A 72089-nucleotide genomic window follows, 5' to 3' on the forward strand; every position below is an offset into this window, starting at 1 on the left:
TTAGAGTTTTTTTTGCATAGGTCTCCTGAGAGTGTGCCATTTACTCACACCCTAGGGACTTTTGAAATTGACTTCTGACAGTTTTCCCTATAGTCAGTGTGATTTTGGGATTTAAAGAAATGAATGGCCGTGGTATAACTCATAAGTTGCCACCAATGAATCTGAGGGCCAGAAAAATGCACGTGTGGGAAGTAGAGTTAACACACGAGTGAGCTAATAATTCTTTTTCTTGGAAGCTTGCACCTCGCTGACAAAACAAGCAAACAAAACAAAACAAAAAAACAACAAAAACCAGGAAGATCAGTGATTCACAGCACGTTAAAAAAAGGATAAATCTGGATCAACAGCCGTCCTGCACAGTGTAAAGTTGCAATTAGTATTGATCAGACTCAGAGAGACCTGAGTTAAAATCCTGGCTCACCTTAGGACAATTTAATTTTGAGCAAGTTTCTCAAAATCTCTTCAATAATGCAAAAAATGACAGTGGTAATACCAGTCTATTAAGGATTAAATGAGATCATACTGTATGTCAAGTGCTTGTAATAGTGTGTAGCGCATAGCAAAGTCATCTTTTTTTTTTATTATTTTTTGACAGAGATAGAAATCACAAGTAGGCAGAGAGGCAGGCAGAGAGAGAGAGGGGGAAGCAAGCTCCCCACTGAGCAGAGATCTGGGTGGGGGGCTCCATCCCAGGACCGTGGGATCACCACCTGAGCCGAAGGCAGCGGCTCTACCCACTGAGCCACCCAGGCGCCCAGCAAAGTCATCTTTATTATTGTTGTTGGTCTTATGGATTTTTTCTTCTTTTTTGGTCTTATGTTTTAAAAAGTTATTTTATTAAATACAACACAAGCAAAGACAAATCTCATTCCAATTACAAGCCAATTCAGTAAAAATTATTTTGGTTTGTTTTGTTCGGATCTACATCTACCTGAGCAGTCACCTAACATTTTTGGCCGTGTATACAAAATTATTTTGGGGGAAACAGTGTGAGAAATAAAGGTGAAGCAGTCCACAAAAGCAGTAATTTCTGATTCCTTTTTCATGATCTTGTCTCATATTTCAAAATCACCTAAATGTGAGCAACAATGATAGTTTGGCACAGCACATACGTGACTTCAGAGCAGAATTTCCAGAACACAGCTTCATCTCCGACGTCATTATTTGTTTACTATTTGTGAAGTTGTTTTTATAAAAACGCCAAAATGATTCACTTCTCAGGGATTTTACTCTTTGACAAAGAGAAAAAAGTCAGAACTCCCCCAACCTCAGAAGCATATTATTGACCATGCTTTTCCAGGATCATTGTGGCCCTTTTCAAAGCAGTGTTTTTTTATAAAAAGTTTTCACAAGTTTCAAAGGTTGTCCAGAATGATCCAGAACAATTTAAGCTTTCCTGTAATTCTTTAAAAGGAAGACCTAAAGTTAACAACAAGTTTGCCAAATACCAGGTCAGTGGCCTTGAGGGCTAATTTTCCTTGCCATTAAAAATATTTATCTTTGGCTACTTACACTAAATCATTGTCTGATGACTATAGGAGATGGAGGCTGTTAGCTAAGGCAGATCTTTACCCTGGGACACTGTGAAGGGTGACACACCAGACAGCGGAGTGTCATTCAGTTTAATTAACAGAGGCCTGGATCTTACTCATAGGGCTTGCACTCATGACCCAAAGGACTTTTTCCTCCCAATAGTTTCTGGATTAATGTAGGTAGTTTAGGAATTGATTTAAAGTTCTAACAGTAAATTGTATACTAATGATGGCTCCTAAGTGACACAGAACCAAGGGGTTGGTCGAAACCCCAAGAAGTTCACTAAATCTACAGAATTAATAAATCCCTGTCCCAGTGTGTGGGTAGAAAATGTGAGTAGAGCTTTTTCAGCCATAAGTAGAGTTTTTTTTCATCCAAGGTTGTCCTAGGGAAGAATGGGACAGAACTGTTGAAGGATCAGGGGAAGATGATAACACAGGTGTGTGTCTGTATGGGGAGGCATCAAGAGCTAAAAGTGGGAGAACCCAGGCAGCTCTCTCCAGGAGCAGCCGGACTAGAAGCGTTTTTAGGTAGTGATTGGCATCTGTACCCAACCCAGTCCTAGTGATCATTTCTGACAGAATCCAAATAGGAGGGCTCTTGGGGATGGGAAACACTTGCTGGGAATAGAGATAGTATTAATGCCATACTCTGCATTTCATTTCTATAAAATTATATCATTGTTGTGGAAGGTGTAGAGTCTGAAGATAGTTCCCCAAAACTGTTCCAGATTGGTAAAGCAAGAAGGAAGAAAGAATATGACTTAGGTCTTATGGGGAATAAAGGAGAATTTGTAAAGGTATTTTCTCCTTCCCAGGCCCCTAAGGAACTAATTTTTTCCCAAATACTGTTCGGCAAGTCCCTTCCAGAGCCCCCAGGGATCAGTTTGTCTGCCCGGAAGTTCCGACGATTAAATAAAATATGGATTGATCCATCTAAATCCTTTAGACAAGAAACGTCAATCCATTCTATAGCTTTTCAAGAAATTGTATTTTGTAAGGTTTTTTTCTTATTTTTTTTTTAATTATCCCACTCTTCATTTTTTATCGTTCTTTATCTTCTTCAAACTCGGGATTTTCATACAAACTTCAGCTTAAAGTAGCCAGAGAAATAGGACTAGTTATACAGAATTGTGAGATTGGTTAAACTCTTCTTTTTCTCTCTTTGAAGTCACCTGCTATGATACTTTTGACTTGGAAAGCATTTGTAGAGGATTGCTACAGATCTTTGGGAATGTAAATATTATAGTTTCTATGGAAAAAAACATAGAAGTGCCAAGGAAGGGAATCATGGCTTGCCAGCTGGGCAAAAATATCCAGGAGCTAGGTTCCCCAATGATGAGGAGATGAAGCCTGGGAAGACGTAAGTTTCTTAGGATCCTGGTCAGTGAGAGATTGATGCATCTGCTGGCAAAAGTATCCAAGCCAAGTATGGCAGATCAATGGGGCTGACCAATTTGTCTGCCTAGAAGATGTTTCTTTGGTGGCATGTAGAAGGTGGTAAACTGGAAGGAAGAACCTTCCCGTTGCCCCCTCCTATGTAGGAAGTCAATATTTCAGCAGGTTTCATGGTGTATCATCCTAGTCTATGTTTATCATCTCGGTCAGTTTGACTAATGGACGTGGAGATGAGTAGTTCCAGGAGCTTAGGTACTGAATCCAGCCCAGTTGATAAAATGCATAAAATATATATATCTACTCCTGCCACTGGGACAGCCCCCTGACACACCAGTTAATAGAAAGCTCATAGGATATGGATAGAAAGATATGTCGTAATTGACTAGAGATCATTGCCTTACATCATGTTTACTCTTTATATCATACGCTCAAATTGCATGGCAAAAATACGGGTGGAATACACAGCATAGGTAGATACTAGCATCGCGTGATTCTACAGAGCTGGGAGCATGAGGAAATCCTGAAGTGGAAACAAATGTGCCTTGCATAAGTCAGAACGAATTAAACTGGCCATGCTTCCATCTAATGAATACATCAAAATGCCTGTTTCTGGCTGCTGTGTACATCAGCTGTGGGCAGTGATTAATTCCTGGCCTCCTCTACTTTCACTCATGCCATCAGAGGAGGAGGGAGAGCATCTTTGCCCACTGCAAAGTAAGACATACATAATAAGGCTAACAAAGCACCGTGGGTCAAGTTGCAGCAGGAATGATGGCAAGTACATAGGAATGAGTCAATGCAGGATTAGAACAAAGAATGTAATTCATGGAAACCTCTCAAATGTACATGTTGGGATGTGCTGAATGTCGACTTGAGTGGATTTGCAGCAGCATGTGAAGATGATTTACATAAATGTGAACTCATGCCCAGAAAACAAATGTGACTTGCAAATTTACAGCCCTGAAATCATGGACAATGCACACAGAAGCAGACACAACCTCTAGTAAACAAAAACCATTACTTTCCTTGACTACTGGGAAACGTTCAGTGCACTCCCATCATACCCTGCTGGGCTGAGACCTGAGGAGAGGTCCTCTCTAAGGGGGATTGCTGGAAAGCCAAGCCCATGCCCCTTGCCACCGAAGACTGAGAAGATTTCATTGTTGTGAACAGGGTGGTACCTTGGTTCTACTCAGCTGAAGGGTTTAGGAATGTAGACAGGAGTGTTCCTCTGATTCTGTCTGTGTTCTAGCAGTCTGTGTGATGTGTCCGTCTGTCAATGTCCTGCCTACACTACAGACTCAGTGGGTCTTCCCCCTCATCCAACCAGCCCTCTCTCCTGACTTCCCTTTCCTAATTCAGCCACGCTGTGACCAACCTTTGATTCTTCCTGCCACCTTCCCCTCTCCTGTGATTTAAACAGTTCCCCAATCATGTACATTCTTCTTCTGTGGAGTCTCTGGAATGGGCCACTTCTTTTCTGTTCTCAAGTTCAAGCACTTATTACCTGTCATCAAAATATTGCTGTTGGCTTTTAACCAGCTCCTGTCTTCACCCCTTACTCCTCCAGTCAACTCTATGTATTTGACATTTCATCTTCCTAAAAGACACTACAGCTACACCATTCTCTTACTCCGAAAAATTCCGTGGTCATTTACAACTTTGTTTCAAATAAAATTACTTAAAACTCTTCAGCTACTTTCCAATCGTATTCCCCATTAATGTCTTAGAGAAGCTACACCCTAGACCCGGGCTTCTCAACTTCGACCCTATCAACATACTGGACTGGACAATTCTTTGTTGTGGGGGCCTGTCCTGTTCATTGTAGAATGTTGAGCAGCAAGTCCGTTCTCCACCCACTAAGATGCCAGTAGCAACCTCCCCAACTTGTGACAACTAAAAATGTCTCTAGACATTGTCCAACATTCCTGGGGAGAAAAATTCTGGCCCTAGACGAAATGGGTCTCTTGTGGTTAGCAAGATATGCCTTAGGTTTCCCATAGTCTCTGTGTGTGTTTGCAGTGGGCCCTCTGCTTGGGATGTCCTCACTACTATCTCTACTCAAAACATAACCATCATTTTGGTTTATCCAAAAAAACTCCTTATTCTCAAAGTCTTCTCTGTGTTTTAACCAGGCTCCCTGAATTGAGGTATTTTCCTTCACCTTCAGATGACAAAGAGCACTTTACAGATTTCTTAAGCCATTTATCTTATTTTGACTGTTTTCCTTTAATTTGGTTCCTAACAACATGTACACAGAAGCATATTTTTGGCCCGCTAGTTAAACATATAAATATTAATGGCATGACTTATGTAAGCTACTCTAGTCTGTTGGAACTTTACTTCCCTAGTTGTTACTGGGGTCATTTGTTTTGTTTTGGGTTTTTCGTTTCTTGTTTTTGCTTCTAACAAATCTGTTGCATCTTTGTTTATGGAATTTCTACCAGTGTGTAAATACTAAAAACAATAATTTTGATGTAACTATCTCAACATCACTGATAAATGCATGAATGTGGTGTCCTCTCTTACTAAATGAAATAGAAAATAAATTATAGTGTCTTTATGGGGGGATGGGAAGCAAAACTGGAGTTAGCTGGACCTTAGGGACTATCTGGTTCTTCCTCTGCCCCTTTCTCCTTGAGGAAACAGGATTCTTGAAAGGGTGAATGTTCCAAGGTGGTAGAGCTAGTCTGTTACAGGCAAGATAAGTACCCAGAGCTCCTGCTAAGAATTTATTGAGCTAGAGCAGTTGTGCCCCCGGGAGCCCTTGGGCCAATATATTGGGCACCACTTAAGAACTTGTTAGAAATGCAAATGTTGGGGCCTCACCCCAAGCCTATTGACTTAGAAACTCTGGGGTGGAGCTCAGCTATGTTAAGTCCAGTGCAGGAGTCCTCAAACTTCCATGCCTCAGGATGACTCAGAAGATCTGTTTAAATACCAGTGGTCCTTTACCACACACAATGTTGGGTGAAAGGTAAACTATTGTGGGCTCTCAAGAGCAAACTGTGAAAGGCAGCTGTGCTCAATATCAAATTCACAACTTGACCTATTTCCTGGAATTTACAACTTAATCCAGATTCCTCTGTTGACATAGTAAAAATTGTATTCTGCTTGAATCACTGTAATGTCTGGTTCGTCTTCATGAAAAGAGCATAATGAACTTGCATCAAATTTAAAATAAAGTCCAAGAAAATGCATTTGGCTCTAATTTGTACCATGTACAATAGGGTGCAGAAATGCCAAGCAGAGGCCTATGAGGAAAGGGAAGAGAGGTAAAGGCATGTTAAGTTTTTGTCTTATTGGAAAAATTGTTTTACATGCGAACCAGTCCTAAGCATTCTTGGAATGGCTTGTTTAAATACAACTATCAAATATACAAGGACAACCACTAAAATAAAAGAACCAGATCAACAAAAGCAAAAGTGAAGACAAAGACATCTATATAGTAAAGGGCAGGAAAGAAAGAGAGAAGTGGCAAGGAAGATAGAAAACACGAGTATTCATAATAATGATAAATATTCTCAAATTTGGTATAAAAATCAAACATATAAAAAATGACATAGAAAGATGTAATTATATCGAATTACAGAGTACAGGGAGGAAAAAACATATACTGGGTAAATACACACAAGGAAGAAAGAAAGAGAGAAAGAAAGAGGAAGGAAGCCGCACGCACACACACACACACACACACACACACACACACCCCAAAACAGCATTGCCATATTACTGTCTGACAAAAAAAATAATTCATAGCAAAAGAGAGGATTATTTTATTTGATAAAGTGACAATCCTCCAATAAGACTGAACACTTATTAATGTGAATATACCTAACAATATTTCACTGAGACATACAGGAAACAAGTGCCATTTGAAATACTAGTAGTGGGGTGCCTGGGTGGCTCAGTTGGTTAAGTGACCAGCTCTTGGTTTCAGCTCAGGTCATGATCTCATGGGTCCTGAGAGCAAGCCCCGAGTTGGGTTCAACACTCAGCAGATGAGTCTACTTGAAGATTCTTTCCCTCTCTTCCTCTCCCCAGTACGTGAGTGCACGCACTCTCTCTCAAATAAATAAATCTTAACAACAAAAAAAAAAAAACTAGAAATGGAATTATTTCATCATTATAGAGACTTAAACACACTTATCTCAGTAATCAAGAGATTACACAGATGAACATATTTAAAAGTATGGAATATTTGAATTATATGATACTTGAATTATAGAATGATACAATTAACAGGCAGATAAATGCATAGAATGTGTACCTCACAAAGTATAGATATAGTTTAATTTCAAATAGCCATGGCACATTTACAAAAATTGATCATCGTATTTGAAAGAAAATAATATATTACATGTTTTCTGATCACGGTTCAGGAAAATTAGAAATTAAAAACAAAAGGATAATATAATTTATTATATAATATAATTTATTCCACAAGAATAAAACAATACAAAAAAAATAGTCAACTGGATATTTTCGAAGATTGTTTTTGATAATCTTTGAGTCATTGCAAACTATTCAGAAATTTTTAAATACATTATAATGCTACATATCCAAAAGCCTATGGATTTTGGCAAAAGTGGCATCCAGGTGATATTTTATAAATTAATGCATGTATTATAAAACGAAGAAAAAAAAGAATGGGAAAAATGAGCCATGTGTTCAACTCAACAATCTTGCATAAGACCTCTAACAATGGTATCTTTTCACTGGAAAGTTATGGAAATTGTAAATAAATTATAAAGCAAAAAGTGAGACTCGGGTTAAATGATCTGGATTATGGGATGTTTGCACCATCTCTGGGCTGGACTTCTTTGGTCTTACCAATATCACAAGAGAGACTCCTTAGAAGTAGGATTCTGGGAGTAAATGGAGACAGTGAAGTACGTTCTGTCTTATTCACACACACGTAGGAGGGTGCACGTGGGTGCTGGTGCGTGTGTGTGCACATGGTAGGGTGTGGATGATGGGCAAAATGAGCTCCTTCCAAACTAAACTCCTTGTCAGGAATACTGCTTTCCTTTTAAAATAATTTGTCAAAGGAAAAACAATGGTTCCTTCTAGCAGATTTTCCAGAAAGATTTCAGTGACATGAAAATGTAGTGATTTGGCTTGCCAAATGATTTGATGAAAGCAGTGAGAGGGGGAAAAAAAAATCTGTAAGGAAGTGATAGAGAAGGAATCCTTTGGAATCTGATGAGGGGAAATTGCTTCAGACACGGAGATGGCAGAGAGGAGTGCCTTTTTCCTACAACCAACCCTGATAGAAACATCACCAATCCCTGGTGACAGAGCAAGGTCACTCTAGATCAGCTCCAGCTTCTTGTACTTGGAAAGCAGCTGTGTTTTTGGCCAGCTGAAGCCATTTTCTTCAGCAGAACCCATCTGGGGTACCTAACGCATTCCTTGTTTGGGCATTGACCCTACTAGAAGATATGCCAGGAGACTACACTCTTCCCTCAGAAAGAACGAGAAGAAGAAATAGCTAGCATGTCTTAACAAGTTGTGAAATCCTACTCTTCTTGCCCCCTGAATAGAATCCAATGCCCCAAGATAAAGGAAATCCACTCTGTAATCTGATAGGTTTGTTACTGAGCATTTTGCCAAGAACAACGCCTTTCCTTCACGTAGTGCCAGGGTCCAGGTGCATAAACTCCAACCTTATAAACTCCGGTACAAAAAAAAAAAACCACATGGGCATTTAGTCCATATAATATAACGTGACAGGTAATGCCATAGATTTTCTCAGCAAGGGTGGGGAAGAGTAGGCTTACATCTCTTGCAAAGACACTATAGTGGAGGTCTTTTTGACTTGAGTGTTAAAGTCAGAGCACAAATATAGAAATCTAAAATTAGTTTACTGTGATTGTTGGTCTCATTCCCCTCACCCCGCGGCAAGCTCTTTGAAAAGAGTACTTTTGAATCTCCAACATACATCATAGTTCTAGGTGCTAGATGGTGAATGTTTCCAAAATGAGAAAGGGCAATTTTCTCTTTCTTTCTCTTTTTTATTTTTCTTTCCTTTTTTTCTTTCTCTCTTTTTTTTTTTTTTTTTTTTTTTGAGGAGGGGGGAATGGAGAGGGGTGATGGACAAATGTTTTGTATTTGGGGAAAAGATGATCTATATTAGGAAATTTAAAAATGGTTACTACAAATATAAAACTAACACATACAGTACTTTCAATCATAAAACACTCCTACAAACACTATCTCCTTTTAAAATCTCACAAGATTCTGTTTTTGTTCTTACTTCCTAACGATCAAACCAAGGCTCGAAAGTCAAAAGTAACTGGATTCTAAAATCTAGGATTCCCAGACCTTTGTACCCAGAGGCAGGTCATACCCACTCAGAGGTTCCTCAAACACAGCTTTAAATACCTGCTTGGCTCTGAGTTCAGATGGACCCTTTCTGGTTTTTAGTTGCCATTGCTGGTGTTGGTTTGATTTGGGTTTTGTTTTCCCCACATCAACCCACAACTAGAATTCAATTCCTCTTTGAGTCTTTCCAAAATGATTTAAAAATCCATTATTAAGCAATGTGGGCTCTGCAGAAAATTTCATATGGGAGGTTGAGTAAGGGTTTTCAACACAGGAAAAAAAGAAAAACAAAACAAAACAAAACAAAAACATCTTGCAGGTCCTATCTCAATAAGGACTTTTATCTTTTCCGCCTGCCCCCTTCACGAGGAGTGCCCTGGTTTTTTTTTTTTTTTTTTTTTTTTTTTTAAACCCCCTAAAACCCAGGAAAATGCTGATCAAAACAGCCATGGGATTAGTAAGACCCTCCTGGCTAGCAACGGGCAACTTTGCAACTGCTCAGATTTCTTTTTATCTTGTATAATAACTAAGATGGACAGAGTAATAACCTCCTCTGAGTAGTTGTTACGTACCTCTAGGTACAAAGGTCTGAGAATTCCAGGTTCGTTAAAGTAAACATTTCCAACCTTAGATTGGCAAGCCAGTTCTTCAGCTCCATGTGTTTTGCAAGCATGTCGCTTGTTCCAGCATTAGCAACCCAGCCAACTTGGTTTTACTGATGGCACCAGTTGAACCAGCCAGTTTTTCCCTGCAGGCTGCCATCTCCAAAACAGGGAGATTCTTTCATATTTTATCCACAGGAAGGAATCATTTGCCTTGCAGAGAACCTCAGTGTCGGACCCACACCCTCTGCAACATGGTGAACGGGTGTACCCAGTCCTCCTAACCAAGAGAACGTATTCATAGGCACATGCACAGACCACAAGGAACGTCGTATTCTTGCTTATCCGACACACCTTGTACCTTGTGCATTTTCCTTTGTGAGTATATTCCATATCGCACACCAGCTCATGCAAATCACTACCAGGAAATGGCAACACTTTTCAAATCAAGCCAGCGGGTAGGCTCCGGATGGTCTTGTTTCCAGAACAGAAGAGGAGGGAGAAGAGGTAAGCTTCTCTTCTGATCCATTAGCCCATCAGAAAGGTGAAAAACAGGGACCGTCACTGTTGTACCCACCCTTTCTCCTAGGGAAATATTACAATAGGACTGCTGTTGAGCTCTGTGTGTCTCCCTCCTTCTCCTCTTCATTGTGAAAGGAGCTTGTACTGCAAGTAGCAACAGGATTGGGGGGGAAAAAAAAAGGAAGTAGACGAAGAAGAAGAAGAAGAAGAATTCTGTTAGCTGGCTTTTCCGCTGAATGCTTTTCTGGCACATTCCCAACCAGTTTTTTTTGTTTTTATTTTTGTTTTTGGTTTTTTGGTGTTGTTGTTAACCTACACAATGATCCTAAACCTATGGAATGTTTTATACCAGGGAGTGCCTGAAGGCAGAGAGATTTCAGTAGGCCCTGATGAGTCCAGGGGGGCTAATACCAAATGAACAGACACTAGAAATAGACCCTCTTTCAAAAAACTTCACATTCAGATGTCAAGTATGAGCTGGGAAAAGGTAGAAACGCAGCAGGCAGCCTCATCCCCTTATCTTGGCAAACCTGGGCTCACTTCCATTAAACCTTAAATGAAGACTCCCGTTCTGAAGAGTTCAAATGTCTCGAAATAGAAGGGAGGAGCGAGCAGCAGGCTGAGGCTCAAGTACATACTGTATTTATCATCGAAAACAGCTTTTTAAATAATGACATCCTTGTGCACTTTTTATTTTTGGTTCTTGAATCAAGTCACTCAGATGAAATTAAAGAGGATGCGGGAGAAGGTGCCGCGAGGCTTCTTGTGGTTTCTATGGCAACGCTGGGGCATCTTATTCAGCTGCCTCATTGACAGAATGTGCCCGAAACATGCAGGCTGCAACTTTTGGCTGCTTCTGGAAAAGGCAGGGAGGAGTGCTGTTGATCTTATGGCCACCCAAAGAGCTTCCGACAGAAGCGAAGAACATCTCTGAATGGCTGATTCGACTTTCCCTCATTTTTGCATGAATGGCTGCCATCGGAGAGCACATTTGCCAAGAGTATTTTGTTCCGGGATGCGCACTCACTTGGCATTTCCCTATTGGTAAATAATCTGTTGGTACGGGTCTGTGTCTAAACCCCTAATGCAGCTATTTATAGATTTTAAAAGAAACTCTGATACCCTAGTTAGGGGAACATTCTGCAGGATCAAAGAAAAAATCGCTTCACTGGGGCCTTAGGTATGGAAATGTATTAGCAAAATTTGAAAAACAAAAACCAAATAAAGCTCTTACCCTGTGAGATTGGTTCATTTCTCTGTTAACCAGGAGTGAACCCAGACACTTGCCCAAGGGATGTTTTTCTGCCCACGTGTCAGGATAGGGGAAGTGTGATTCCGAAGACCTAATCTTAGCAGAGACTGGGGTCAGAGGGGTCATTCAGCCTGAAGCAGAAGAACAGCATCCTTGGGAGCAAAATTTTTGCAAAACCAATAAGCAAGTCCCAGTAAGGTGTTGCAAAAATATTTGACTCCATGGAAACATCCCTGAAAAAAATACTTAATGAAGTGAGGATTCCTGCAGATGGAGGGTAAGAATTCTATCTTTGTGTAGTGCCTAATGCAAGTACTCAACTGGGAACTATTGTTATTATACATAAATTTCTTATATCTGAAACTCAACTGCTTTTCTCGGCTGCCAGACAGAAACGAATATCCATCAGCACGGCTCATTTTCTAAACTATGATCTACATAAGACCAAGTCCATGTAGAAAACTCTGAATAACCCACAGTGTATCGTAATTCTTCAATAACTATCTGGTCAAGTTGAATAGGATTTTTCTAGAACCTAAACCCCTTCCCGGCCCCAACCTCTTAGCATATAAACTGAAACCTGAAATTTAAAAAACAAACAAAAAACCCCCCAAAACCCAACAACAACAATAAGCTCTGAAAATGAGTGCAGTCACCCTACAGTCCCTCCATTAAAGCCATACTTTGATGTCTCATCTGTGCCTTTCCTGATTTGCCCGGCTGGCATTCTGATGTTCGTCATATAGTCCTTAGAATGGATTATCTTATTTCCTGGGCACAGCAGATGGGAAGCAAAGACCTAAATGACCTGCTAGGGGACTCTGGCGATGGACGAAACAGTAGTTGATGATTTCACGGACAAAATTTACAGACACGTTGCAATAAGCAGAGCAGCACCCATTCGCTCGTGTGCCACAAGAAAACATGAAATAACACTGAAAATTATGTAATATTTTAGAAAACCATTCCTCCAAAACAACAGATGCCCTTGAGGCAACAACTTCCAGTTATTTGGAGAAAGACACTTAGAGGTAATTATTCATCATTATTATTCTTATGAGTTAATAACACTCCTGTGTTGGATTTTGAACTCCTCCCCGTTCATGTTCTTCTTAACCGCATCTCTCCTTTCCTTCCCCAACACTCCACTCCTCTAGCTTCCAAACCAGGGGACTGACTCATCCCGGTTTGTCCAGCACGTTCCCAGTGTTAGCACGGTGAGCCCTAGGTCTGGGGAAACCCCTCTCTCCCGGGCAAACCAGGACAGGTGGTCACCCTATTCTGGAAGCAGTGATAGGATTGTGCTGGTGCCTTGTGGGTATCACCTTGTAATCAGGCAATTTTTGAAGTCATGATAACAGTCCTCATGTGATGGCTTAAATCATCAGCTCACGAGAACCCTTAACCCGAACTGTTTGGGAAAAAAAAAAATAAAAAATAAAAAAGGCTCTAGGTTCTTGAAATATGATCACGGACTTGGTTCTTTACTTAAAGTCGGTAGAGCTAGCCTTCCTTTATTTACGCACCAATTTATTTAAATTGGGGAAGGAAATCTGATTGACTTAATCCGTTCTGCCAGCTCTAAGATGGAAATTTCTAGAGGGAAATTTGTTTTCTTCTTTGCAAGTGTGATCTGGGCTGCTACTGCTTCAGAAGGCCAGCATTTGGAGGTTTTTGTTTGTCGCTGAAAAGAAACCTAAGCTTCTCAGAAGGACCCAGATCCCACCTCTGTCTTTTCTTTTTGCACATATATTTAATAAAAATTTTTACAAAGGAGAGGTGAGGCCCATATCGCATTCAGCTCTCTGCCCGGAGGTACCATTATCTTGCTCCATGGGATCAGTCACCAAGAAGCTCAGGTTACACCTTTGGCTCCCTACAGTGGGAAGAGAGCAGAAGTGTGTGATGTGCTGGGTGACTGCAACTGGCTTAATAACAGGGCTTTGTGGTTTCGCCTGGAGTCAGGACTAAGCAATTCCTAGTTAGCTGAAATTAATCTGAAGTTTGAAATTTACCCAAATTCCACCACCAGTGCCCTTAGTGTACCCTCTGTGAGTTGTTCCCTCTCTCCAAGAACTGGATGAGAAATGGTGGAGAAGATTTTGAAGGAGGTTGGAATCCTGGGCTCATGCGTCCCATGTGCAGAAACAGAATGCAATTTCATCATTTAGGAACATAAAAGCTAAGGAGCAGAAAGGCCCCAGGGTAAATGGTGAAACTTTTACCAAGAATGCCTCCAAACAAAAAGCAGAGAGTACTGACAAAAAGCCCAGCCAGGTGCTCAATGGCCGCAGTTAGAATTCTCGGTTCTCATACCTACTTGCTGTGTGTGCTTGCACAAAGCACTCCACCTCTCTGGTCCTGGTTCCTCATTTCTTAAGTGGGGATAATACCACTGACTACTCCACAGAGTTGCTGTTAAGATGAAATTACTCCTTACAAAGAATTCAAGAACCATGCTTGAAACACAGGAAGTGCCACATGAGTATTTGTTAAAGAAAAGAATATTAAGGAGCAACCCATATTCCAGAATGCAGATTTTCTCAAGATTTCCAATCGTGTGACAGCAGTGAAGTTATTCCAAATCTGCTAGAAGAAGGGGCATTTTCTCTGAGACTATGGTAACTTGGTGTCCTGGAACAATATGCACTTTAGTGGATTACACTAAGCGTGGAGGCAGTTAAGACCTGAATTTGAATACAGCCTCCATGGCCTCTTAGCTTTAAACTGAGCCTCAGTTTCCTCCATACCAGGGGTTGATAAATTACAGGCCATGGGCCCCACGTGGCCCATCACCTATAGTTACAAGTAAAGTTTTATTGACACACAGTGACAACATTTGTTTTCCTGTTATCAATGATTGCTTCTGCGCTTCAAGGGCAGAGTGGAGACAGGCCCTCTGTTCCACAGAGCCAAAGGTGTTTACCATCTGGCCCTTTACAAAACATTTTCATCAACTACCAATGCACAATACAAGAAGAATATTATCCTAATCTTGGAGGGGGCAGGGTTGAGATGACCTACGAGGCAGAACCCCATACAGAGTTTAGGCTCCACCATGGAAAACTATTATCATTAAACAGAGACTCAACCTAAAGATTAGAACTTGTTTCATCAGTATTGTTTTCTCACTTGTTTTCTATCCTCTCGACCTACGACTGTTTGGTCCAAAAACAAAATATGAGCTTGACTTCCTCTAACTTGGATTAAGCTAATCTGCCACCCACCACCCCTCCCTGTTGAGGCCATTTCTATGGCTCTATTCATCCCAACGCTCAGCCTTTCTGCCCTGTGGCTCGGCAACCTTTGCTTTGTTTCTCAGCGATGCTACAGCAATCATACAGGAGGCCCGCCGGTGCCTGCACCAGGGTGTCTTCAATTTTTTAATTTTTTATTTAGAAATAATAAAATAAGACATAATATATAAAAATATGTACAATCCATGGTTTGTGCAGTACAATAGGAAGACTTTTCGATACAAAAAGACGGCAAACGGGAAAATAGTAACTATCACGATTGTCAAAGGCCAGGACTGTTCGACGCACCAGAGCCCAGAGCTGAAACCCAACGTCACTAGAAAAGAGATTCTAGTCAGGAGTCGGGAGTCGGGAGGAGACTATGCAACACTTTTATTTTTTGCCTTAACATTATTAGACAACAGAGTGAGAAAGAACTCACCCTGTTTTCCAGAACAAGCTCTTTGCCTTTCCCGAGTGACTTATTATAAAACACGAGCTGACATTTTGTCATTTGCATGGGTAACATGATTCGGGGGATAGAGCTCCTCACATAGACAGTCAGGGTTTGGGATGGGAGTTCACAGGGAAGAAGGAAAGTGAAGAAATAATGCATGAATAGTGTTTTTTGTGTTTTTGTTTTTTAAAAAGGTAAAACAGACTTTCTCCAGGAATTTGGAAATGGCTACAGTGCTGTACTGACATCCTTACAATGTCTGATTCAAGTATACTCTTAGAGGGTTAGAAAACTATTCCATTCTCAATAGTCAAAATAGAATTCACTTTGTCTATCTTTTATTTAAAAATAGGAGAACCAGGAATCTATGCCTCCTCCCAAAAATATAATGCCCACCCAGATACGAGCAAAAAATCTTTAAAAGGGAGTAGTAAATTAAACAGCGGGGGGAGGGGGGAGGTGGGGGAGTTTGCTTGCAATAGAGAAGCAACACAGAGCTGGGAACAGACCCCAGATATTCACGGCGAGTCTCCTCTGACTTCATCCTAATGATGTATGTGCACTAATTAAGGAGACCCAGTCAATAAGAACAAATGCTTTGAAGGTAAAATGCAACAAAAAAATATTGTGCATTACCTGTGTCTTGGCTCTTGACAAAAACAAAACAAAACAAAACAAAACAAAAAAACACACAAAAAATTGCCATTTAAAGCTTGTAATTGTTAAAATACTAATAACTAGAAAAAGCTTTCAAAGGAACAGTCCATGCTGAAATAAATAACAGAACATAGCAATACGAACCTTATAAGGCTGGTAAATATTTGCTAAAACCATGCTAACCGGTAGCATAGAGGTACGAGCTCTCTGAAATTGCTGCACTGAAATTGTACTTTCTATGGCAATTTTTTTTTTTCCTTTACAGACTTCTATTTACATTTGGCTTTAAATATGAAAATATCTGATAAACTTTATAAAATGTACACTTTAAAAACATAGCTTCTGCAAAATTTTCTTGGAAAAACAAAACAAAAACAAAAACAAACCTGTGCACCAGAAATTTTAGATTTTTTTTTTTCTGTTTTTCAGAAAGAAGTTGAAAGATTTCCCTCCCTCGTTCCTGCCCCCAGACCACCCCCTTCCAACTCTCTTAAGTCTTTTGAAGTGGCAGCACTCTGTTTGGAAGGAGCCCTCTTCGTGGCCCCCACCCCGTGCTCCACTGCATCTTCATTTAATTTACGTATCACGGAATACTCTTTGGTTTGATTATTTTCCTTTGCAAAATATCGAAATAGCAGCAGCTGAAGCCCTCAGTAACCTCTCGCCCTCGACAGCCGAATCGTTCCCTTATCTGTCCATTCTTTTTGTCCACCCAATCCCAGTTCCTCCAACTCTCTGAACAACTTCCCTAACCTTCCTCTAGATTTGGATTGAAAAGAGCAACCACTTGCTTGACATCTCTGTCTCGGTTTCCAGGAAAAGAACGCCACAGTCTTCAAACCCATCGGCTTTGAGGGCTGAGAGCAGCAGACACTGTCCTATTATTGCAAGCAAGGCATTTCAGAGATGGCTGTGTAAGACCCAGAGAGCATCACACGCTTCGACTTACAAAATACAGAATTCCAGAACAAGCTGTTTTTTAATGGCATACAGGGATATAATACCATAAGAGAGTTGATTTCGAGACTCCAATGAAAAAGAAAAGTCAGCAACCCCCAGATTTCACACATAAGGAACTTTAAACCAAAAAAGAGTTCCATGATTGAGTTAGAGCAGGGGAAAAAGAAAAAAGAAAAAGAAAAAGAAAAAAAAATTATATATATATTTCGATCTAGTCAGGCAGCCAGGCAGGACAGACTTCTGGAAAACAATGTGTCCTTAGTAACCTGCTATTCGGCTCTACAGGTGACAAGAGTCAGTTCCGATCCCATCTCAAATGTGCATCCATAAAGTAGAAATAACCCTTTTAGATCATTATCTCCTCCACCTGTGGCTGTGTTATATTTTGTATGGCTCTTGTTGACCCCAAATTACTGTGACATTTTCATTCCTACCCACTACCATGAAAAAAAAAAAAAAAAAAAAAGTCACTTTCCTCTCCCTCCCGAATACTTAAGCGGAAGTGTTACATCAAAGTGGTTGGTCCACACTTTGCCCCGGCTCCCCCACTGACATCTGCAACCTCCCAGATGTGGGAGGACCCGCTCCAGACAGGCTGATTGGAAGAACCAGCCTAGAGGCCAGGCGTGGCATCTTCTCCAAGGGGAAATCAAGCTGGAAATGTCCTGACAGTTGGGGCAATGTATTCAGTCACAAGAGTTTAAACCTGTCTGTCTTTCACGTTGGGTAGCTCAGATTTTGAACCAGCTAACTCCAACCTAAGTCTTACAGAATACATTTTGGAATGTGCAGAAAGGGGAAATCCAAAAAAATCTAAGAGCACATCACCTTCTCTCACCTTGTGCGTTGACCTGGCCAGTCTTAGCAAGCAGGAAAGAGAAGGTATTTTGATTGCATATGTGTGAATTTTAATTCACCTTTCTTCTTCCCCTATCATAAACAAGTTGCATGAAAGAGCGAAATCGGAAAAGCAGGACGCTGACTAGACTCTGTGCATATGATGTTCTATTTCTGAGTAAGGTGAAAGAGGAGAGGGGAGTTCAAGGTCTTGCTGAGGTTCAAAGTTATTGTTTCTTGATTTCAAGGCAGCCATGGGGCTTTCTATTCTTTTTAGTCTAAGCTCCACTGTGCAAAAATGTGCATTATCTTTGGTATTTATTTTAGGTAGTCTAACTTAAAATTTGAGATAACCCATTAACATCATGGAAGTAAAAAAACAAAAACCAAAACAAAACAAAAAAAAACAGAGGCTACCATTTGGCTAGTGTTACATAATGCCCTTATGTAACCAAAGAGAGAGAGAGAGAGAGAGAGAGAGAGAGAAATCAATTCTAGCAAACAAATTACTGGCCTCAAAAAAATCAGGCTCTCATTTTGGCAGCTTAATAGCCAAATACTTGCCACTTTGAAGCACATATCATGAGCTTTCAACAAAGTTCAACACTGACTTTTAAATTACACGAAAGAAAAACTACACGGCAACAAAAATACAATTCGTGTTCATGTAGTTAGCAGCTTTTCAAAAATTAAGGCAGAGTCTTGCCTTTGTTATGCCATTAAAAACATTCTTGTTCCCTAAAGAGAAGCATTCTGGATTAGTCAAATACCCAACCAAGGCTTGCCTGCAAGTTCAAGTTTTGTAAAAACACAAAACAAAACATAAAAACCCCATAACTTATTCTACAACATGTATGTGCCATTGGGTCACGGGGAGGGGGGGAGGGGTGGGGAGGGGAGGCATGATGAGTGCTTTATGTCCATCTCCGAGCTTACAGTCTTTCTTGGAAACCATCGTGCTAGCCTCGGTCCCTTGTGGTCACTCGCCTTGACCCACCTCTTCACCAGTACCGTCGTCTGAGTAACTGTTTTGGGCCTTTGACCAACAGACTGTTATTTTAAAGTAAATATTCCAGAGAAGGAAGCAGTCATATCTCCGACTCTCGCCGTAAGGGCCTGGGCTCTAGAGGGACACTTGCCTGGTTGTGAAGGTCTATGTCAGGGGGTGTGTCCGTACTGGTGCTTTCTGGAACCCCATTGTCACTGTCATCTTCCTCTTTGCTTGTGAGGGCGACTTCATTTTCATAGCAAAATGAATTAGCGTTGGAGAGGATATATTTCTTTTCTGCTAAGTCTCTGGCACTACAAAGAGGAGTGTTAGGCACCTCATAAGTCTTGTGGAACCTTGAATAGTCTACTTTGTAATAGTGCTTCTCCTCAAAGAGTACAGGCTCATAGCGGTGGCCCCAGAGGATTTCATTTGCCAGATAGGAGCTCCGGCATTGTGTGGTCATGGCGGTGGCTTCCACCATACCTTCCAGAATGACCACAATTTCAAAGTCTGCGTTGTCAATGTCCTGTTTACTCAGATCATATAAAGGACTGTCTTCATCTATTTCATGGACTATTGTGATCGGAGACACCAGAAATATGCGGTCAATTCCGCTGTCAAACCCAACGTTGATATCTATTTGATCCAGGGGGATGTACTCCCCTTCCGAAGTAATTCTGGATTTGAGCAGCTGGGCTCTCACGTGAGCTTCCACCAGGTGGCTTTTCCGAAGGTTGCCCACCCGCCACATCAAGCACAGCTTGCCGTCTCTCATGGCGATCACAGCGTTGTGACTGAAGACCAAAGTCTCATTTCTCTTCTTTGGCTTTGCCATCTTCGCCATGACAGCGCCAATGATGAAGGCGTCAATGATGCAGCCCACAATGGACTGGAACACCACCATGAAGACAGCAATCGGGCACTCGTCCGTGACACACCTGAAGCCATAGCCTATGGTTGTCTGGGTCTCAATGGAGAAAAGGAAGGCAGCCGTGAAGCTGTTGACCTCAGACACACAAGCTTTGCTCTCTTTTGACGCATCCAGATCCCCATGGAGCAGAGCTATCAACCAAAACACACAGCCAAAGAATAGCCACGAGAGAACGAAAGCCAGGCAGAAGATAACCAGCATCCACCGCCAGCGAATGTCCACGCACGTGGTAAAGATGTCTGCAAGGTACCGTTGTCCCTTCTCCCCCACATTGATGAACTGAACATTACAGTGGCCATCTTTCTTCACAAAGCGGCTCCTGCACTGTTGTCGGGTGTGGACTTTGCTCTTCCCATTCCCAAAGCCATTTGCAACCGCCATGGTGGCCAACTTCATTCCGTCTTCTTCTGAAGAGACAATGCTATAGCGGTTGGTTCGCACACTGCCCATCGCTTCTGCTGTGGACGCCAGTGCTTCTGCTTTGGAAAACAGTCTGAGTTTTTGCAAAACCCTTTGGAGAAACAGTTTTGAATGTTCAGTGAGGACACACACAAAAAGAAGAAGGAGAGATGGGGGTTTCCAGGAGCCTTGAGGGTCTACCAAGGTCTGTCTACTGACATGCAAAGCTACCTCAGTAACTCAGCTGACATCCAGAGTGCATGTCCTGAAAACAACAACAACAACAAAAAAAGACATTATTCTTTAGCAAAGAAGTCATTATTAATGGGTCCTGCTCTCTAAGTAATGACATTTCCTAGCAAAATATAGCCAGAGACAGATAAAAATACTCTGCAGTAAATTAGAAGGTATTTCATTTCTTCATCCCCTAAAAATATTCTTATGTATTTAAAAGCATAAAGTTATTTCACATGGGAGAGTTCATAGTTTGGGACAGTCTTTCAATCAATATTTTGGGTTCTTTTCCCCCTATTGTTTCCAGCAATCTAGGAGATTCCATTTTTACAGATACACCTCTCTTATTCTCTCTCTGGCTTCCCCTACTTGCTAGGGTCCCAAGTTACTAAGCAGAAGAAAGACTTGCTTAGTCCAAGGTTTGTCACAAGGCTTTGAGAACTCAACGTGTCTCGAGAACAGTTCGTATCAATGCAGAATGTTAATATTAATTGAGGTGCAGGTGCATTATGGGAGAATACCGGAGCCCTTGATGACATGATGGAAATCAGAAGGCAAAATTATCATTTTGTTGAAATGATAATTTAAAAAAAAAAAAACAAAACTGAGCCTACAGCCCTTATAATGATCTGAAATCGGTCCCAGTTTCTGAAGACTGTTTGGGCTTGTTTCATCACCTCACACACTACAAGCAGCCACTTTGCAGAAATGCCTGATAACATCTCTGTTAGTGCAAGTGATTCTGACTTGAAGGCGTAGGTTTGCTCTGGGGGATAAAGAGCGAGTCTGTTGCCTAGCGATGAGTCCTGAAATTCTCCAGAGATGGGACTGCCATGTGTAATGACGGGCTAGGAAGTAAGCACCTCTGTGCCAAAGGACCAGGTCTTTAGCGAACTGAGATAAGGCAGGAACTCATTTCATGTGGGTCCAATTCTGTGTTTTCCCAAACAGAGACAACTTTGTGGGACTGGATCATAATTGTCAGTCAGCTTACTTTCACTTCGAGCACTGCTGTCTGCTCTATGTTCCCATGGAGAAGGCACTCACCTTTACCTAATGTGAACAAACAGTAGTTTTCAGTTTTCTCCTCTAGCCTCATCCTAACCTCGAGAAAAGCGATTTATTTACTTCAACTTCCCCTCTTTCACTTTTTTTCCTTGACTCACAAAAGTCTAAGATAAAGTCCAAAGTGTTTCCCTGCATCAAACAGAAATTAACAAAATGAATACAGCATAGAACGGAAAACCAGTGACTCTCCCCTCGACCAGCCACCCAGTCGATCTCCTCTAGTGAAGGAGGATGATGGGAAACAGACAGAAAGGAGCAGAAATTTGCTGAAGCCCTGATAACAAGGACTCCACTTTTTCATTCTCCCCCAAAACCACATTGAGATCAAGTAGTTAACCAATTTCAGCAGAGCCACCTGCAAACAAATCACGCAAATCATTTATCTCGTTTCTCAACACCCCCTTAAAGAGGGGTAAGGTGCATTGTCTTTGAAAATGCCTTGTTACAGTCTTTTCACTTCTCCCTCCTTATCCAAGTTATTATGCAAGAATGTGCCCCAACACATTTTTCCTGAGATTAGTCATCTGTGAAAATTGCAATGTGTGTTACATTTTGGCAGCTTTTGACACGTAAATGATGCCCGATTTGAAAGTGCCTTTGAATTACTTTATAAAAAGAAGTTACTGTGCCTTCCCAGTCTTCCACCTGCTTCAATGTTTTGTCTGCTTCCTTATGAAGTTTGTACTTGGACAAAAGAAATAAGATTCCTATCCCTCAGGGTTCTAGATCCTGGACATGGGAGGAATTTTTTTTAACAGTGATTTCAGATTATTGGGCTCATATGAAATTGCCGAGGATGTCTGCGCAAAACTTGAGAGATGTAATAATAGAACACTAGATGCAGGTGTACTCTCCAAAAAAAGGGGAAGGCAGGGAAGCCTCATTTAAATAGTGCTTGTATCCTGAGGTCTGGATGACTTCAGAATCTTATAAGTTGACCCCAAGAAATTCCCTTTTCATGATTCAAAACAACCCTTCCATCTGAGTTACCATTAGGGACCGTGAGTAGACAGTTTCAAATTTCTTCTGACTTATTTCTGCACTCTTTCCAGATTAAAGCATAACAACCATATGAAATCTAAAGACTGAATTACGACCTCCCAAAAATCGTGACCCCAGGACTTTTGTTTGAATTCCATAAAACACACAATACCAGTTCCCTACCAAGAGCCTCCTGCCTTTAGAACTTTGAAAAGAGCCTGTATTGAATGACTCTTATTGTCTTATTTCCACTGTTAATGACAGAATTTGTTCCACATGCGGAGCATCATTTAGAAATTTTACCATTCTGCCTGGAAAGGGGGGGGGGGGATTTTTTCTGGCAAAGTGGAAGCTTCTGTCACTTCAAATAAATACACTCCCAAACAGATTGTGTGTGTATATGTGTGCACACACATTACGTGTCTTCAGAGTTTTGGGGAGCTGACTACATAGCAAAAATCTGGAACCTGCCAGTCTGCTGGGGTGATTGTCTTAATAGTTCATGAAGAAGAACGCTCTCCTTACTGACCTGCCCACATGCCCAAGTGGCTTTAGGCAAGCAGAAAATTTCCTTGCCTGCTTTTTTCTCACTAAAAAAAAAAAACAAAAAACTTTCCTTCAGAATAGGGCTTTTGTGCAACTTTATTTTAGGCCTATATTCAAAAGAGTTCTTTTGAGAAGCATTTGATTGAAAGGAGATGAGAACACTAAGTGATCCGACTCCTTGGATGGGTGCAATTCAGGAGAAACCATAACTGATTAGACGGACAACGTGTAAATTCCCTTCTCCGCCAAAATATTCAAGGGCCTGATGTAAATCTCATAGATACAAATAATCATTTTACCCAGGCTATCACCCATGAGGTAGAAAGTATTTCTGGGAAATTGAGAGGCTACATGTGGTGCTGTTCATGTTAAGACTATTTATAGGCTGAGCCAAAATTAAGCATAAGCAATGGAAAAAAATAGTTCAGCCATTTCAGTCTTAGGTAGATGTTAAAGAGAGAGAGTCCTATAGATCAATTCAAGGTCAAGGAGATAACACTGTATAGAGTGCATCTAAATATTTTTTTTCCCATATAGGAAATATCTCCAATAGGAAACTAGAAAAACATAATTATGACACATACATGAGGATAAATGTATCTCATAATACGGTCATGGTGTGCAATGGGGGAGAGTGTTTGTGGACTGCAAATAAGGACCGTAAAAGAAAGTGTGCTGGGCTGCGACAGAGGTCTGCTAATGAGTGTTCAGAGCAGTTATTCCCCAGCTGACGCCATATAGACCAGCCTGAGTGTGCTCTGGGCACATGTTGCTATGTGGGCACAACTGCTAGCAAAGCAACCTCTTAGGAGCTCAGTAAACAGAGGGGAGGGGGAGGGGGAAGAAGGGAAGGGCAGAGGATCCGCATTTATCTCTATGAGCACTTTAAAATCTCTATTCAGCAGTGCACGGACCATCACTCAGCATTTGCGAATGCTGAGAAATACACGTATCTGGTGATTTAAAAAACAAAAACAAAAAGAACCCTGCAACAGTCTATCTGTTCAGGTAAAGATGTGGCCAATCTTCCATGCTACTGAGAAGTCATACAAGGACTTTACAGCTACCCAGAGATGCTACACCTGGGGCATCAGAAGAGAGTAGAAATATGGTGTGCCCAAAAAAAAAAAAAAAAAAAAAAAAGGCCAAATTCACAGGAGTTTAGAACAAATATTCCTACGGATACCAATAAGTTTAAAGAAAGTATAGGCAAAACAGGAGGGAGACGGGTTAAAAGTAACGTTAAATGACCTTGACCCCAACTTTGACCCCTCTCACCATCCCTGTAGTAACATCTCTTACTCCTGAGCCTTGAGATTTTTCCAGCTATTGGCAAATATAAATAAAGCATTAGGGGTGGGGGGTGTAAGTGAGCTGGGAAATGTTAACAAGTGTACAGGTAATATACAGGCGACCTAGGGCACTGATTAGTGAGAGGGAAATCTAACAGCGTATTGATTATTAATGGGAAAAGAAAGCAAGTAATAAAAGGCAATATGCATTCTTTGCATACCCCAAACACGTTTTCAATGCCCTGTTTCCTAACAGGTAAGTTCTAAGACCATGAAAACCCCCAGGATTCACAGCAGTATCCTAGTTACCATCGCACTGGTAAGACTCATCCAGGCTCAGACATTAAACTGCCCATTTCCTATCTCGATTTTTTTTTTTTCAATTGTCATGACGAGTCTATGCTATGATGCAATCTTTTTGCAGAATCCACTGTGCTTTCCTGAAACCACGCTGTCTTCAACTTAGGAATTAATGCTATTATTACTAAGAATAATACGTTGCTTAGGAGAGAGTACCATAGGATGTGAAAGTTTTGCGGGCTTCGGGCTCAAATCCAACTCGGGCTCGCGCTCTCTTTCCCCAGCAAAGCAACTTTGAGACGCTCGCTCTGTTTGGAACTCGACGCTACACTTGAAGCAATGACAAAGGGAAAAAAATAAAAAAAGACGCGAAGGATCAAGACTAGGGCTGAGTCCCAAGTCGGCCTAGGTTTGAGACCAGTGTTCTAGAAGCACTCCCCAGCCCCCGCCTTTTTTTTTTTTTTTTTTTTCTTCCTTCGAGCAAGAATCGAACACAGGCTCCCTCGCCCTTGTCTCCAAACTCAGTATCTCGCTACAGCTGGTGCATTGGAAGTAATGAGCACAAACAGATGCTGCGGAGAAATCTGTTCCTATTGCTCAACTGTTCGAAGCATGTCTCAGTATTTTTAGCTCTGGGGATGTTCTGGTGCGCACACAAACTCTATAGACATGATCTGGGACTCCGCAGCGTCGGGAAGCGCTACAGCAGCGTGACCGCTGGGCACCCCTGGAGCAGCGGTGCAGGGTAGGGTTGGGGACGGCGGGCGGCCCGAGTCCACTCCCCAGGACACCCAGGCAGCGGGAGACAAGGAGGGAAGAAAACACACAGCAGCCCTTACCTGTTGCTGGCGCAGGAGCATGGGGACATGAAGTGGAAGTGGGGGGTACAGAGGCATGTAAGATCCAGTAGTTTGTAAAAGCGAGTGAGCCAAAGCAAACCAGAATCCCCAAGACCCAGCTTGCCGGCGCCGGGGAAGGCTGCGCGCTGGCCAGGGCTCCAGTGCGCTCTGCAATATCCTGGGCTCTTTTGAGATACCGGCCCGCCTGGCTCCGCCCCGCGGCCCCGGCCAGCCAATCGCAGCGCTCCTGGCTGCACGGCCGGCCCCGGGAACCGCGGCGGGGAGGGGACGATGCTACACCCGCGTCCCGCGACGCTGCCAGCGAGGAGAACCTGCCGCCGCTTCCTCCCCCCCGCCTCCCACCCCACCCCACCCCTCCGCCCTCCGAGCCGGGTCTGGAAGTCCGGCCCCGGCCGGGGAGGAGGAGGTGGCGCCCCAGCTGGGACAGCAGCAGCAGGTGGGAAGCTCCGCGGCCGGGCGTTTGCGGCTGCCTAATTGCAGCGTGGCCTTGGGCAAAGCTTCCTAGCCCTCTCCGAGCCCGACACTTCCCTTTCCCTCTGCTCGGGGGCGGCGGTGCCGTGCGTGCTCCTTTGCCAGGGCCGGGCGAATCGTGTGCAGGCGGGGAGGGTTGCCTTTCAGCCCAGGCGCGTCTCCCTCTCCCCTCGCTCCCACCCAGCGCCCCCTGCACGCCACCCCGCCCCCACGCCCGAATTCCCCGCAGAACCTGCGGTGCGCGGAGGAGCCGCGAGTCCAACAGGGAAAGGGAAAGGGACCGGGACCGGGACCGGGACCGGCGCGCGGAACCCGGCTGGAATTTAGACGCGCACAACTGTTGCAACTGCAGAGCCGCTGGGCTCTTTCTGCTCCGGGCTGCTGGTGAATTACTTACAAAAGCGCTCAGACTTCTCGGAAGGGTGAACGACTCGTTCCCTCTCGCACTGTCCGCCCTCAATCGCTTTCTCCACCACCGCCCGGCACGCTCTACTGATCTAAAATCAGAGCAATTAGAGTAATGAATTTTCTGGAACAGCAACTCCTACAGACACTCAGCTCTGCCCTCGCATCAGCGCCTCCCAGCCTCAATTCCCAGCAACCAGGCAAGAGCATGCAGACCCTTTAAAAAAACCCTATGTCAGCTTCAGTGTTAACCGCGTCTGGATCCTGGAACTTTGCAGATTGATCCGTGTGTCCGTGTGTCCGTGTGTGTGTCTGTGTGTAAATGGAGTGCGTGTGTGCACCTCTGAGTACTGTGGTGTCATAACGAAGCTTTGCTCTTAAAGGACGCAATACATTTAGGAGTCTTCCTTACACAGAGTTTGAAATTCCTGCGTGTGTGTGTAATGTTTATTGCCTCAAGCGAGCAAATGCGTCTTTCGTGCAGTTTGGTTAAACCTCTAAAGGCCTTCCTAGAGTCGCCGAACTGCTTCGCCCAGCTGGCTGGGATGCCCGGCGGACAGACCCGGGGCATTTTTGCGTGTAGGGGAGGGGAAACTGACAATTCAAGGAAAGGGTCTGCGCGGGTACCCGCTTCCTAGCCTCATACCCTCCTACGGCCCCTAGGAGGTGCTGGTGAGATAGGGAAGGTTTTGCAGATGCGTCCTTAACCCTGCTTTAGCAAGTGTGCCGCTTTTCCTAGCGCTGAGCGAGATACTGAAATTTAAAAGTGTGGAATAAGTTGGGCATGCGGTGTTTCTGCTAGGAGAGCCAAACGTATTGCCGTTCCATTCTACTCGCTGACATTATGCAGTTTTCCAAGCCCTGTAACCGCCTTGCCTTTTAAATCCCTGTGTGCGCGGTGGGGGGGTGGGGTTGGAGGGTGGAAAGCCTCACACCGTGGGGGCTGGGGGCGGGGAACGGGGGAAGGAGGGGAAGGGGTCTGTCTACTTGAGTATTTATTAAGTAATGCATTACTTTTAACCAGCTTGAATTAACTCTGCAAAATAGATGGGTGTACAGAAACCCAGTCTGTAGTCCTGAGCTAAAAACGTGGAGACAGAGGAACTAAAATTCTATGTAGTCAAAGGGAGGAGAAGGAGTAACATCTCACCCCACCACAGTATGCTTCTTCTGAAATGTGTTTCGGCATGGATTTCTTCTAAGAAACAGGTGGGAGAGGTCCAGTTAATCCCTTAAAACATATGAAGCCTAAGTGGGAAGAGGAAATTAATCATGGTGTATGTTCTCTTCTTTATTATGATTCAATCCGTGCATCTGTGGATGGCTAAGAATTTTCCAAACCATGAATTCAGAGAGGCAGCATTTTTATTTCCAGGTAATGAGCTCTTTTTGGAAAATCAGTCACCCAGAAAGGGATCGCGTTTCTCTGGAACAGGCATTGAAATTGTTTTATTTTAATATTATTTTCTAAATAAACTCAGTACACCATAGGCCAAAATAGTTTCATATAATAGAAGAATCTTCAAAGAAATGAACAGAGTTGTAAGATTATGGTGGGTTGCGTAAATTTAGTTATGGGAGGAGGCAAATAAATACACATCTCCTAATCTTTCTTACCAACATCACTCTTCCCCACCATGGGCTGATATACAGCAATGCTTATTTCTTGAAGTAGAAAGTTAAAGAAAAACTGATTATTGGAATAAGTACCTTCCCAGCCAGAATCGAAGTTGTACCTTAATTATTTAGCTACTTAGCTATTTAGCTAAGTTGTACCTTAATTATTTAGGAAAATGAAGGATTACGTTTTGTAAGTAAATGTAACTTTGTGAATGCAGGATAGCATTGATTAACTCCACTGTTTCCTGCTATAAATGAAAAAAAATTAAATGTGCATTTTAATTAGTAAGTGACTCTTCACTATGTGCCTATTAGGAAAATTCTAGTGTTCCAAAGTCTTCAGCACTTTTTGGAGTGATGCATGATACAAATTTCTCTAGTCAGAGTATCTTTTTTGGCTGAATCAGTCCTTATTTAGCAAAAATCCCCGTTCGTTTTGGACACCAGTGCTGTTGGGTGTTGGGATCCATCTGTGGATTAATTTTTTCCAAGGAAATGACAGTTATGCTCTTACTGATTCCCTCCACAGTAACCACCTATAATATTAGAGCCAAATATTAGTCATAATCTAGATCTGCAACTCAGATTATGAATGGTTGTGTGACGCAGAAGGTGATTGTTCCACTAGCAGCACAAATCTTTCCTTTGCACTTATATAAATATCTCTAGCAATTTGATATATTTTCAGACTTCCATTAACTATATATGGCTCTCATATATAGTATATGAGTATATGCTATATAGTAAATGCTATATATAGATAGATAGATATAGCAGTCCAATTTTACAATGATGAGAAATTAAAATCTCTCATTTGTAATGTGTCGGTATTGAGAACCCCTTACTAATCTTCACAGTAATAATTGATAGCATAAATAATAAATGTTGGGTGAACTTAAAGTGTAGGCAGGATGAGTTTGCAATCTGATGCGATGAGGACAAGCCATTGACTATGGTATTTTAAGGCACTGAATGTAATTTTTTTTTTTAAGATTTTATCTATTTGTTTGAGAGAGAGGGAATGAGAACAGTGGAAGGGGGAGAAGCAGCATAACCAGAGGGAGAAGTAGGTTCCTGGCCAAGCAGGGAGCCCAGTGTGGGACTCAGTCCCAGGACCCTGGGATCATGACCTGAGCTGAAGGCAGACACCCAACTGACTGAGCCACTGAAGTAATCTAATCAATAGGAAAACAGCTCTGGCAATTTCATTACCATCCTGGTAAGATTTCATCTTCATGTTAAATTCCATAAATGTATTTGTTGAGTAAATACTTTGTAGTTTTGTGATAGACTGAGTGATACAGGAGACTTAAGAGTCCTTAAGAGAATTCAGTCTCTCATTGACAAGACAAGCAATGCACAAGTGAAATCGAATGACCAAATGACAGTATAAATAAGGCAGCTTATGACTGAAGTGCTAAAATCAATCATGCAAGGAAAAAAAAAATTCTGGAGAGTGTCTGAGGAATGAAATCAATTAGAATTCATGGGCATGTTTAGAATGGAGGTTTTAATACGTGTGACATATTGCCATGTAGAGCTGGGTTAAGGATACTAAGAACCAGAAGACAGGATTGCCTCTTCATTCAATTTATGTCCTAAAATGCCTGTTACGCTTCCAGATCTGTCAATACACATGTAATCATGTGTATAAATTAGAAGCTGCTTCTACAAAGGCTGCATGTCTCTGCTTACACAGACTTTTTTTTTTTGCTTCTAAAGCAGTGGGCTTTATTCCATAAGGCTTACTGGCCATTTGTGACCAGTGGGGCACACAGTGATGATGCCTTATTATTCTGGCATACGTGGGAAGGCAGCATATCACATCATAGCTTTTCCAACTAATGGACATGTGTTTGTGCTGAGAACCATCGTCTCTAATACACTGTATGCATCCTCGAACTCTAGCTGATTGCCCCGGAACACTCTAGCATGTTTTGAAGTTTTGTTCTTCTCATGCTATTACAAATACATCTCCCTATATTTTTTCCACTTTTCAAAATCCACTGCCATGTCTTTTTTTTCTCGTTATATCCTCATCGCCTTGCACGCAGGCAAGGAAATACATCAGTCTCTATAAATGTCAGCTGAATGAGGGAATGAAAGTAACCATGTTTTTGAGTAGACTACGACTTTTGAACAATGACTCGGTATCATTATAATAAACATAAACTTTCATTTTTACCTGCAACGGAGGGGGACTGTGAAAGCAATGTTGTCTATGTTAAATAACCATAAACTAAGCTTATTTAAGTCTTCTTTTTTTTTCTCTCTCTCTCTCTTCTCCACCAATGACAGCTTTCACTTCTCATTTTTGCTTCTGCCAAATATATCAGGCTGTCACAATGCTCTATCGAGTTCGTTGATTCTCGTCTACACTGGACCAAGAAATTACATAACCAAGGTTGCTTAAAAATATATGCAAATTGAAAGCAAATATAATCTAAAGGGCTTAAAGTGGATATATATTTTTGACATAGTATGAGCAGATACCAAATTTGGAGTTACCTTGTTTTGGTCAGTTTCCTTTTTGGGTCAAGAAGCTTCAGGATATGGATTTATGACATCTATTTTGGCTTCTCAGAGCATTTAAATGCTTTCGTCTCTGCATTTACTGTGTAATGAATAGTTGAGGGAGACCTCTGGGTAAGGGAGGTGCCTTTGTGTCTGCAAATGTGCATATGTTTACATACATATGTACAACAAAGTCATATATAGTCATTTATCGAGAGATTGAGTGCTTACTGTGTCCATTAATATGATCTTTATTTTCCGTCAGATATGTTAAAGCCAACAATAATGAGTGGGATGATTATTATTATTCTTTAATTCACAATTCCAGAGCAGCTGAATTATTACTTAGCAAATTACTCTTCTGTCGTGCTCTGGAATACTTTACGTATTTCATGTGGGTGAGATGACTACACTCTGAAAATGCTGCATTCTCCAGAACCCCCATGACCGTGGCTCTTAACACAGTGATGATGATAACCATCTCATCCCTGTTGTCTGTGGCACATTAGCTCCCTTAGAGGTAATGACCCTAAAGTCCCGGGTTCATTCTCTGTTCAAGAGGATGTCCCCTTCTAGGGTCAGGTAACCTTATTATAAAATGCCTGCAACCTGGTGTTTTCCAGAACTAACAACAACAAGAAACAACTTCAAACAACCATTGTAGTCACCATTGTAGACATTTCAGGACTATGCCATAAGATACGAAGAATAGACAAAACATATTTTGAATAATGTCAATGATCCTGTCATATTACTTTTTTTTTTTTTTTTGTCATGTTCCTTTTGATAAAAAGGGTACATACCCGAATGTCTAGGTTTTGGGATATTGCTTTTAACAGTGTGTGTGTGTTCAAGTGTTGAGTGTTCCAGTGTTTCACGTGTTGAGTATGTGTAGGTCTTTTTTTTTTTTAATTGCCAAAGCAATTATGGAAAATGTCCAAGATAAACATTAAAAATGTAGATAGATGAATGTAGGAAAACATAGAAAATAAATCCATATTCCCACCATTATAAATACTTTGGTATATCTCTTCCCTCTTTCCCTATCTTTCTGTTTCTATTTTTATATCTTTATAGATATATTTTTTATGATTTTAGGATCCATTGTGTCATATTTTTAATACATGAGTATCATACTTTTTATGTGTGTTTGTCATGCAACTAAAATTCATTTGAAAGCATATCTTTTAATGTTTATATATATTTCACATCCATAACATGTATGAACCATACTTGGATGAAAAATCACCTATTCTTATACCTTTATATACATGTATAATTATATAAATTATATAATTATATAAAAATTATATTATATATATTATATATATATATATATATACTTATATTTGTATAAAGATGCATTAACTGCTCCTGTCAATTGTTTATCTTTATCTCCTCTTATCTTGTTAGGTTTCCAAATGTGGAATTACTAGACCAAAAGGTATGCTTTCTTGAGACTTTTTTTTTTTTTTAATCGCCTTGTTTCAAGGCAAATCCCAATGCATTGAATCTCAAGGATATTCTAAGTTGTGTGACCTTGACAGTGGTGATGGCATTGCCTGGTGGGGAGTGTTTGGGCTTTGGGTCAGCCTGCTCTGTGTTTGTGACATTGATCCAGCCAGCTGTAAGGGACTGTTACAGAGATTAGAAATAATGCCCCTCCAGTGCTTGACACATAATGAACACTTAGGCAGTGGAATTAAATACACTAGCTCGTGGTGCTACTACTACTACTACTACTAATGATGATCAAATTAATAGAGTAACTTAATTGGGGGAATAAGATGTCTTCAAGAGGTATTTATATATAATAAGCCTTTAAATAACACATCGAGCTCTTGCAATGCCTGCTTCAGTGCAAAAATGATAAATGGAGAGGAAGCATCTGAGGAGGTTAGGGACGTTGTCACAGCTACATGGAAGCACGGGTTGGCGTTAGAGGAAGAAGAACAAGGCGGATTTTCCAGGTGATGTTGAGCATTTGAATACATTCGTGAATTAAGGGGTATGAGAACCGAACATTAAATTGGGGCCAGACCGTAAACCCATAAGACAAGCATGAGGAGTGACCCTTCGGTTTTTAGACAGGAAGGGACTTGCCGATGAGTGAACGCCAGGCTAAGAGAAGAGAGCAGGGCTGTTAGAACACTGATCCCGCTGTCATTTCTCTGTTGGTGGCCTCTGGCTGCCGTCCTACCCTGTGATCTTTTCTTTTGGATTCTCTTCCTGTGATTTCCCAAATCCCAATGGTAACTGATAAGGAAATAGAGAAATTCGTGTTACAAGGAAGGTCCTTGTGTGAGAGGAGGCTGCAGATCCAGCCTCTAAGCCTGTGGATTTCAAGCCCAAGTTCCCCTCCTCTGGTTTTTGCAGAGGATAACTTTTCATGGCATCTGTGCTCAGACAAATCTAGAAATCGTAGAATAGGACTGATAATTTTCACAGCCAATGACTAATTCCCCCCCAAATGGTTCCTACATTGACTATAATATATAAAATTTGACCTTGCACGCCTCCTACAAGACCTATAGCCAGATATTTGGCTCAATTCTTATGCTTCCCGGTGAGAGACTTTCTTCCACTTTAAAAGTAAATTCAGGAGCACCTGGGTGGCTCAGTGGGTTAAAGCCTCTGCCTTCGGCTCGGGTCATGATCCCGGGGTCCTGGGATGGAGCCCTGCATGGGGCTCTCTGCTCAGCAATCTCTCTGCTTCCTCCTCTCTCTCTGCCTGCCTCTCTGCCTACTTGTGATCTCTGTCTGTCAAATAAATAAAATCTTTTAAAAAAATAAAAATTTAAAAAAAGTAAATTTGATCAGTATATGAGGAGATGACTGATCGTTTTCTCCTTCACTGACTTGTGTTCTGCAGGTAGATAGCCTTCATTGGCCCTTGGTCAATTTATCTTTTAATATTCAAATCCCTGTGTACAAGTTACAGATGAGTAACTTGTATCACAACTATACAGAAATCAAATGCTATACCTCATAGTCGCCGATCACATTAATGACTCCTGATAGCAGGAAAAATATCACTGATAACATTATATGATTTTTAAAAGAAAACCCAAGTTATGTTACTGCCCATTTTTTAAGTGCTTACTTAGATATTGTAGTGTACTAATTAGGATCAAATCCAGATATTTCTTCCTCCCTTTGGATTTGAGCTCCATCCAGTCCATTCTAAATGTAAAGAAATCCAAAGGAATGATCACATTTTAAAATGTATATTTATGCTAAATCTGTCCATTTATAAGGTTGGCATAACTGAACCACCAAATTTTAGCAGACGCTATAAATAATGCCTTCTTGTCACCTCATGGTCATCTTCCTGCGTGTAAACTGAAACACAAAGTCTACAACTTGAGGGAAAAAAAATCAGTTAAGAGACCTAGCTTTTCCATTGACTAAGCTTAAACCTCTTATACGTGTTAACTTCACCCAAAATAAAGCTTTCCAAAAAGAGAAATCCTTGAAAGATAATGATGTATTTCCTACTTGGGCAAAGGTTAAAACCCAAAGCTATTGTTCTTAATGCCTATTATTTTTAAATAAAAATCTAGTGCCTCCTTAGTACTGGTTTAAGTAAAAGAAGGAATGTACTTAGTAAATTAGTGGATGCAAAGCAAAATCAAAGTGCATAAATGTGAAAATCACGCACACACAACGTTCTATCTCCTGACCTCATGGTGTCATATCTAAAAACCTCACAAGATGTGGAAGACGGTTCAATTTTGGATCTGTAGCTATTTAGTTCTGACAAAGAGATTTGTAGCCTGCTTCCAGACTTCAATTTCTCGGCAACTCGCTTTCATGATTCTGATTTTATGGTGTTTAAGAATTCAGTTATATTTTACAATTTACAATTTAAAAAATTATCTACTCACCCATTGCACACATATTTCTTATGCATGAAAATATGAAACTTTCAAAGCAGATAGTGGCGACCCTCTCAGTATTTTCCAAAAATAGAATGATCTATAAAGCTCTGAGGCTAAACAGCTTCAGTCTTTCTGCAACACGCTAGCTAGGTACACATGGTAAGCAGTTCTTCCCTTGGAGCTGCAGACGATGAAAGTGTTAACTTGGATTTCCTGGCAGAAGTTATCTGAGCATCTACTTGGTCAAAGCATCATATAGTGCAAAAGACTGTCACCGGTACCATATTCATAGTGTCAAAATCCAGGCAGTATAATGGAGATGTAGGCAAACCTTTTTAATCCTGGGCTCACAATGAATCGGCGCTCTTTCCTAAGTGAATTAAGCACTGATATTAATTCACTCCTCTCTCTGTTCTATCTTCATTCCTCAGGCACTGCTCGCCTTGGTTCATTTTTCCTCTCCATGGTCCACACATTTTTTCAAATCCTACAAGATAAGAGGACCCAGACATAGCCAGCGATCCAGGCAGAGCACTTAGAATTGTACTATTAACATTATTCAGCATTTGGTTCATCTCTGCAAATGCATTTCAGATCTGCATGATTCCAGCTCCTCGAGCTCCATTACAAAGGCACAGCCCATCAAAGCAACTTGCCAGAAAAGCCTCTAGCACCCTTAATGTAAAAACCAACCCACACCCTGCAGGTGAAATAGTGCAGGCGGCACAAAATAAAAATAAAAACATAAAAACGATTTTTGAGATTATTTTTTCCACAAGGGAAAGCAATTCTCTGTGAATTGACTTATGGGCCATGACATAGAACCCCACAATGAAAGAAAGAACGGGAACAGGAGGAAGACAACCCCCACTCCAGGCATGGACAGGTGTCCTGTTCGCTCTCCTGTCTCCTGAACCCTCTTCAGAGTCTCCGCCACAAGGAAGGCAGCCTGACCTGCAGTCCCATGTCGAGTAACATGGAGACTGGAGATCTCACCTACAAGGTTTCACCCCCTAACTTCTCTGAAGACCCTCTCAGAACAAGAAAATTTTTTCTCACAGGAGAATTGGAGAGTCTATGAGTTCATGCTCGAAGTGAATTTCCTAATTTCCTCTCTGAGCAAATACCAGGGTATTTATTTCTCTTACGTAATTTCCAGGGAGTCCGCTCTGTGACCCGACTTCTATTCTGTTGGTCTACTGAGGGACCTTACCGTCAAACGGTCACCCGTGGTGAGAACGTACCCAAGGACTGATATATGACTGCAAAGGAACTTAACAATTCCTGGAAGGAAAAGGGTTAAGAGCCAGTAAAAACAGCATAAATTTACACATGACCTAGTACGATTACACTTTTATTCTCTTCCTCGCAAGGAACAACAATGGCGACATCCATAAGTAATGCTCCTGGTCTAAAAACCTTCTCACCAACCTTCTGGTTCGAAGGGATCTCTAGACAGAGAGATGTATTTGCTGCTGATTTTTCTTTCAGAAGGTTCTAAAAGGTTCATTACATCATGGAAAAATAATCTCCACTATTGGGAGCAGGGAGCAGCCTTGGGTGATTGGTTTGTGACGGTCTGATTCTGGCTGACAAGTTCTAGAATTACAGCTATTTTGTCCCCATCTTAACCTTACTGTGAGGAGGGGAGATGGCTTCAACAGACAAAGGAACTTGACTTCAGAAAGAATTATGAGCAGAAAATAAAAACAAAAACAAAAAAACCCGAAAATGGTCCTGGAGAAAAATAGGGGACATGCATTTGTTTTCTCTTATAGATGAGATCAAATTCTCCAAAGAGTGAATGAGCCAGACGCTGCAGTCCTCCAGGTCCTCATCCTGCAGTGGAGGCTTCCCTATGGGAACAAACTAGTTGCACACTGAGCACTCTGTAGGGGGTCCAGTTTGGGGGCTGTGACGGGTGCGGATGGAGAGATAGAAAGTGGCAGGAGCTAGAAGGCAGCCCTCTGCCTACCTCCCAGCCCCAACCCCCACCCCACCACTCTGATCCCTTAACTCCCTCCCAGCAGGCCCCTTTCCTTTTTTCCCTTTCTTCTCTAGGAATTTTCCATCAGCTAGAGAACAAGGACATCAGTAGTCACACTAATGGGAAAAGTTGCATGTTTTGTCTTTGGCCCTGGCAGCATCTGGGCAGCCATGTGCTCGCCTAAGAAGCCCAATGACGATGAGTGGTGCATGGCTGCCCCCGGGGCCCTGTCCTACCAATGTCACTCTCTTCTCTTCCTCCCCTCTCCTCCTCCTTCCTTGTGGCTCCTTCCCTAATGTCTCAAGGAAAACCTTTATGATGCTTCCTGGCAACGGAGCTCAATGGCTGGTCTAGATCAGGATGGTACCTGGAAGAGGTGGTCTTGGGAACTTTTCAATAGTTAACTCATAACTCCATAATGAAGGACTCAATTGAAATGAAAAAGGTAGCAACCCACAGGGGGGGAAAAAAAAAGACATTTTGAGATAGTGTCATTCGGAGACTTTCTTCCTTTAAATACAATTTAAAAAAGCCTTAATTCCTTGTGTAGAATTTTATTTTAAAGTCCCCTTTAGTTTGTTCATGGAAACGATTTAAGATTGAGGATTTTGATGGGAGAGTATCGACATCAAGAAAAGGAACCAGAGCCAAAATCGTGATTTATATGCAAATGTCCCTGTATTATAAGACTCTTAGAAAATGAAAACTTTTTCCTGAAATCCAGACCTTTCTTTTTAAACCCAGGATGTCACCGTTTCCCCTGTTCTGGAACAGGGTGGGATCTGCAACGCTGTAGCCCCTGGGCCAAAATCTGGCTCACCGTCTATACAGCTCCTGAGCTAAGAAGGGTTTACAGTTCTTAACTGTAGGTGGAAAAAAATTTTTTTGAAAGAATAATGTTTTGTGACACTAGACTATTTTATAAAATTCAAATTTCTATCTTCATTAGTAAATTTGTAACTGGAACGTAGCCACTCTTGGAACGTAGCCACTCATCGTGTATGACTGCTGCTTCTGTGATCTAACAGCTAAGTTGAGTAGAAGAGACAGAGCCCCCGTGTGGCCCACAAACCCTGGGATACTGACCTTCTGGCCCCTGATGGACAACGTTTGCTGAACACCGGTCCAGAATACTGCTGCGGGCATTAGGCCAAATTGAGCATAAAGGGTAGGAAAGCTATTCCTCAGCTCTAGTAACTAGCAGCTGAATACATTTAATGGTAGGATTTATTGAACTGCTGGTGCCTCCTTGTTAAAGTGGAGAGAAAATGCTCATAAACTTACTTTTAGGAATAACCATATATGGAGTATAAAATACGTATTCAAACAATAAATATTTTCTGTTCAAACTAATTATAGCTGGCATTATTTTTGATCAAGTTCACGTCCATGTCAAAATTCAGTACCTTCCACGAAGCCTCCTAAAATAAAACTAAGGTTACTGTTAATATTAGTCCTTAAATCAGTGAACATCAAAACTGATTCTGTGAGGACTGGATTTTTGCAAATCTGTAGCTAGTCTGTTTCAGGCTTGTAGATCTACAGCAGACCTGAGAGTCTGTGAAACTATCAAACACATTTTTCCCCTTGAGCTGCGTCAACTCAAGGTACCGTGCATTTGATCTCATTAGCAATCGTTAAGTGTTGCATGTAAGAGGATTTAGTGATTGAAAAATATAAAGAAAAAATAAATAATAGAAGAAAATGGATTATTTTGCAAAAAAGAAATTGTGTCCTGAAAAAATGTTTAAGGGCTTTGAATTTTGAATGCAAATTATATCATATGATTCCATTTCTTTGAGAAAAGAAAAATCTTTATATTTAAACTAGTTTCCAAATCTGAACCTCTTTCTATGTTTGTCTTCAGTGCTAGGATTAGGGTGTGGTAAAGAAAGCATTACACACCTCAAGTATGAACTTCAAGAGGCACAAAACAATAACAGTAACAACCCAGTAATCAAGACAAGTAAGAGTTTAATGCATAACTTTTGAAAAATAAGAATGCAAAATAACCCATGTTGAACAAGATAGGTCAAAATTGCTATATATATTCAGATTTGTTGAAATTGCCTGCAATAGTGGCCAAAATATTAATATATAAAAAAATACAAACCTATTTCTCTTTCGTGTTAAAAAACATCTGGAGACGGGCCTTCAAAATGATATTCTGGGGACCCCAATGTAGTAGATGTGATTATAGTTTATTTTTTTTTCCTTATGCTTGTGCATTGGCATTTTCTCATTTTTCTCGAAATATTTATTATTTCTTGACAAAGAACAATGCCTAAAACACTGTATCATTTTAAGACTAAAAGGAAGATGCCATTCCTTTCTTATTAAAAGTTTGTCTACTTTATTAAGACCAAGATGGCACATTGATCCTTCATTTGCCGAGGTGATTACAAGTAAATGCTCTCCTGGTGCACGCAGATTTGCAATCATATTTCCAAACTCATTAGGGGAAGCCTGTTATATCTGTCTAGAAACACAACTAAATCATTCATATAATATTTTGTCCTTTAGCTGTTAAGTGAATGCAGAAATAGTTCTAGACCAGTATAAGTTCACTGGTGAGGCTAGGGGAAATTTCTTCCCTGGATTTAACAGAAAAAAAAAAAAATGAAAAGCAGGATGCCTATTTTTAATATAATGCAATATATTGATTAACATATCAGTGCAATGTACACCTTTACCACCCTGCCTCACAGAGACAAATCCTGGTAAATCCCTTTGAGGAATGGAAGTACAAAGTCACCAAAACTTGTTCCCACTAGAAATTTCTAAGAACTAATAGGAGTTTGGTCTTTTCTCTCCAAACACCACTAGACATGCCTATAAGCCTAATTTAATCCTGTTCTGTAAATGACATTGTCTGTTTATTTTACTATCAGAAGCTCAGTATTAAATCAACAGGGCTTTGGGCTTCCGCTCATTTGAGTACTTTCTTTAAAAGGGAGGGAGGTGAGAGCACATCCTATCATTAGCCCTCCTGCCTCTGGTTTGTCATCGCACTATTAATAATATGAAACAATAAACCCACAGTTGGACCCTGAAAACCCGATTCTAACGTGTGAAAATCTTCCTAAACATACTGATTTCCAGTGAACTTACTTCTGATAGGTTTGTCACCTGACATTAATTTTTCTTAACCCTGTTAGATAGAGGCATAACAGCTGTGCTTCCAAGAGAACAATGTAGCCCTTAAAACATGTGGCATGGCGAAAAAGTTCAGAATTGCCTCTAGGAATCAATCAAAGAAAAACACAATAGGGAGATAAATCAAATATGATACTGATGGGATTTAAAAACTAATAAATTATTACATTTCCTGAGAAATTGTAGGAAGAGAATTCATCCAACATTAAAAAGAAATAAAGCCAGTCCACTGATTTCAACGGAATTTTGAGTTTGAGAATCTACGCAATGAAATGGTAATCATGATAGTAATTCCCTCAAACAACATAGGATCCCTCCCCCACATGCTTTATATTTAGTTTAATTATTTTTTATTTTTTAAAAAAGGGATGCTAATGATCTTTGGGGTTAAATGTTTTCCATCAAAAATCCATGGATTGGGGCGACTGGGTGGCTCAGTGGGTTAAAGTCTCTGCGTTTGGCTCAGGTCATGATCCCAGGGTCTTGGGATCGAGCCCCGCATCGGGCTCTCTGCTCGGCAGGGAGCCTGCTTCCCTCTCTCTCTCTGCCTGCCTCTCTGCTTACTTGTAAAATCGATGATCTATTGTATCCTGTTTTAATAGTGTACAAACTTGGAAGAGGGGTTTGAGCAAGATGTTCCTTTTGGTTCTGCCCAAAGTTATTTTTCTGTGATTTCTTTGCCCAAACTAAAATGTAAGAAATTTTTCCTTATATTATTGGTCCTCTTAACTTCTCCTACTAGAAATAAAATTGTTATAATCTCTGTTCAAAACTTCCGCATGAATGTAAGTCCTCTGAGAGTCATATAATTTAAATGATTAAGATGTAAACACAGTTAAGTATGAGTTATTGCCTTAGATCTCCATGACCTTGGTGGTTTCAGTCCTATGACATCAATATATATTTCTTCTGTTTGTTTTTGCATAGTTGTTTAATCTGATGATCTCTGAAGGTTGATATAAAGGTGCTGTTACTATTATTACTATTATTATCATCATTATCATTGTAGTTTCCAATTCGGAGAATACTAAGCTAGAGACCACCTCTTTCTTCATGGCCAGTAATTGTATGTGAGTTTATTATGGATTATGTATATTATAGATTTCCTTCATATAGACTCCTGGGAAAACTATTAGATGGCAGCTATCATTGCAAACATGCAGAAAATAAGAATAGAGTGCTTTTGATGCTTTCAAGAGTGTTCCCTTTGTAATAGTTTGTAAATAAGTATACTAACAAGTTTTTGTGAGCCTCTCTCTTGCGGGTATCATAGTCAACAAGTGCACCGTAGCTACCCAATAAACAGCAACTTTAATATAAACTAAATACAAGTTTAATTACAACCCTCATCCAAATGTTATAATTGAACTTATAATGACAACCACAAATTATGCCATCAGAGTTTTGTTTACATCATAAAGGCCTCTTTCTCAATACCTCTAACAGTATACATTGAACAGTGTTCATTGATTAATACAATAATGCATGCGCTAATATGCACCCAAACATAGCTCTACAAATAGTTAATGCATTAATTGAAAAACACATTATCAGACTTGAATCCATCACCCTCTCTCTTTACAATACATTACTTTTTTTTTAATTATGTTCAGTTAGCCAGCAACATCTTTATAATACTTGAAATGAAACGTGAACTTCTCTAGTTTGTTTATTCTGTTGACTGAGTGAAAATCTTCTTATTAGATTTTAGCATCACTTAACTACGTGCTCTGTAATAGCAAAGTTCAAAAACATAAAAAGCAAATTCAAAAATCAAATTTAGGGGCTCCTGGGTGGCTCAGTCTGTTAAGCCTCTGACTCTTGATTTTGGCTCAGGTTAGAGTCATGAGCTCAAGCCCCACAAGTTGAGCGTGGAGCCTGCTTAAGATTCTCTCTCTCTCCCTCTGCCTCCTCCCTCTGTAAGCAGGCACACTCTCTACCTCCCTTTCTCACACTCTCATTAAGAAAAAAAAAAAAAAAAAATCAAATTTGAAAGGACTTTGTTACAATGAGATATCAAAGAATATCCCAAACCAAGTCAGGACCCAATCCATTAAGATCTCTCCCCTCCTCCCCCAAAAAAGAGTGATCATGGAAAGTGTCAATTGGAGAGGTAATCAGTAGTCATCCGCGGTAGATATAGGGGGATAGAGGCTGACTTTAACTGAAAAGACCGGTTTTGACATTCCACGCAAACACGTGGGGGAAAAAATCAAACCCACGGATGGGAAAAAAAAAAATAGTTAAACTAGCGTGAAGACAAACAAATGTCTGATTAAAAATCATTCCCTTCAGTGGAGGGCACCTCACCTCCAGCACCGACCCGCGGCTGCCAGGGAGCCACAGTTCTAGAAAACTCTCAGCTCCAGACTCTGGTTCCTGAGCTCGAGTACTCTTTTTACTACACTTCAATACCAGATTCTAAAAAGCTCGTGAAATAGTAGACAGACCCACGGGCCAGGATGGAGTCCCAACACACTTTACACGTTTGCTTTCGACAGTTGGTTGTAATCGAGGACCAAACAGAGAGAGAGGGAGTGCGAGTGTGTTGAGTCAGAGGCTTTTTTTTTTTTTTCTCTTTGGTACATTTACGTGGTCAGATGTTCTTGCTGAGTCCAAATGGTCATCAAGCCACGGCTTTCTGCGTCTTCCCGGTGAATGCTTCCATGGCAGATAAAATTACTTCTCTCTTTTACTGGGTTGTGTGAGCCACTGTGCTACTCACAGAAATGAGAGGTGTTCATTTCGAAAGCTGGGTTCTTTGGGGTTTGGGGTTCTTTGTTTGTTTTTGAAACTGTTGTTGTTGTTGTTTTAATTGGTAAATTCTGGGGAATTCAATTTTATGTCAAATGTGATGTGACTGTCGACATGGTCACAGGCCTCCAAGGGGCTTTGGGAGCACCTGACAACCCCGTTCTATTTTCCTGGTCCATCCACCCTCCTGGGCTCTGAGAGGGGGTCCCAGATCTGTTTCCAACTCCACTCAATCCTGGAACGTATGCCTCGCTCTCAGCTGATTCCCTTGCTTCTCATCAAGAAATGGAAGCAGAGAGAAGGTTACCTCTTCCACCCCCCCGGTCCCTGTACACACCCCTGTCTTCATCCAGACCTGGTCACACTGTTCTCCCTCCGTGTCCGTAGCTAGAAGGTCCCCCTCCTTCCTCTGGAAGACCGGGTGCCGTCCCTTCTCATCTATTCAAGGCCCCTTCTTTATTTATCCCCTTCTCTCCTACATTGTCTATTTTTTCCTTTCTATGGGATCGTTCCCATCTGCTCAGAAGCATGCTGAACTACCTCCCACTAACAAAAGAAAGAAAAATACAAAGAATTAAAATTTAAAAAAAAAAAGAAAGTAAAGAAAGCTTCCCTTGACCCTGTACCTTTCTCCAGCTGCTACTTCATTGATCTCCTCCCCTTTTTATCAAAACTTTTCAAAAGATGTCCCTGTCTTCTCAGCCCAAATTCTCCATCCAGTCTCCTTGAGTCAGGCACCAACCCCCCCAGGCATTCTTACATGCCCCCCCCCCCCGCCCCACACACACACACCTGCCTCTATCAACTCTGTTTCCTCACACTTGGCCTCCAAGCACTATTTGACAGTCAATCACTTGCTCACTTTTTTACTCGGCTAAGTAACCCCTCATCTGTCTTCTCTCCTGCCTTATAGGACAACTCCTTCTTGTCTCCTTTAATATATTTATTCGCTTCACCCTCCCCATGTTGCAATGTCTTTGGCTCTGGGGACCATCCAACACGCCCCGTCCCCATGTCTCTTGCTGGAGGATCTCAAGCAAGCCTGGGCCTTTATAGACCTATGTACTCAGAGGGCTTCCAAATTTCCTTTCACAGGTCTGACCTCCCACAGTGCCTCCGAATCCACATATACAATCTCCTACTGCTTCCTCTATGTGGGGACATCCAATAAGGCATTTGAAACACAGCCTGCTTCAAACTGAACTCTTAAGTTTTGTTTCTCCACCAGACTCTCAAACTTGTTTTTTGCTCCAAGGCCTCTGCCCTGGCTTGGAACTCTGTTTCCGCAGCTAGCCACATGGTTTGCTTTTTCCCTTCTACATTTCAGAGCAAATGTTACCTTCCCTCAGGGGCTGTCTCTTACCATTCTGCCTAAAATGGCACCCATCACTCTCTGCACAGGTGGAACCCTTTCTTTTCTTCTTCCTTTTTTTTTTTTTTCATTGCAATTTAACTGTGCCTGGCATTAAATGACATTTGGTTTCTTGGTTTGTTCATTTGTTTGTTTTACCTCTCCTACTAGATTGCAAGTTCCTAGAAAGATCATTTATTCTGTTTAGTTCATTAGTACCTTCACAATGTCTGTCAATGACCAGACATGATGTAGATGTCCAATATATGAATATCCGTGAATATTAGAAAAATTAAGCTTTGCAATGGAAAATTTTTATCTTACTGGCTGCATTAATTCTAGTCCTGGCAAATAAATAGAAGAATAAGGGATGATAGATAGATAGATAGATAATAAATAATAGAAAGTTAGTAGAGAGATAATGATAGCTGCTAAATAAATAATAATAGATGAAAAATAATAATAGATAAATAGATGAATAATGATAAGTAGATGATAGACATACAATGATAGAAGATAATCAATAATGATAAATGCTAGATAATGATAGATAGATAGATAAACAATGATAAATAAGGAACAGGGAAAGGGAGGCAAAAATGAAGCCATGGTTTAGAATGAGGACTGTTGTTCACTGCAACCAACTCTGGGTAAGGAAGTACAAAGAGGAGACAAGGATCATGCTTGGGTTCTGTTATTTAATTACACTACTGTAGGCAAGATGTTCTCTAATTCTTAGCATCTCACTGATAAAGTTGTGAGAAGAGGTACATGGGAGGTATTTCTGTTACAGAATTCTGTGAGCTGCATCTCTAATTGACGGTGACATCATACCTCCAAGGGAGGCAGTGCTGGAACATGTTGACATGGATCTGAATATTAAGAATGGGTACTTTTTTCCCAGACAATAAAAATAGAGATGGGCACCACGCACTGGCCAAGTACTCGGTGCTAAGTATTGTCTTACACGCTTTTGCGTGCTGTGAGTCATGCAGTTGTCACAACAGTTGTGGGAGTTACATCCTTGTCCTCCTGTGTAACACACAGGGAAACGGAGTTTGAGAACTTTGTGCGTGGCCACGCCACTAGAAACCCACAGAGCTGGGACTCCAATGAGAGCAGGAGACCTCCGGGATTTCAGTCTAAGTTAAATGAGAGAGTGTAGGGTGCCTGGGTAGCTCAGTCATTAGGCGTCTGCCTTCGACTCAGGCCATGATCCTGGGATCCTGGCATCGAGGAGCCCCGTATCGGGCTCCCTGTTCCATGGGAAGCCTGTTCTCCCTCTCCCACTGCCCCTGATTGTGTTCCCTCTCTTGCTGTCTGTCTCTCCCTGTCAAATAAATAAAATCTTAAAAAAAAAAAAAAAACAAAAAAAAAACAGAGAGTGTAACAGAGAAAGAGATGCAGAGAGACTACCATGTAGCACGCTTGCATGGCAGTGCCTCTGTGAGAATTTGTTAAACTCTCTGGTTCTCTCTCTCTCTCTTTCTCTGTCTCATTCTCTACACACACATACTACTTATGATGAGAGAGTTTTGGAACTTCATTCTTTTCTACTAGCTTCATTCTTGATAAAAGCTATAGCCTTGATCAAATAAGCCTTGATAATATACATCAGTGGCCATTAAATTTCTGAATTTGGTACAAAATATATAATTTAGTTCCAAGCTCACAAGTAACTCTGGGGGAAGGTGGGCCAGTCCTGTCTTTCTCTGTTCTTTACATCAGGATGCTGACATAGTGGAATTTAGAGATTAAAAAAAAAAAAAAAAAATCATTTAAATAAATATCACAACTCTTAGAAAAGCACAAAACTTATGAGACTATAACATACCATAACATATTTACAAAGCAAATCTTTGCTCATGATAAAAATTGTGTTTATTAAGCTGTTTCTATATATGCATTAATGTAGTTATTCTAAGCTAGTATTGGGGATAGATACTTGAATTCTGGTTGCTTTCTCTTACTAGATTAATAGATTCTTGATGGACATGATTCAGATTTCCATGTCTATATATGGAGATCAAGAATGACAGCCTAAATGAACTTCAGTGTCTTCTTCTAAATACATAATGCACATTGCGGTAGCAGAGGGAAAAAAAAAATCTAGTACATGGAATCCATACCTAGACCAATGTTACGCTAGTTTTTGATTTGAGTGGTGCCCATCATATTTTATTTATAGCCCTTATTGGCAATGTGCTTCCCAAAGTATTCTTCCAAATATCCTCCCAGAGTAGCAGGGAGGAGATAAAAATTTAATCAATTTACTTCATGGAAAAAAAAAAATGTGTTCCCTTGTGACCACAAGGTGGCACAATGGTGACCAAGAATATTCAACATCCTAATAGAAATGCAATTACCACAGGCTTTTACATAATTGTTATTATTAATACTGTGTCTTATTATCATTATGATATTTCAAAAGATCCACATATCACCTTAGCCTTTCGGGGGAAAGATAAAGTGCTTTTATTTATTTTTTTATCATCTTCCTTCTGCCTGCAGAATCATTAGTATTTTGTTTTTCCCCAGTCCCCTACCCCAGGAATGACAAGTAGGTGTGTAGAGCCTTGCTTTAATAATTGCCCAAAGCTTTAAACCGAAGAGTAACGCCGCAGATAATAAGTGATGTATCTGGAGAAGGATAAACAAAACTTTATATTATTTGATGTAGATGACGTGGTTCTCAATTTAGTTTTCATCATCCTATGACCATTCTAATATTTATTTGTAATATAAGAATACAGAAGCCATCCTAGACACTTTGGTTTGCAGTAAAAGTTCAAGTTTGTTATTTGAAAATTGCTCTTTTTTTGGTCCAGCACCAGACATGATCTTGGGAACAGCACCCAGGAGATTCTAATGTGCTGTCCAGTTCTTTTGTGATTGTTTGGTATTGAGATGGGACCATCTCTCCTCATGCTCAGGGACCACTAGAGCCTGGGAAGCAAGGTGCTACAATCATAAACAGTTGTAGTTATTGGGAGAGTATAAAAAAGCAGCCACATTTTCCCAGCTGGAAACATAACACAGGCCGGCCAGATACAGTTGTTCAGTTGTTCACTGCATAAATCACTAATCAAAAGAAGCACCTTTGAGTAGGAATACAAAGGGCTAGTAACATCCTTCACTGAAAATTTTTTCCTCAACTTCCATAGATCAAGTGTTCTGGCATTTCACAAAATTTAGTAGCGTATTTGGTGCCCTTTGTGAGTTTGCCATAAATTTAGGTGGTCCTCATAAGAATTCTGTATTTTTCATGCCAGTACTTGCTTCCTGCCAGTGTAATTAAAAAGCAACATTTTACCCTTAAAAAAAAAAAAATCAGGCTTGTGTCATTTTTAAATTCCTTGAATGTCATTGTTTACAATAGATCTTATGTCAGGAAAAGACTGTAGTATCAGACCTGAAAACGAAGTTCAACAAGTATTATTGTAGCTGCATTGTCAATGTATTATCATGGAAAGTAAAAAGGCACATCGCAGTTACACATTAAAGAAGGATTTTATGGGGCATCTGGGTGGCTCAGTGGGTTAAAGCCTTTGCCTTCGGCTCAGGTCATGATCCCAGGGTCTTAGGATAGAGCCCCACATCGGGCTCTCTGCTCGGTGGGGAGCCTGCTTCCCCCTCTCTTTCTGCCTGCCTCTCTGCCTACTTGTGATCTCTGTCTGCCAAATAAATAAATAAATAATCTTAAAAAAAGAAAAAAGGATTTTTAGGGGCGCCTGGGTGGCTCAATGAGTAAATGGTCTGACTCTTGATTTCAGCTTAGGTTATGATCTCAGAGTTGTGAGATTGATCCTTGCATCAGGCTCTGCATCGGGCTCCATGCTGGGCATGGAAGCTGCCTGAGATTCTCTCTCTTCCTCTCCCTCTACCCCTCCCCCATACCAGAAAGAAGAATTTTTATAAGAAGCAGGAAATAACATGAAATAGAACTTTCCTATAAAATTCAGTTAGTACAGTAATCATGAGAACAGGGAAGATTGTGGGAAATTACATACACTAATGAAGAAAAGCATAGAAAGTCAACAAGAAAAAGAAAGAATCAGGGGAAGAAGTAGAAGGAGGGAAAATCATCATATTTTGAGGCTGCAAAGAATTATGGGATAACATAAAACAACGTCCCAGCCGTAAGTGTTCAGAAACAGTAGAGCAGAAGGGTTGAGTAAATCCCCATAATCCCACAGCTGATTAGTGGCAGTGCTGGAACTAAATCAAGTTCTCCTGGGAGCAGGCAGAGAATACACCTAGAACGTTGATTTTAGACATCAAGATGGAAACACGATTCATTAGAAAAAAATAGTTCTGTGATAATACAGCATGATTATCCTAAAGCTGATGATGTGTTTGTTTGCAAACCCCTTTGAAAGATGCTACTCCTGACGCGCCTGGCGGGCTCAGTCTGTTAAGCATCCAACTCTTGACGTCTGCTCAGGTCAGGATCGCAAGGTGGTGAGATCGAGGCCCACATCGGGCTCCGTGTTGGGGGTGGAACCTGCTTAAGATTCTCTTTCTCCCTCTGCCTCTGCCCCCTCCCTCTCTCTCAAAAAAGGAAGGAAGGAAGGAAGGAAGGGAAAGACGGAGGGAGGCTGGGGGGTGGGGGGGATGGGGAGGAAGAAAAAGAAGGAAAGGAAAGGAAGAAAGATGCTGTTACTGATTTATATGAAGGAAAAGAGGGAATATTAGTTTTATCAAGCAAATCCCATGTACCAGTTACATATATGCTTGTATATACATACATATGTACGTGTGTGTGTGTGTGTGTGTGTGTGTGTGTGTGTGTCAATATCCTGGCACACACTTCACGATTGGTCCACAAGGTAAATACTAGTATCTGCATTTATACTCATGCAGGAACACAGGCTCAATGACAATTAAGACATTGCTCAAGTTCACATAGCTGTCAAGGAGCACACATGGAATTTGAACCCACTTTTGTCTGGCTTCAAGACCACAATCGTCGTACTACCGTAGGTCATACCTTAGAGTACACGGATTGTTCTTCCTTCATCCCAGATGACTTTGCCACTCATTCGGACACAGGCAGTGTGGCGCTCAGTCTTCTGGGTGCTTTGCAGACTCATCCCCGCGCATCGCAAGCCAGCAAAGGTTTTCCAAGTTCAGTTAGCCATGGTTTGACAGGGCTATGATGGGTCGTTTCTGGATAATGAGCCTGCTTCTTCCAGGAACCCCTTAATTTGCTGTAACATGTTGAGAAGTTTAAATACGATGGGTGATATTATGACATGAAATGGTTAAATAGTTTTTGAAGGGGCTTAAAGGCAAGGCTCAGTTGGGGATTTACACGGCAGAGTATCCTGTAGGATCTGCAATCTGATTTTTTCCTTGCGTTGGTACTATTCATGAAACCTTCTGGGTAGATGAGTAGAGTGATATTTTTATTCTTAAAACACCATTTTACTAAGTCCTGATGCCTCAACGGAGAGGAAGTGTGGCTTACGTAATCCATCGTGGTTTTGGTAAGAGGACACATATCATTTACCTTTGGATGAGAATATTTTATATTCCTTCTAATAAATGTTCCTTTTAATAGCTTTTGTTTCCTTTTTCTTCTTTTTTTGGTTGGTGGGGGTGCTTAAGTCAATGTCACGTGTCAAGGAATGTGAATGAATTGACAAACCCCTACAAGAGGTGAGGAGTTTGCCTCTGACCACAATAGCTTACACTTTGTCAGCCCTCATTATGAGCATTTTACAAATGTTACTGCATTCCATCCCTGCAACAACTGTGAGGTGGGGGCTCTTATTTTCCTCACTTCATAGCTGAGAAAGCTGGGGCACAGAGACATGAAGTAAATTGCCCAAAGTCCCACAGCAAGAATATAGTAGAAATGAGATCTAAACCTAGGCCGTCTGGTTCTTAGGCCTGCAGTCTTAATGATGGCTTAATTCAGCAAGAACTCTAGGGTAGGGAACTAAGAATCAGAAATGCTATGCAGGTTGTTCAAAGTTGCACAGTTAATAAGATGACTGAATGCTATGAGCTCAGATCTATATAAACTCTCTCAGCTGGCCCCCTTCCCTTGTCGGTCCGACCTCAAAAAACTCCGTGCCCGTTTCCTGGATGAAAAATCCCACGCTCCACATTGTGTTTATTTATTCCCTAAAGGCCAGCCCTGCTAGAGGACTAAAGGTTCCTGCTTCCAAAGCAAAAAGCCTGGTGACAGTAGATTAGTGCACAAGGGTATGTCCCACTGGGCATTGTCATGGCCCTAGAAAGGAGGGGATGGGGCCTTTTTTAATACAACCATTTTTGTTTCCATCTTGGAGAAGATTGTCCTCACTCATCCTGACTCTTACTAGCTGTTTCTCACATTTTTTTTTTCCTTGCTTACTCTCCAGTCTCTCTAAATAATCAATGACCATATAACAGTTCAGTTCAGAAAAACACTTCTAGAAAATAACGAGCTTTTATTTGACAAAGGATCTTGGATTGATCGCTTTTTCCATTGCGTGATTACAGAATGAAAATAGCCCAACCTGAGGCAGCAGCAGAACAGCTCAGTGCCCTGGGCCCTAAGAGTTTTCTTCCTCGGCCGCTTCTGCATGACTGGTCTCTGTGGCCAGATAACCTCTCTAAAGTAGGACGTTTCCGCGTTCATAAAATATAATCTGATTAAATGAACTAATACCTCTCTGATGTCTGAAAAGTCTTTGGTTCTGGAATTGGCAGCTGGCAGAGGCTAGCTCTGTCCTTAACCTGTCCCCTATAGCTAGCCTCCCGTTTCCACGCAAACTGGTATCGAATAGAATCAACAAGCAGCAAAATACATAATTGATCTCTGATATGTGCTCCTAATTCAGATAAAGAGCCTTCCCTACTCACAGTGCAGAGTGCATGTGACTGTTGCATTTTATGGGCAAATTTGTAGGTTTCTGATAACTTTCCGTAAAGAAGTTTTCACAGGGTCTAAACCTCTTGGGGGCTCTTTCCGTCTCAAGTTCAAGTTACCAAGATAGTGATTAAGGATGTTTTATAGGCTCTTGTGGTAAATGATAGCATAGAGAAAAAGCATTCCTTGGCCGTGTAATTTAGCAAGACTTAAGCTGTTTGGGTTTTCATCCACTGGGCTTGCTGAAAACTTTAAATGATTAACCTATTTCTCTGCAGCCTGCAGAGGCTCCAACATTTGCATCAAGGGCCCGAGTTCAGTGATTACCCAGCTCAGGTTGCTTTTTTTTTCTTAATTTAGAGAACCCTTCATCTCAGTCCAGCTGTTTTTTTCCTGGGACAACAGAATCTGGATACAGTATCCTTTTACTCTGCAGTATTTATAAGATAGTAGAAGTCAATGAGACCGAACAGCAAAAGTCTGTTGTTTCTTTAACTTAGTTTTTTTGAAAATTTTCCCTGCTTGGTATTTAGCGACTAAAAGTCTATTGAACGTTGAAACGCCCAGCCGTGTCACCTGAAATCTCCAGACTCTGTGCAAAAGACCCCAAACCACAGCCTGGTCGCTCTCGAGGGAGGGAGCACAGGGTGACCTGATGGGATGCGGGCTGCCCTCAGTCAAACGTCAACCCCCTCCTCCCACAGCCACACAGTCCCAAAAGAATTGTGTTAAGTTGCTTTAGAAAAGTAGGCTCTGTGCAACAGAAACTTGGGAATCCCCCAGGTCCTACAGTTTTGTTACCCAAACGGAGCTCCAAAGCAAGGCAGACAGATGGAGGACGGTTTCCGGGCAACGTTCTGATTTTGCCTTTTCAGGAAAATGGAGGCCTTGCCTGCTCTCTCTGCCCACAGAGTCATCCGGAACAGAGACTCCTCTAGGAGCTTTCATTTCCGAAGACCTCCTATCCCAGAGAAACTTCTGCGGTGTTTGCCAAGCCCCTCCCTGGTGCTTCATCTCCCTCTGTGTCTGTGTCTGTGTCACCATCTCTCCTCGCCTTCTGTCTGTGGCACCCAAAGTCCTCCCCCGCCCGCCCGGGCCCCGGAATGTAGGTCAGGCTGCTTCTTTAAAAATGAAAGTGAGCAAGCCAGAGAGGCCATGTCAGATTTGGAATTGAGGGAGGGTTTTGTGTTTTCTAGGGTATCCCAGGGTGGGATAGGGGTGGTTTCTGGGAGTCCACAGTGGAAGCTTACCGGGGGGAGGGAAAAAAAAAGATGGGCTTATAGATATGCCTTAGAAGAGCGTTCAGAACTGAAGAATCAATGCTTATAATAATGGAACTCATGAAATATTCTAAACCAAGTAGAATTTAGTGCCTCCTCATCGAGGCCCAAAGAATCAATTGCACACATCTCCTGGCCAAGTCGGAAGTCGTTCAGGACCAACCTCTAACGAGATGATCTAGATTTCTTGGTGCATATTCAGTGGCCTTTTGAGTCCCTGGAGGCCGTTGGGTCGCACGGGGGTGGGGGATGGGGGAGGCTGAGCCGAGTATTAGCAGAATTTTGTTTTTCTCCCAAGCTGCGCAGTACTTGCTTGCCCGAGTCTCTGAGGGTTTGGGTCACTTGTCCTAGTGAAAGTCCTGTTGATGTAATTCCAGGGGAGGGAAAGGAAGGAGATAAAGAGCAGCCCCACAGCAGGACTCCTCGATCTCCTTATCAGGGTCACTCAGCCGTCCTTGTCTCCGAGGGATTTCCAGGCCCAAAGTAATTCTTTCATGTTTGTTTTACAATATAGTGGCATTTCCTCAAGTCCCCAGAAAATATGTGCTTTCCACAGAGACCAGCTCCATCCAGTGTCAAGTACAAGTACGAGCGGGACCCAGACAACCCATCATTTTTTTTTTTTTTTTCTCCCTTACCACTTCCTGTTCGGTGAGAAATCATTTCTTTTCACTCACGCAGAAGAAGTCTGGAGATAGGCCATCCAGGGCTGCCTGCTTTTCTACTTTTCTGATGTCCCTTGTAAGGGCTGTCCTCGACTGCCCCTCTCTCTGAGGTTGCAGGACCTTCAGCTACAGAGCGTGAGGTCTAGGGCAGAGGATGGATGCAGGCGGTCAAGGGCCCCTAACTCTGACCCAGGGAACGGGTTTTCTTAAAGGTCACACCCAGAGAGCTCTACTATCATCTCATGGGCCAGATCCATGCCATTTAAGTCACCACCCCCCAATCCCACCTGCCACTCCCTAGACACAAGGAAGAAGCTTAGTTATATTAGTTGGATACACACACACACACACACACATACACACACACACACACACACACACACACACACACACACATTTTCTTTCCTGGCACATTGTTGCCCCAGTTGGGAATTGGCTAGTTAAGAAGAAGCAAAAAATGAGATATTTGATGATCCGGAAATTAAAAATATCCACCCCACTATTTTGTTGTGAGGACAAAGTATATGTCTGCAACGCACCCAAGCGTCCTTGACGAACTAGGGTGACGTGAAATGGCATTTCCTTCTCTCTCCTGGTGCTCCCTTCTCTTTGGGGGCCCCGTTCACAGGCGGAGCACACAATGGAGAATGCCTTGATGCCACAGTGTGGTTCCCATCTAATGACATACACTGAATAATTTCATCTTTAGGGACAAAAATAACTGCTACCAGAAAAAAAGAAAAAGAAAAAAAAATCAGCCTCCCTCTCATTATGAACTGAGCGTCTGAAACTAGAAATGGAATTTTCGGAGGAGTCTTCTTGCCGAGCTTACAGAAACAACAACTATTAATTCAGATAGAGCCATCCTACGAACCGTTAAAAACCCATAAAAAAAAAAAAAAAAAAACGCTTTATGATTCTATCTGCGTTCTAATTCTGTGAGGCAGCAGTCTCATTTTGGGGTGCCCTGTACCTGATGCTGACCACGTTGACCAGAGTTTACATTAACCTGAAATATAGGCAAACACACACAATTACTGCATTACTTAAGATCTTTATTATTAAGTAACTCATCGGGGGTATCAGAGTGTGTTATGAGTCTAAACAGAAAATTGAGATAAATGTGACAAGGGAACTCGGATTTTACATTGTACTCGGGGTAAGAGGATTTAACCGGTGGAAATGCATAGCACAGGGAAATGTAATTATTGGATATCGACAGTTCTATTCTGATACTAACAAAATGCGAATCCTGGTTTGGCAGAGTCCAGGAAGCAAAGCCAAATGAAATGAAACTGGAGGTGTGTGAAACAATCTTAGAAAGTCGGGTTGGAGGTGGGGGAGAGCCTCTGGGTTTGTCGCAGTGGCGGTAGATTTCTACTTGGTAGATGGTGGCCTTCTAATTTAGCTGAGTAATTGTTGCTACAAAATCTGAATCGACGAGGCATGTGTAATTTTAAAAATGGGTTTTGCATTTCTGGAGCAAGACAGAAAAAAATGCATTCTTTTTAGATCTCTGATATTAAGCTTCAGGACAGTTTTACCACCTGGGACCTGAATGAATCTCTTATCCATAAAACAACAGGAATAAAAGATTTGCACACATGCATTTAAAAAAGTTACTTCAGTGCTCATGGTCAAAAGAAAGAAAGAGGGAAAGCAAGAAAGGGAGGAATGGATGATGGAAAAATAAAAATAAAAAGAAGAACTCTTTACATACCTACACATTTTACTTTGATTGATAATCGCAGACTCTATGATTCAGTTCAATTTACTTGTAAGCTTTCATTTAAATTGCGGGGGGGGGGGAGTGTTTCCAGAAACTGCAAAAACAATTTGTGTGTACATATATTTAAATAAAATAAGCAAAGGAAAATCTGTGGCATATGCTTATTGTCCCCTCAACAACAATGTTAAAAAAAAAAAAAAGAAAGGAAAAGAAAAAAGAAAGCGAGTAAAGAAACACATTAATTCTGAATGAAGCTAACAACTGTTCAATTTATAAAGCTGAAAGTGACTTTACTCATAGGAAATTGGGCTTAAAATAATCATGATTAACATCTTTTGACACAGAAATAGAGCATACAGATTTACTTCCCCCAATGTAAGCAATTCCATAACACCTAGCTTATCTGTTTAATAATGTGCAGAAAAATCACCTTCATTATGTTTCACAAAATCTTCCATTTAAATGATCGTTCCAAGTTCAATGGGAGAGTTGCTGAAAATCTAGAATTCAAGTCATTTATGTCTTATAGAGTGACCAAGGCAGAAGATATACTTAACTGCTTCTGGGCACAAATACATTTCTTTCCCCTTGCTGTCCCCCTACGTCCCCCCCCCCCCCCCCCCCCCCCAAAAATAATGGTTCCATCTCTTACATAGCAAGCAAAAGCAGCTATAGTCTTCAGAACACAGCACAGTTGTCTGAGAAATGCTTCCCACTGCCGCCCCTTCCCTCATCCCGTCTCTGCGATCCTATCTTCAAGTTGTCTTTGGAGAAGATGGGGTTGGGCATAGGAAGCCCCCTTGCTCGAGAAGCTAGAAATGTCACCGTTGCCTTATTTCTGCTCTTCCATATAAAGGCATTTGCTGCCATCACTCAGGGTGTTTGAGAGAGAAATACTGTTCTGAATAATGACAACTTTTTTCCTGCCGTATGAATTAGAAGAAACAAAAACAGTTTCTAGCACTCTTCAATCATTAACCTGCCCAAGTGGCAGGTGTCTCTACCTCACAGTCACTACCTCTTTCTGTGGATACCAAGACACCCTACGAGGCAAATGCTGAGCCTGCCAGGTGATTTCAGTTAAATATCTCAATGTTAACAATCTACTGGATGCATATCTTGCCTATCTTGGTTAGAAAGACGTGACTTTTTCCAGGAAACTACTATACATGTTGATACATTTAAAAATTAGTTATTCATGCTGGCTGCCTGTCTTCCTTATGCCAGTATCCTACCTTTGTTTCCTTTACCAGATAGGACACCTGCAACTAAAGATGCAAGTGTGTGATATAAGAAAAGGAGGTGAAATTTAAATTAATCAATTAGGCTCTGAATAGCATCCCTAATATCAAATTTGCTAACACACAAAAAAAGTTTAAACGATCGGATGCTATGTAATTTTTAGATGATCTTTCACCAGATTTAACCTGCTCTAAATGGTAGCTGTACCATTCCTTAAAAGCCCTGCTTATAACTACTTGCCTTAAAGTGACGGGCTACAGAGTAAAATGATGGAGTGGGGGTTCTGGTCATCACAATTGGAACTACATTTGGGATTCTACAGAAATTCTATTTAAAGTCAAGACAGCTTTCTGATAAGGTGCTTCCTTACACTCATCCACGGCGGAGGTGATGGTCTCCTCTGGGTTCTCACAACTGCTGACAATGGCAACGGCACTAAACGACCTTCTTCTGACCGTGGTGTCTGACGTGCCAGATCCTCGGACCGGGGGGGCTTTGTCCATGTTGTGGAGCTGCTGGTCTTTCCAGTCTAGCTGTTTGGCACTGCAAAAGGGAGCATATACCTCAACGCTCCCCTCAAACTGTAAGCAGTTCACTTTGTAGTACTTTCTCTTCACTTCCAGGACGTCATTAAACCTATGGCCCCAGAGAATTTCTCGCGGAACATAGGAACTTCTGGATTGGTGGGAAGTGCCCGTGGAATCACCAGTGTAGATGAATGTCACCAAAATCTCAAAGTTATCTTTGGCCACCGCTTTTCGGTCAAGGGCATACAGAGGGCTCTCGTGGTCAATTTCATGAACAATAGTTACGGGCGTGACAAGGATGATCTGGTCGTTGACCAGCTTTAGGTCTTTGAATGCCATGGTCATTCGTCCCTCGCTGTCTTCTGTGTAGCGGAGAAGTTGGGCTCTCACTGTGCCTTCCACCACATGGTTTGGCCGGAAATCACCAATGCGCCACATGAGGCAAAGCTTCCCATCCCTCATGCCTATGAGGGCAAAATAGCTAAACCGAATGGTTTGGGCTCTCTTTCGAGCAGTCGCCATTTTGGCCAAGGCGGCTCCGATGATGAAGGTGTTTATGATGCAGCTCAGGATGGATTGAAGAATCACCATGAGCACTGCCACCGAGCATTCTTCGGTGACACAGCGGTAACCGTAACCTATGGTGGTCTGGGTCTCAAGGGAGAATAAAAACGCCCCTGTAAAGGAATGGACGTTGTCAACGCAAGGCGTGATGTCCGGATCATTTAACAGATCGCCATGATGAAAGGCAATTAGCCAAAAGATAGAGCCAAATATCAACCAGGAGAGAATATAAGATAAAGAAAATATTACAAACATATGGCGCCACTTGGTGTCTACAAGAGTAGTGAAAATGTCAACCACGTAGCTCCCCCATTCTCCAAAAATGTGCTTAAAGTACACGTTGCAGCTACCATCTTTGTGGAGCAGACGTCTTCTGGCTCTTCTCTTCTCAGCTAGGATGTGCTCTTGGGCATAGCCTGGGTATTTGGGGTCCACGTTTACAATCGGGTAGCTGCTGCCGTAATAGCTCATCCTTTCCTCTGTCCTTCTGGCATCCAGGTCGATTTTGTACAAGGAATGGTTCTGTTGCTATTTGTTGATTTAAGTTTTCAGTTAAAACCTGAAAAAAAAAAAAAAAAAAGAGAATTAAATATGCCTTAGCTTTTGCTTTTAATTCCCCTTTTTAGAGCAATTTGCCAAAGTTGAAGCAATTTCATGCCATCCGAAATGGCAAAGACTTCTTTTGAACAACAGAGACACTCAGTATTGATTACTCATTTCAGCTTAGAATTCAACTCAGTCATTATAGGAGCAAAATATGCAATTAGAGAAAATAACATTTTTATATATGCAAAAGGCTTGGGCAAACACTATGATTATCCCAAATGAAGCCTCACTACCTTTCCTGACCTGACATAAACCAAAGTCTTGTTTTTAAAGACTCTTCTGGCATGGGGGTGCTTAGAACAAAAAGCAATCTTTAATGTTGAAAGGCAAAATAGAATCCAGATATTTGTCTAGCAGGGTTAGAAGCCTTCTAACTGTTGAAGTCAGATGGATTTTCTAAGAAGGATGCTAGGAAGGGTCGCCCCCTTCCCGCTGACATGTAACTTACATACTGAATGCCGCAGACCCTCCCCTTCAGCGCCGGCCGTGTCCTCTCTTTCTTCCCAGGAAGTTTCTCTTCCTCGTGTACTTCCCAAGACAGAACAGAACTGACAGCGCCACTCGCTCAGATTCAAGTCCTTTCCCCTAGCTCCTTTAGTTTTAAGAGGGCAAAAAAATGTTCTTAACCCCAGAGGAGTTTTGAAAAAAAAAAAAAAAAACCCACAAAAACACACCCAGGTAAGCTTTCAATAAGGTATAAAATTGCTTTTGCTTTTGTCTCATGACAGCATCCTTTTTTTTTTCTTTTTGGACACTGCCATCTCTTCTCTTTCCCTCTGAATAGAAGCCGAAAATTTGCCAAAGTTCTAATCTCGTTTCCCTCTTAAAGGGAGCATACTACAATTAGCCCCTTCTCTCCAGCTCTGCAGTATTCTTGATTCTTTCACAGCCATCCAGAGGCAAAATCATTTTTTCACCCTCCGAATTCAATCTTGAAAAGATCAAGGCAGAACATACAATTCCTCGTGCTTTTATCATCCCTCGAATAGGCCTGTGGTTTTCCCAGCTCAAGTCTGAAAATAAGTTTTAAAAAGTCAATGTTAAGTGGTCTTGAGTTATTTCTATGCAAAAAAAAAAAAAAAAAGTCACTGTAGCCCAGTGGTTTCGTAATTATTAGAATATGCTTACCACACACCCTGCCTCTGCTAGATGAGGGAAGGAAGGATAAGGAGGAGAAAAGAGGTCCCACGAAAGGATCCAGCCCACGCTGCAGAGAAACTCGTCCAAGTCAATCCCGCGGCTGACCTCGAGACCCACCCCCCTTTGAAACTGACCACCGCGGAAGTTAATCACAAAGCTCTCATCCGACACCTTCCCTGAAAAGGGGAGGAAAGGGTTAATTTCCTAACAGTCAATAGGAATCACTTTTCTTCTTCTCCAGGGATCAGGCCCACTTCACAATAAACACTTTGTTTGATGGACCACAGCAAGGATGAACTCTGCTTTCAGCCAAAAAAACCCTGGAAGGCCTGTGCAAGTTTCTCTCCGTCCATCCACACGCCCCCGCCACTCTGCCCACTAGACCTGCAGATTTGCTTTGACTAGTTACATCTCCACCTTGGTCCTCAGCCGGGTTCTGGAGGCGATGGTTGTATAATTTCAGGATGTGGCCCCGGGCTGACAAAATGCTTACCGGAATGTCGGATGTTAAATGGTTCCACGAATTTGGCCCACAACATGTATCATTCTTGTAGGTTCCTGTCCCATTTGTCATCCAATGACCCTTGACAACAACAAGAAGCTGCTCAAGGTTTCTGGGTCTTCATTCTCTCACCCGACCGTTGGAGGCATGAGAATGGGTCCTATTATAATCAAAGGCCCATATGATTTCAAATTAAAAAGTAGATTTCGAGATAGAATTGTTTCCTTGTTAAATGTTCCCAACCTTGTTCCTTAAAGGGAACGGCACACACTGTGGGAGTCTGAGAATAAGAAAGTGCAGTTCATAAATCAAGAGCTACTGTGTGACTCTGCTCTTTTCTGCTGCCAGAAATAAAAAAGAAAGGTTTCTATTTGAAATGGCATGCAGTGTGAATTCCGGTGGTGCCAACAACTGTTATAAACAAACCATTTTAAAAACACCTTCAACGTTATGCTAATTGGGGAACGGATTTTCAATTAATAGAAGCCGTTAATGGAGCAAACTTGAGGATGTGGAAAGTCTATTTCTGAATAGTGTAATAGATTCAGGGATACACCTTATGGCTGTGAGAATTCTGCCCTAAACCCACCATGCCCTGTGTCCCCACCATGGCCCACCACGTTGAATTGATCATCCATTCATTTCAACTTATCCAGACAAAAGCTTTCAGAATCTGCTCTAGTGCAGACCCTTGATTGATCTTTGATTTTTTTTAAAAGATTTTATGTATTTGTCAGACAGAGATCACAAGTAGGCAGAGAGGCAGGCAGAGAGAGAGTAGGGGAAGCAGACTCCCTGCTGAGCGGAGAGCCTGATGCGGGGCTGGATCCCGGGACCCTGAGATCATGACCTGAGCTGAAGGCCGAGGCTTTAACCCACTGAGCCACCCAGGAACCCTGATTTTTTATTTTTCCAACCAGGTAAATGATACACTTTTGAAAAGATGATGGTCTTTAAGCTAAAGGCCGGATTTTAACCAAACTAATTGTATCAAGTCTTAATCATTTCTCAGATTACCCAATGAGCAAAGAATTTTATGGACACTCTTTTGTCAAAATGACTAGACAAACTATTTATTAATCTGTTTCATACATTGTGTTCATTTGTACACTATTCCCCCTGTTTTCTTTTCTTTTTCTTTGGTTTTTTTTTTTTTAGATTTTATTTATTTATTTGACAGAGAGGGAGAGATCACAAGTAGGCAGAGAGGCAGGGTGGGGGTGCGGAAGCAGGCTCCCCGCCGAGCAGAGAGTCCGATGTGGGGCTCCATCCCAGGACCCTGAGATCATGACCTGAGCCGAAGGCAGAGGCTTTAACCCACTGAGCCACCCAGGCACCCCTTCCCCTTGTTTTCTAGTAAATGACAGAGAAGACTGGCCAATTGCATGGACATTCTGTGTGTAACATTGGTGTTACTTAGAATTAAAACCTGGCTTTCCAAACACCTTTCCATGCTTTCATACTCATCTTGTCACTTCCCATTCCATCCCAAAAAAGCATTTGCGACCTTCCTCCTTCTGCATTTCTCTTTGCATGCTGTTCTCCTTACCCTCTAGAAACTGATAGTGGCTATTTTGTTGGGGATAAAACTCCTTTTTTTATTAAAAATGGGAATCTGAGCACCGCAATGACAAAATCGTGGAATATAAAGTGCGGAAGGAAATGCAGAATCTGCAGTTCCCCTTTGTACCAGCTTCAAAGTATTCTGCAGGTGGTTAATGGCCAAGGCAGAAAAAAGACCGTGACTTTGTTACCATGATAAGGAGTTCTAATATACAGGTGGCTAGAGTGAGGGGAGAGGCAGGGTCAGCATGGTGCGTCATTTCCCGAGATCTCATTGTACTAACTTCAGACATTAAAAAAATATATATCAAAGCTTCTTAATCGACTTGCACTGGTGGGACCTGCTTTTAGTCCTCTAGATCTTTGTATGGATTCAAGGAGAAACCTGTACCGATTTAGCATGTTTCCAACGGGCTACACACGACAGAGTATTTTCAGCAAAACAAGTGACCAACCTGAGTATCTGTCCTCATTTCTCAGTATGGGAAGTGCCTTAGTCAGACTCACCCATTCGGCAGCAAACCTTCTGTCATTTGCCTATATCCTCTCAAATTCAGCTCTTTACTGAGCAGAATACTCTCGCGGGTAATTCTTCAAACTAAAACTTTTCGTTAGCACGTTGAAGGTACAACAAAATGGCTAAAACTTTAGAATCCCATGTCAGCTTTAAAAATAAAATCCAATCTTGTCTCTAGCATCTGCTTACTATAAATATATTAATAGGGATACGAATTGTCTGCGTAATTTGAGACACACCACAAATAATGCTCTAAATACCTCTGGTGAAACTCAATTATTCATGCCCAGGGCCTGTGATATTAACAAGTATCATCTTTAGCATGTCGCTGATTTACATGAAGTCCTCAGGAATCAAGTTACTTTCCTGGCGACCATGAGATGAGATAAATTGCAGTGGACACTTGAGACCTGAGGAAGCAGAGTGTAGAAAGGATGGCCTAGATTCTGTGTGCTGGTCATTGTCTTTGGGGACTGGCTTGGGAGCAGTTCTGTGGTTCGTGAAGGGGCCTGAGCAGGGGGTGGCTGGTGGGCAGTAGTGAGAGGACATGTCATCAGATGGCACTCGTGGGTGGGCCCTGGTTGCTAAGGAGGAAAGAAAGAGGGGTTTTAATGGGATGGGACAGAACCCAAACAAGTTGGGGTTATTTTGCTCCAAACCTGTCCCACAACTTATTGTCTTGGAATTAAGCCTGAGCCTTGTGTTGCCTGGAATCGTCATAAAGAGACTCAGACACAGTTAGGTGGAGCTCTTCCTTCAGCCACCGACCACCTGCTTCACTCAGAGCCCACTAGATGCTGCCCAGACATCTGCAAATAGACCCTGTCTCCCGCATGGCAAGCAGTGTCTCCTTTGTTGACATTCTGTGGTGAGCTTGTGTTTCTTCTCAGCTACTCAGAGCAGGTCTCTGGTTAAGCTACAGCCTTTGACCTTTCTGTTCTTTTCTCCCTCTAGTCTCCAACTCTGGTCCAAGTCCTCAGTGACAAAAACTTTTATGTCTTTCCTGATATAATTCTATAATTTCTCCTGAAGCAGTTTAAGAAAGTTTTGTGCGAGGGTGCCCGGGTGGCTCAGTGCAGGTTAAGAGTCTGACTCCTGATTTCCAGCTCAGGTCCTGATCCTTGGGTTGTGAGATCAAGCCCCACATCGGGCTCCGAGCCGAGCGTGGAGCCTGCTTAAGAATTTTCCTCTCCCTCTCCCCCTGTCCCTCCCTCTCTCTAATTAAAAAAAAAAAAAAAAAAAAAAAAATTCTGTGCCAGTTTATGATAGGGAAGGGACTCTCAACTATATTAACAATTGAACTGAATCCAGAGCTGGGAAGGAGAAGAAGAAATCTGGTTTTACAGCATTGCAAGTAACTATCTGGAGAGCCTCTTTCTAGCTCATTTTTTTTTCTTAAGTAATATCTACATCCTAATCATAAATCTTGCTGCATCCCAAAAGATGCTGTGTTTTATAAAGAAGTAGGAAAAAAGTAGAGGCTGGGAGTATGTCTCCCCATTTTTCTGGTATGTCAAGATCATACCAAAGTAATAAGAATTATAATTCTACATTATCCTACCTTAAAAACAAATTGCCTTCAGAAGCAATTGTCTGAAATAAAACGTGTTTGGGTCTTGCAGAGAAATCAGGAATTGGGAGGCAGATTCCAGTTCCAGGGCTGCCCCCATCATCCTGAGTGGCTTAGGAAAGTAACTCTTCTCTGAACCTCAGTGTCCTCATGCCTGATACAGGGATAAGAGTACCTATGTTACTGAGTGACAGTGAGTCTGAGTGAGATAAGGACCGGGAAGCCATCTTTCACTGGGCCAAGATCATAGTAATTATTCAAGAATTGTTGCATGAATCAGAATCCTCCATGGGCGGTTTCCCCCCTCTATAAAATACCAGAGCATCTGCTTGTACCCTGTCAAAGAGCTCTCCACTTGCACGACACAAGACTGACAAAGTGGCTCCCAGTAGGCATATCTATTTAAGCTCAGGGATGGCACCACTGTTTCCTACCACTAAAGCAGGTGGCCCAGTTCTCTGCCTCTCCACTAGCTCCCCAAAGCTCTAGGGACCAGATCATTTTGCTTTCCTTTTCACAACTTTTACCAAATGGGAAATCCCCTATTCCTTGTCCTTAACACACACACACACACACACACACACACACACACACATTGTTATACACATGCTTTCGACTCATTTTTTAAAATGTATTGCTTAAAAAGAAATTGTATCACTCTTTCTTCTGAGCAACCAAGCTAAAGGAAACAAGCCCGACAAGCTTGGCAAAGTTACCAGGTTAGAGAAATTCACAGGATGGTTATCATGTTTATTCTTTGTCTTAAGTGGTATGGGCACGTTTTACGAAGATGGTTCTGAAGGTTTCTCTTGTTCTTATCATGATCATCAGCCCATCCCGGTCTTGGCTGGGAGCCAGCCTGAGTTGCTCAGAACTTACTTTGAGCTGTATCTGGGTTGGTTGCAGAAGCTGGATATCATGAGATCTTATGTCCTTTTAAAGATCACAGTTCAATTTCCTCCTGGTGCAGAAGGTTCCCCAGGGATTTCTAAAGCTCTCCAATGAGAATTCGTTGCTAACTGTTTTCATTCTTGTTTTGTTTAGTCATCTATTTATTTATTTATTTATTTATTTAAATTGAGCCCCTACTGTGTTCCAGAGTCATCCACTTTAGAGAATTAGTAAGAGTCCTACCTCTGTGGAACGTGTCTCTGTGGGCTGTGGAAATGAGGCATTAACTCAGAGAATGGCTGGAGGGAGGAGGGAGGTTGCCTTCTGGGCAGGGCAATCAGAGAGCCTTTGGTAAAGGACTTGATCTCTAAGTGAGAGCAGGCTCTTCACTGTTCCTGCCTGTGGTCATCGGTAAACATGTTCTCAACTCGCCTTGTTCTCTGTCCCATTTTGTTTGTTTGAGACACAGCCACTATCTAGATGTTACTATCTCCCTATTTCCAGGTGTAGTCTGACAGCTGCGCCCTTTGTTCTAAGCTAATTGTAAGGCCTGGTTCTCACAAGAACCTATCATTACAGGAATTCATCTGCATTTTATCATTTGAAATCAGGCTTCCCTGATCAGGTAAAAACCTGGTTTTACCTGGTCTACATAACACCCTTCCAACTCATCTCTTGCCGCTTGCATCCAGAGCCATGGTTCTGACCCGAGATGTAACCGAAGATGTAACCTTCCTGCTACCGAAGATGCCATCCCAGCTCCCTATCATGGTTGGTCCTGCATTAGCGTTGTTAAAGGACAAAAGTACAGAGATCGAAGACTTGGATTCTAGTCATGGTTATACCACATCTCAACTGCATCCCACAAATATCTTTCAGCCTCATTTATTTATTTTAAAACATAGGGACAGTGCTTGACCCTCTTAAAACCTTTTGGTAAGGAATGAAAGGCATAATATAAACGAGTACCCCACCAGCACCTTGCAAACTGCCCTTATTTATAGCCTCTGTTGAACCCCTGTCTAACCCTTAACTTGAATACATAGTTCTCCTCTGTTTCTTGCCATAGCTTATAATACTGAGCCTTTATCTAGTCTGGGAGAGATGGCTGTCTGAGCTACAATCTGAGAAATGAATACAAGTTAACCAAGTAAGAAGAAAGAGAAAAAGAGTTTCCCAGGCAGAGGAACAGCATTTGCAAAGGCCAGGTGACTCAAGGATGCATAGGGCGTGCTTTCCAAAGAACTGAATTCGGGCCATGGGGGACGGGGGTGGGGTGGGTAGAGAGTCAATGCTAGGAAGAGAGAGACAGAACGTAAATCAGTAACCTGGGAGGGAGAATTTAAGATTTGGGTCTTTTTCCCAAGAGCAATAAAAGCAATCAAAGCACCTTTACCAAGAGCACTGCATTACATTTCCATTTTTATAAAGACCACTCTGGCGACCCAGTGGAAGATCAGTTGGAGAAATTTAAAAGCCGACGCGGGGAGCGGCCCAGGAAGGCATTTCAAAGATCAAGAAAGAGACGATGCCGGCCAGGATTAGGAAGATGCAATGGAAGTGGAAGAAGCCACTTCGCACCGATGTGTTTCTTCACCTGCTCCTGGAGCAGAGTCACATGACCTTGGAGGGACCAATCAGAACTTCGCAAGCAAGACGGCCTCTTGCGGCAGGGATGCAGGGATGCAGGATGCCGGATGCCGGAGCCTGTCTTTTCCAGGCAGATACACGGAGTCAAGAGGCTACTGGTGTGGCAGGGCATCTACGTTGCTCCAGAGAAGGGCCCAAGTCACAGCTCTAGGGGAGGTAGTTCCCGAGATAAGATTTCCATTTCGTCCTGCCCCTTGCTTCTGCTCCTATCAGGTTTTCTCTTTTCTCCCTTACTTTGATGTTATGAGTTACCTGTTACCTTTCCAATAATATTTTTGTCTGCTTGTGATACCCAGGGATAGTTTTCATCACTTGAAAGAGGGAAAATTCAGTTAAAATTCAGTTTTATTGGCATTTTATTTTCTATTTTTTTTTAAAGATTTTATTTATTTATTTGACAGAGAGAAATCACAAGTAGACGGAGAGGCAGGCAGAGAGAAAGAGAGGGAAGCAGGCTCCCTACTGAGCAGAGAGCCCGATGTGGGACTCGATCCCAGGACCCTAAGATCATGACCTGAGCTGAAGGCAGTGGCTTAACCCACTGAGCCACCCAGGCACCCCAATTTTTTAAAATATTTTATTTATTTATTTGATAGACATCACAGGTAGGCAGGGAGGCAGGCAGAGAGAGGAAGAAGAAGGCTCCTTGCTGAGCAAGAGCCTGATGCAGGGCTCCATCCCAGGACCCTGGGATCACAACCTGAGCTGAAGGCAGAAGCTTTAACCCACTGAATCATCCAGGCACCCCTTCACTGGCATTTTAAAAACCTCTCCCAGATGCAAGCGTATGGTCTGGTCATCACATAACCCAGCGGCAAGTCCTGTGGGCTCACCTTCAAGGCATATCTTAAATCTGATCACGTCTCCTGGTAGTCAAAGCCCCCATGTCTTCAGTGGACCCCTAAGAGATCTTCTTTTTCTGCCCTTGTTGTACTTCAATATACCCTTTTTAAAAATAAAACCGAAACATGTCACTCTCCTGCTTAAAACCCTCCAGCATCTTCCCAGTCTTCTTAGGGCAATTAGAAGAATTTGCGTAATCTGTATTGTATACAGAGCAGCTACCTCTGATCTTGCCCACCTCTAGAAATTACCTCCTACCATTCCCCTTCCACTCTTCACTCTCTAGCATCACTGTGTCTCCCTCTTTCACTAACACAAAGGTCCAAAAATTATAGTGTAAGGGTGAAACCCGGCTCACTGGTCACTTCCATAAAGTTTTATTGGAACACAACATTCAGATGATGATTTATAAAATTGTCTGCAGCTACTTACTGTCACAATACCACTGCAGACTTGAATGGTAGCAACAGAAACAATGTGGCCCACAAGGCCAAAATATTTGGGATCTGACTCTTTACAGAAAAAAATAATCCACTAAATTCCACTCTCATGAACAAGGCTTTTCCTGCCTCAGGACCTTTGTACTTCCTTTTCTGCCCATGTGGCTTCTTATCATCCCTGAAGTCTCCTCTTCAATGTCACCTTTTCAGAGACGCCATGTCTGATGAGGAGTTAAGCGAAAATCCTCCCCCATGTCCTTATTTTCTGAATCATAAACATGATTTTCATTTCAAAATGTTTGCCATGCCTGGATGATGACTTGTTTGTTGGCTGGACGACCCCACGGAATAGATGACAGCTTCCACGAAGAAAGATCCCCTTGCCTTCTTCACCACTATATCCCCAGCACCAGAGAAACACGTGGATTTCAGGTACTCACTAAATAGACATTGAAGGAATGAGCTAATACATCCTTAACTGAGATTTTCATTACAGTAAAAGAATCAGTAAAAGAATTTAACAATCCCTAAAATTGTTAAAACATCAATGCTGACAGTTCTGCAAACATCAGCTCTCGGTTCCTTCCATTAACCTTGTCTCTCCCCTGTCCTAGCCACCAGTTCACACATAGTTTAAAAAAAAAAAAATACTGTTTACTTCAGGTTAGTAGCTTCCCTACTAGAATGATAATTCCTGTAATCATGCTGCAGAACTCTGGAAATCTGGAGTTGGGAAGGAAAATGAGCTTGGCACTAAGAAGTATTTTGTAAAGTTTATTAAAGCAACAACTGAATTATTAGCCATGTGGTACTCCCAACACTGATACATGTAATTATATTGTCATGTTAAAGATATGCTCAAATATAATATATATCGTACTATTTAATTTGAGCTATTTCTGGAGGTAAGTCGGCATGAAGTGACAATAGTCTAGGGGTTTGTTACAGCCTCTGATCCAAAAACTCCATTTGTGGCAGTTTGTCCTAAAGAAATTCTCTTGGATGAGCATAGTGATGGTTACTAGTGTAACTAATTTGTACCAATATTTGTAGTAGCAAATTTTGGCCCTGACCTCACCGTCTAATAAGTGTAGGATTGTTTCATAGGTAATGGTACAATCAGAACATTACTCGTTACTTTTAACATAGTAGTTAAAAGTACGGGAGTAGAATGAGAAACAACTTGAAACATGTCGTCAGGTGGAAAAAAAATAAAACAGGACTAAAACAAAACAAAACAAAACAAAAACAGCTTGCATTATATATATATATATATATATATATATATATATATATGTATTTTTTTTTTTTTAAATAACAGAATGCTACATGACAGAATGTCAACTGTGGCTCTCTATTTGGTCTGATATTTTTTGCTCTTCCTTTTTCTTCTTTTTCCTTATTTATATTTTACAGTGAACATGCGCTGCTTTAGCAAAGAGGAAAAAACAGGTAATTTCAGTTGGTACCAATTCTGAGTCTCCACAAAGGGAAAGCAAACCAATAGCAATCTAAAAGCATTTATTAGGGCCTTTAAAAGGCAACTATAAATAGCCCAGAGAGGCAGACAGTCCTACAGACGTTTAAAGTCAGACATGGATGCTGTAATTTTTGCTGGAACAATTCACAGAAACAGATATAGTGACATTTAATTCATCTAAGTAAAACCAGATCTCATTTAAAACAAGGGGGGGGGTGTTGGGGATGGAGAGGGAATCGGGTCCGATTTGGCCACTGGAGACCAATTGCAGACTTCATGAAAGCACTTGGTAACAAATCAGGGATACATAAAGCAGAGTTAAAATTAAACAGGGATCAGATGCAATCCTTCTTCTCAGTGCCCCTCTTTCTCCCTTCCCCATTCCAAAACATATTAAACTGTTAATGCCTTCATTTCTTGGCTGGCTATCCCAAAGTCTGTTTTAGGCATCTTTCTTTTATCTTCATATTTTCAATAACTTTGGAAAGAAAATGTTCTTTTCTTTTTTTTTTTTTTTTTTTTTAAAGATTTTTTTTTTTGACAGAGAGAAATCACAAGTAGACAGAGAGGCAGGCAGAGAGAGAGAGAGAGAGGGAAGCAGGCTCCCTGCTGAGCAGAGAGCCCGATGCGGGACTCGATCCCAGGACCCTGAGATCATGACCTGAGCCGAAGGCAGCGGCTTAACCCACTGAGCCACCCAGGCGCCCCTGGAAAGAAAATGTTAAAAGTTGTGCTATTTTGCAACTTCACTACTTTCAGACCCATGTTGTTAGATTTTAAGACCCAGGGAAATGGTCCTTTGAAATGGGTGGATTGGTAGAAATAAATAAAATCTTTAAAAAAAAAAAAAAAAAAAAAGAAATGGGTGGATTGGAGAAGGAGGGTCAGATGTTTGTGATGTAGATTTGCCTCATAGGTGGCCCTAGCCAGTTCTTAATAATTCATTTTCATGAACTCCAAAACGTCATTAAGACACCTTGCCAAGCAATACAGTACAGTAGTGTTTCTTGAAGTGTTGTCTACCACCAACCCAATGGGAAAATTCTAGGAGAGCACGTTACACCTGCAACCATTGTGCTTCAACACAATAATTTTGATCCCTTCACCGCCCCCCCCCCCAGCCCCAGCTGATTCCTATATATCTTTTTTTTTAATATTTTATTTATTTATTTGACAGAGATCACAAGTAGGCAGAAAGGCAGGCGGGGCGGGGCGGGGGGGGGGGAGCAGGCTCCCCGCTGAGCAGAGATCCTGATGTGGGGCTCGATCCCAGGACCCTGGGATCATGACCTGAGCTGAAGGCAGAGGCTTTAACCCACTGAGCCACCCAGGTGCTCCAAAGATATTATTTATTTATTTGACATAGAGAGATCACAAGTAGGCAGAGAGACAGAGAGAGAGACAGAGACGTGTGCAAAAGTTACTCAACTCAGCTTTCAGACTTAGCCGAGAGCCCAATGCGGGGCTCAATCCCAGGACCCTGGGATCATGACCCGAGCCGAAGGCAGAGGCTTTAACCTACTGAGCCACCCAGGCGCCCCCCTATTTATCTTCAAGATAGAGATCTACTACCTTAGAGTTTCAAGAATGGAGACACTGAGATGGAGTTCAGATATCTGTTTAATCTTTAGTGAGACTAGGTACGTGTGCAAAAGTTACTCAAACTCTTTGAGCCATGATTTGCCCATCTGAAAATTGCAAATCATACAACTTCCATGAAGATTAAAGGAAGCTGTGTCCCCAAGTCTCCTTTCATAGTGTTGGTGCTTAATACGTATTTAATTTCAGTGCTTCTAGTTATGACTACAGTCCATTGAAGTACAGATCTAAATGATGAGAGAGAGGCTGCCATTTTCTTTAACCATAAATTATTAGACGGGCAATTTCCCAGACTTGTTTAAAAGTTCCCTTCTAGCATCTGATTGTCTGGACATAACCTTTAGGGAGGCATGGCAGAGCTGCCCAGAGAAGCCACAAGTATCATTAGGAATAGGAGTCATTATGGACTAGTGACCCACCTCGCTTTCTAAATGGTTCGGGAGCTGCTTTGGTTGAACCTAGCTGGGCATTCCAAAACAAAAGTCATCTATGAAAAACATAAGTGCCATGATTTTTTACCTTCTTCAAGTTTGGTATTTATGGTATTCCAAAAGAAAACCTAGTCCTATCTCTGCTGGCATTTTCCCATTTGGGGTAAACTGCCTTCAAATTGTCCTCTTTGGCAATTTACAGAGAATCTATCGATTGTCCTATTCAGTCTTCTGGGAATCACTGAACTGATACATATGATTTGCCAGACTGGGAACGGCCTGAATAGTGTCTACAAGGTCTTTACCCTTTAAATAATCGACTGTCTTTCTACCTTAAACTGTCAAAATGAAAACTCAGGACATCTTCATTGAGGAGGAAAATAAAGCAACTGTTATTGGCTGTTATCTCAATTTCCACTGTCCCTTGTGGATACAGATACATTGAGAAAAGGTCTTTAAAATGCAAGACAAAAGAATTCCCTGGGAAGATTCAGTTAGATAGCCTATTAAGGCAGTACCTTAAGCTTGGTGTTGCCTATCACAAGAGATTCGCTTTCTATTCTGTGTCTTTTCAAGGGCACTTGACAAAAAAGCATTGCCACTTACTGCAGATAATAGAAGATTTAAGTAGCTGATGGAAGTTAGAGCATTTGATAGACTCTTAAATTTCTATGTATGTCAGTTTTCATATTTTCTCCACAAGTTATAGTTCTGTCTCTACTACAGTGTTATAGAAGCAGAATGAATCATCCTACCCTGAGTTGGAAGATTTGATTCTATTATCTGTGAATGCCTATGCAAACAGAAGTGACCCCCATTAGTAATAGTTCTCTTAAAAAGAGACGTGATTTTATTCCAAGTCTATTTTTCTTGATGGGCACTAGGGAGCTCATTGTGGGACATGCTAAGATATTTGAACCTTCATTGTAAGAGACTGTTTAATTTAGCTAAACTATACTAATGCCTGTAATGAGCTAGGGGAAAAAAAATCGTGGAAACAAGTTTTGTGTATTCTTCAGTTCGGTTAACATTCAGCTATATCTGAGGCATTGTGAGGGCTATTATGAGCAGTTTGAGGATGGTTACTGCCCTGAAGGAGCCTCCATCATGCCCAGTATACCACAGATATCTGGTCAACCCACGGGAGCGCGGAAGTATCTGTGGTAGAATAACAAAGTGGCATTATGCTGTAGATCCAAAAGAAATGTGGTTGGGTTTGTGACCTTCCCAGCCTCTAACATGCAAAGGGGCTTCTCCAGCATTTCACTTTTGTGGTTAATTTTTGACTTTCTAAGCTAATGAAGGGAGATGTTGCTATAGATAAGTCACAGGAGGAAAGCAATGAGAAATCGATTTGCATTTGGCTTTGAATAAATCATATGCTCTGGAAAGAATGCCCCATTTCTGTACTTTGCAGGCTATTAAAATGATTTTTCTGTTCCCTAAATTCAAGCTATCAGACTGGCAGGATGTAATCAAGGGGAACATTCTGGGCAGCTGAGCAAAAGGCAGTTTAGGAATTTTTATCTTTAATTTCTTGGGCTAATTCATCCAGCAGATAATCTGCCTATGGAAATTTAAGTGGTGCTTGGCTTGAACAAATAGATTTCCCACATCCAAATCCAAATTCACTCTTTGCCAAAAATGTACACAGCATAGCTATATGTAAGAAGGTTTCCAATGTGTTTTGAAAATTCAACAATTTTTAGCTACTGATTTTATCAAAAATTATTCATGTAATTTTAATTGTAGCCAACATGGTCTCCTTTTATTTGAGACTGATTGGAGGAGGGGGTGGAAATGAATGCTTTCTCTGGTAATATAATTACCTTTTGCTTCAACTTCTTAAAAATGCCACTTTGCACCCATGTCTGGTAGATAACATTTACAAAAAACTCATTCAACAGATGAGTCTTGGCAGTACTGCAGAAATTTAAAATCTTAATGGAAAGAATATGCTATGAACTAAAATAGCTTTTTCCATTCATAGACTTTAGGAGCAGAGGAAGACATACTGGGTTTTTAACTGAGAAATGTAAACATCATTGGCATTTGAACTTCCAAATTTCATGTAACTTTGTAGAGAGACAAATTGGATGCCCTCATTGAAAAAAAAAAAAAAATTACAAACCAATCCTCAAAGGCGGATTTTCAACAACTTGTGAATAGCCTCATGCCAGCTTCCATATCCACAAACATTTAAGAAAGGAAACATAATAGGCTGAGGGAGTATTTGTCCTGTTAGTCATTCATAGTTGGCTAAATGGCACTAAAATCTCGTGAAAACCAAAGGCCCCACCCCTTCCTCTCCACCACCACCAACGCAGAACTTCCCCTTGGGTCTTGGGTTCTTGGACCCAGGCTTGCCTTGGCAACACAAGATCTATGCCTGTGTCATCAAGCAATACTGATCTCCACTGGCTCTTCCCAGCAGTGCCATTCATGCCTTCTATCCTGGTCATCTGAA

The 72089-nt window shown here is 41.5% G+C and overlaps 2 protein-coding genes across 9 annotated transcripts in view; both read right to left on the minus strand.

The window, feature by feature from the left end:
* Positions 1-15007: 15007 nt before the first annotated feature.
* KCNJ2 (potassium inwardly rectifying channel subfamily J member 2) lies at positions 15008-25509 on the minus strand. The gene is made up of 2 exons (XM_059379255.1): positions 25362-25509; positions 15008-20366 (listed from the first exon to the last, which is right to left on the minus strand). Exon 2 carries the CDS (start codon positions 20150-20152, stop codon positions 18869-18871), a length of 1284 nt encoding a protein of 427 aa, XP_059235238.1. The 5' UTR covers positions 20153-20366; positions 25362-25509; the 3' UTR covers positions 15008-18868.
* Positions 25510-53362: 27853 nt separating this feature from the next.
* Positions 53363-72089, minus strand: part of KCNJ16 (potassium inwardly rectifying channel subfamily J member 16) — a 54052-nt gene continuing 35325 nt past the window's right edge. For 4 of the 8 annotated variants that reach the window (XM_059379258.1, XM_059379259.1, XM_059379260.1 and 1 more), the window contains 3 exons: positions 58630-58798; positions 57445-57588; positions 53363-56949 (listed from right to left, as the gene is read on the minus strand). In XM_059379258.1, coding sequence (XP_059235241.1) covers positions 55602-56861 — 1260 coding nt within the window. In that variant the 5' untranslated portion in view covers positions 56862-56949; positions 57445-57588; positions 58630-58798 and the 3' untranslated portion in view covers positions 53363-55601. The remainder of the gene's footprint in view (positions 56950-57444; positions 57589-58629; positions 58799-72089) is intronic. The other 4 variants (XM_059379256.1, XM_059379262.1, XM_059379264.1 and 1 more) reach the window with 2 other exon arrangements.

This window comes from Mustela nigripes, chromosome 16, assembly GCF_022355385.1.
Source record: "Mustela nigripes isolate SB6536 chromosome 16, MUSNIG.SB6536, whole genome shotgun sequence".
NCBI lineage: Eukaryota > Metazoa > Chordata > Mammalia > Carnivora > Mustelidae > Mustela > Mustela nigripes.

Bases quoted from the DNA above. Each gene is read 5' to 3' on its own strand.
- KCNJ2 (XM_059379255.1), bottom strand. From the start codon at position 20,152: ATGGGCAGTGTGCGAACCAACCGCTATAGCATTGTCTCTTCAGAAGAA.